Genomic DNA, 70,382 nt, shown 5'->3' on the forward strand with positions numbered 1-70,382 from the left:
CGGCCGTGGGCCAGGTCTGGACTCTCGAACAACATGTCCGGGCCTTAGAATCGAGGTCGCCGAACAAATATTCGTTTGCTGGGCCTTCCCAAACGTGAAGAGGAAGGCCAGCTTGCAGTCTTTTTGGAGCAGTGGCACTCTCAGATATTGAAGCTGGAGTCTGGGTCAGACCAGGTGCGGGTAGAGTGGGCCCACCGGGTTGGTGTACGTAGGCCCGGGTCAGACCAGCGCCCCCGCCTGGTCCTGTTCCGGCTTCAGTGTTACAGAGAGAAGCAAATTCACCTGGAAGCCTCCAGAACCCTCATGAACGATCCCCAAGCCATGACATACAAGGGATCTCGGATTATGGTCAGCAAGAAGAGGGAGTTTGATGAAACAAAAAAGGGTCGAAGGGACTTAAACATCCAGTATTCCTTGCGTTACCCAGCGACGCTGCGTTTTAACCATGAAGGATCCATCTATAACTTAGGATTGCCGGAGAAGGCCAAGGAATTTTTGGACTCTCTTAAATAGACTGTAAGAATTAATCCGGATGGTCCGGGTGTCCCAGAGAACACCTCTGGGACACCCGGACCAACCAACCCAACCACCCTGTAGCTCAACATTTCAATTCCCCATCCCACTCCACCAAGGATATGCAGGTCTTTGGACTCCTCCATCGTCAGACCACAACAAAACGATGGTTGGAGGAAGAACGCCTCATCTTCTGCCTAGGAACCCTCCAACCACAAGGGATGAACTCAGATTTCACCAGTTTCCTCATTTCCCCTCCCCCCACCCTGTCTCAGGCAAATCCATCGAATTCAGCACCGCCTTCCTAACCTGCAATCTTCTTCCCGACCTCTCCGCCCCCACCCCAGTCTGACCTTTCACCCTCACCTTGACCTCTTTCCACCTATCACATTTCCGACGCCCCTCCCCCAAGTCCCTCCTCCCTACCTTTTATCTTAGCCTGCTGGACAAACTTTCCTCATTCCTGAAGAAGGGCTTATGCCCAAAACGTCGATTCTCCTGTTTCCTGGATGCTGCCTGACCTGCTGCGCTTTTCCAGCAACACATATGACATTTTTAAGTAAGGTAGACAGAGAAGCTGTTCCATTGGCTGCTGATACAAGGGCAACTGGATACAGATTTTATGCAAAAGAGATACAGGAGGAATCTGAGGAAAAGGAGAAAGTGAGGACTGCAGATGCTGGAGGGCTCAGTATAGAAGAGATCCTGGAGAAGTATAGGGAGGGAAATTGAAAAATAAAGTTGGGGAGAAAAGTGAAAGCATTGCTGAGTAGAATAGGGAAAAAGTAGAGCCCATTAAGAATCATAGAGGTAGTCCCTGAATGGACCCAAAAGACTTGGGTATAATACTCACTTTGTGATGGTAAAGAAAGACACAGATGGATAAGGTCCCTTGTGACAAGTTGGTTAGGAAGGTAAGAGCCCTTAAGATCCAAGGCAGCATGATATGTTGGCTGAGAGACAGGAAGCATAGAAAGATGGTAGAATGTTTTTTTTCTGTGACTGGAAGTCTATTTTACAGACTTGGTACTGGGGTCCTTGCTGTTTGTGCAGTACATTAATGATTTGGACTTGACTGTAGCGTGAAATGTTAAAAAGCTTGTGGATGATACGAAAACTGGTAACATAGATAAATAGTGAAGGGTACAGCTGTAAACTGTAGAAGGATATCAGTGGACTGGCCATGTGGGTGATTGGTGGCAAACTGAGATGGAAAGGATTTGTGGAGGTCTAACAAGGCAAGGGATTACATTGAATGGTAACCCTTGAAAAATACTGAAGATCAGAGGGACATTGGTATGCATATCCACTGAGGCCTGACAGAAGCAGGGTGAGGAGACAAAATGGTTAAGCAGGCACATGGGATATTTCCTTTTGTTAGCTGCAGCATACAAGAGCAAAGAGGTTATGCTGGAAATGAAGCTGGTTAAGCCACAAATGGAGCTTATTCACTAAATTTTGAAAGGGGGCAACATAATTTTGATGGAAACGGAATTGCATCAGACTACAGAGAAGTTACAAGTGCTCAAAGAGGCCATTTGGTCTAATTTTTCAATATTGGTCTTTATGATCTTCACAAGCTTCTCCCTCCCTACTTCATCTCACCCATATTGGCTTCCACATGTGGAAGCCGCCGCAGCACACGGACCTTGGAGGTCTGTGCATTGGAAAACACGACTCTAGGAATGTTGGTTCTATCCAAACTCTCCTGGCATGGAAGTTCCACATACAAAATACAATTTACTTTGCGTGATACGTTGAACTGAAACTTTGACCGTCCTAATGGAAGAAAATGTTCAATATTCTGAACTGAACTCTTGCTTCTTCCAAACTAAAACTCAAAATATGAAATGAATGAGTTCCTGGTCTATAAACTCAGCAGTATAAACATTCCATGCGTTAACATGACAGGGATCCATGTTGATCAGCATGCCAACATAATGGCTGTCACTTGTGAAAGTTGCTGCCACACATGGACATGCAGGTTCTTGACTGCAGTCATATGGTTTCTTTGAATTGATGCACTTAGGTTATTGATACAAAGGACTTTCTGATTTTCTTTTTAAAAACAACCTTAACATAACTGACTCGCATCTATTTTAAAATCCAAATCCCAAAATTTAGTATAGATTTTAAAAAAACTTTCATTACATTCTGTAAGTTAACAATCCTTGATATACTGGGGTTTGAAGGAGCAAGTTGTTCGAGGTCCCACAAGTCACATCCAGGCCTATAATGCCTCAGGCTCCCTAATCCTTTGTCCTCATGTAACACAGCAAATACCAAACCTTCCAGTCCCTTACTGTTTTCTTTATCAAATCTAAAACAATTTGGCAAGGAAAACTGTGTAGCTACTTCTTCACAGGTATAATTTTCCATGTGTTTACTGTCTAAGGAACCCAGAAGGAAACATCATTTACCGCCTATAATGTGGCTGCATGTGTATTTGGAGTTGTAAATGGCAAACATTTGAAGATTGATACATTTATTACAGCAACAAAAATGTTAATGCTTCCGAAAACTAATTATATTTGAATTTCATATTCGGATTGAAGTTGACTTTGGGAATTGCAAAAGCATGTTGTTAATTAGGACCAACATGAATTGTTTCTTATAGACTACATTTGGTTTTACTCATTTGTGGGATGTGGGCATCAGTGGCTGAGCCAGCATTTATTGCCCATTCCTAGTTGCCCTTGAGGAAGTGGTGCTGAGTTCTTTCTTGATCACTATAATCCATTTGTCCAGATCGACCCACAATGCTGTTAAAGAGAGAGCTCCAGGATTTTGACCCAGCAACACTGAATGAACGATGATATGTTTCCAAATCAGAGGTTTGGAAGGGAAGTTGCAGCTGGTGGATTTCCCTTGTAACTGCTGCCCTTGTCCTTCTATATAGTAGCAGATGTGAGGTGAAATGTGTTGTCTGAGAAGTTTTGGTGAATTTCTGCAGGAAATCTTGTAGATGGTATGCACTATTGCTATTGGGTGTCAGTGGCAGAGGGAGTGAATATTTGTGGATGTGCTGCTTTGTCTTGAATAGTTTCAAGATGTTAAGTATTGTTGGAGTCTTAAGTGTCATTGTTCTTTAAGAATTGGCTGGAATCAGATGTGGGCCAGACCAAGTAAGGATGGCAGTTTCCTTCCTTAAATGACATTATTGAACCAGAAGGACTTTCCCTGACAATCGGCAATGGTTTCATGATCATCATTGGACTCTTAATAAGGAAATAAAAATTGGAATTAACGTCTATATCCACCATCTGCCATGGAGGAATTCAAATCCAGGTCCCAAGAAGAGTGATGGGAAAGGATAGACCAGTTCTAAAAGTTGAAGTTCTAAATTGGAGAAAGGCCAATTTTGACGGTATTGGGGGCAGATGTTCGTAAGTAAAGGGACGGCTGGAAAATGGGGAGCCTTCAGAAATGAGATAACGAGAATCCAGAGAAAGTATATTTCTGTTAAGGTGAAAGGAAAGGCTGGTAGGTATTGGAAATGCTGGATGACTAAAGAAATTGAGGGTTTGGTTAAGAAAAAGAAGGAAGCATATGTAAGGTATAGACAGGGTAAGTCGAGTGAATCCTTCAAAGAGTATAAAGGAATTAGGAGTATACTTAAGAGGGAAATCAGGAGGGAAAAAACGGGACATGAGATGTTGCCAGGGTTGGAGGATCTGAGCTATAGGGAGAGCCTGAACAGGCTGGGACTGTTTTCCCTGGAGCGTTGGAGGCAGAGGGGTGACCTTCTAGAGGTTTACAAAATTGAGGGGCTTGCATTGGGAAAATAGGCAAAGTCTTTTCCCTGGGTTCGGGGAGTCCAGAACTAGAGGGCATAGGTTTAGGGTGAGAGGAGCAAGATATAAAAGAGACCTAAGGGGAAACTTTTTCACAGAGGGAGGTACGTGTATGGAATGAGCTGCCAGAGGAAGTGGTGAAGGCTGGTACAATTGCACCATTTAAGAGGCATTTGGATGGGTATATGAATAGGAAGGATTTGGAGGGATATGGGCCAGGTGCTGGCAGGTGGGGCTAGATTGGGTTATGATATCTGGTCAGCATGGACGGGTTGGCCCGAAGGGTCTGTTTCCATGCTGTACATTTCTATGACTCTATTACCTAGGTCTCTTGAGTTAATGGTCTAGTGATAATGGCATTAGGCCATCACCTCCCCATGTGACTATACGTATTCAAAGTCCCATTTAATATGACAATAGTGCATCCCAATATGATTGAGGATATTCTGAATGTAAAGCTAGGACTTCATCGCCACAAGGACTGTGCAGCCGTCTCTCTTTTCAGTACAATTATGGACAAATGCATCTGTCGCAAGCAGTTTGGTGAGGATAAGGTAAGTATGTTGTTCACTCACCACCTGCCTCAGATCCAACCTAGCAACTATGTCCAGTAGGACTTGACCAGCTGGTCAGTTGTGGTGCCGCTCTTGATGATGGAATTTGAAGGCCCACACCCATAGTACATTCTGTGCTCTTCCAACCCTCAGTGCTTCCTCCAAGAGATGTTCAGCACAGAGAAGGATTTATCGACCGGGAAGGGCTGGAATGTGTAATGGAATGCAGTAACACTCAGAACTTTCCTCACCTATGTTTGTTCTGGCGTCATCAGACTTCATGAAGTCCGGAGTCAATGTTGAGGACTCCGAGGGCAACACCCTCCTTACTGCATACCACTGTGCAGCCTGCAACAGGATATACCACAGAATGATGATGGTGTAATCTGTGTGATTCAGTGAGTGTGACTATGTCAAGCTATTGATTAACTACACTGGTAGTCAGATCACCCAATTTTGTGACGAGCCCCGAAATATTAGAAAGGAAGACTTTGTAGGATCAACAGGGCTGTGTTTGAAATTGTCATTTTTGGTGCTTTAGTCAATGCCAGGTTGTCTGTCTGGTTCCTTTTTTTTTAATATCAACTGCTAAGCAGTATAAGTGACTTCCAAGCCCATTTCAGAGCGTAATTAAAAGTCGATGACATTACTGTAGATCGTGAATCACATGTAGGCCAGACCAGGCGCTGATAACAGATTTCCTTCCTTAAAGGTCATTAGTGAACCACGAGGCTTTTTTGCAGTTTCACGTCATCCGTTGGAGTTGAATGAATGTATTGGATTCTCTTGTACAATTGTGTAATGGCTAACCTGCTGCTATGTTTCAGATTATATGTTCTATTTGAAAATAAACTATTCTTGTGTTGTGAAAATATTCTAACACAAAAGTGCCTTGCCTGCCATATAAATCTTGGAAGTAGGGAGGTGAAGAAGTTTATATGAAATGCAAAGTTAAATGTTTACTAGAGATGGACTTCTGTTCCTATCAGGATATTTCTGACATTTTTAACGTTATTAAAATTACATCTCTCGTCTGAATTCAAGCCTTCACAAGTTGAGAAACAGAAAGCAGCACTAATGGATCTGACTTCCTCATTTTGGAGGAGGTGTCACTAAAAGGATGTCACTGACCAGAACATCAAAGAGCAAAGCTCTCAAGGGCAATCAGGAATGGGCTATAAATGCTCGCCAGCCAGCGATGCCCATGTCATAGAGATGTATAGCACAAACATAGACCCTTCGGTTCAACTCGTCCACACTGATCAGATATCTTAACCCAATCTAGTTCCACTTGCTAGCATTTCATCCATATCCCTTGAAACCCTTTTCATATACCCATGCGGATCCCTTTTAAATGCTGTAATTGTACTAGCGTCCACCACTTCCTCTGGCAGCTCATTCCATACATGCACCACCTTCTGTGTAAACAAAAAGTTGGCCCTTGGGTCCATTTTATATCTTTCCCCTCTCACCCTAAACCAATGCCCTCTAGTTCTGTACTCCCTGACCCCAGGGAAAAGACCTTGTCTATTTTTCCTATCCATGCCCCTCATGATTTTATAAACCTCAATAAGGTCACCTCTCAGCCTCTGATGTGCCAGTCACAGTCTATTCAGTCTCCTCCTATCGCCCAAATCCTCCAACCCTGGCAACATCATTGTAAATCTTTTCTGAACTCTTGCAAGTTTCACAACATCCTTCTGATGGGAGGGAGACCAAAATTGCACACAATGTTCCAAAAATGGCTTAACCTATGTCCTGTACAGCTGCAACATGCCCTCTCAACTCCTATACTCAATGCTCTGACCAATAAAGGAAAGCATATCAAATGCCTTCTTCACTATCCTATCCACCTGTGACTCCACTTCCAAGGACCTATGAACCTGCAAAGTCTCTTTGTTCAGCAACATTCTCCATTAAGTATAGAAGTCACTGATTTGCCTTTCCAAAATGCAGCATGTCACTTTTATCTAAACTCAACTCCATCTGCTACCTCTCAGCCCATTGACCCATCTGATCAAGATCCCATTGTACACTGAGATAGCTGAAAATGTGTTGCTGGAAAAGCGCAGCAGGTCAGGCAGCATCCAAGGAGCAGGAGAATCGACGTTTCGGGCATGAGCCCTTCTTCAGTACACTGAGATAACCTTCTTCACTGTTCACTGCACCTCCAATTTTTGTGTCACCTGCAAACGTACTAACTATACCTCCTATGTTCACATCCAAATCCTTCATATAATTGACGAGAAGCAGGGGACCCAGCACCAATCCTTGTGCCACACCACTGGTCACAGGCCTCCACTACCTTCGAGCAAGTTCTGTATCCAAATGGCTAGTTCTCCCTATATTCTATGAGACCTCACCTTGCTAACCATTCTACAATGAGGAACCTTGTCGAACGGCTTGCTGAAGTCCTTACAGATCACCGTCCACTGTTCGGCCCTCATTAATCCACTTCGTTACATCTTCAAAACACTCAGTCAAGTTTGTGAGACATGATTTCCCACGCACAAAGCAATGTTGACTATCCCTGATCAGTCCTTGACTTTCCAAATACACGCAAATCCAGTCCCTCAGGATTCCCTGCAACAACTTAGCCACCACCAATGTCAGGCTCACCTGCTTATAGTTCCATGGCTTTTCTTTACCTTTGTTAAATAGTGGCACCATGATAGCAACCTCCAGTCTTCAACCACCTCAATCACTCCCCTAACTTCCCAGAGTTTCAGAGTAAACCTGATCAGGTCCCAGGGATTTTTCCACCTATATGTATTTTAAGACACCCAGCATTACCTCCTCTGTAATATGGACATTTTTCAAGATGTCACTGTCTATTTCCTCACATTCTGTATCTTCCATGTCCTTCTCCACAGTAAACACTGATGCAAACTACTCATTTAATATCTCCCCAGTCTCCTGCGGTTCCACATGTCGGCTGCCTTGCTGATCTTTGAGAGGCCCTATTCTCTCTCTTGCTACCTTTGTGCCTTTAATGTATTTATAGAATTCCTTTGCCAAAGCAATCTCGTATCCCTTTTTGCCGTCCTGATTTCCCTCTTAAGTGTACTCCTACTGCCTTTATACTCTTCTCAAGATTCACTCAATCTTTACTGTCTATACCTGTCATATGCTTTCTTCTGTTTCTTAACTAAAAACCTCAACTTCTCTAGTCATCCAGCATTCCCTATACCAACCAGCTTTGCCATTCACCCTAACAGGAATATACTGTCTCTGGATTCTCGTTATCTTATTTTTGAAGGCTTCCCATTTTCCAGCCATCCCTTTACCTGCAATCATCTGCCCCCAAAAAGTTTGTGTAATACTGTAAAAATTGGCCTTCCTCCAATTTAGAACTTCAACTTTTAGATCAAGCCTATCCTTTGCACCACCATCTTAAAACTAATAGAATTATGGTCGCTGGCCCCAAAGTGCTCCCCCACTGATACCTGTCCTGCTTTATGCTAAGAATGAATTCTTAAACGCTCAGTATGAGTGTCCATGTGATGATGATTGCTGGCGGAAAATTAAGCAATTTCATTGCTCAACGGTTTTAAAGAGTTAATATGATTGATTCAACCTGATAAAGATATCTCAAATTCAGGCTTTGGAGAAGTTGTGTTTCGCCTGATGGTATATTTGGAAGGGGAGTCAGGAAAATTTGAAATGAAAATAATTATATAGTTTTTTTTCACAAGGGAATTAGGGGGACAAATGAGTTTGTGCTCAAAGTATCAATATTATGACAACGTAATTCATCTCATTTGTTTAATATAATCAAAATGTTGTTTACAATATTCTCTAAGGCCTACTACTCCTAACCATGACATTTACAAATTGTTTCAAACACACTTACTTTGTGTATTCACAAAGATATTTAAGGATAGACAGGTAAGGTGTTGAGAAGGAACCAGAAGACAGAATTTAATGAGTGATGACATCTAGGACTGAGATGAAGAGAATGTTCTTTTTAAGTCACTGAGTTGTGAATCTTTGGAATTCTCTAATACAAAGGACTGTGGAAGCCCAGTCTGTGTGTATAGTTAAAGTAAGAGATTAGTAGATCTCTGATCACCAATGGTAAGGGGTTACGGAGGCAGTGTGGGTAAAGGCTTTGAAATCTTCAATTCGCCAGTTATTATTGGTTATATAGAATAATGGAGCAGGTGCACAGCTGAATGGGCTGCTCCCGGTCTTGGACTTAGTAGGGAGCACTGTGTTAAAAAAGTAGTCATTGACCAATGTTTTTCAAATATATGCATTAGATGCAGATGTTGCTCACTAGACTAGCATTTATTACCTGGGAGGGGGGGCACTTGTCAATCATATTGCTGTGGGTCTGGAGTCACCTGTAGGCCAGACAAGGTAAGGACAGTAGTTCCTGAAGGGTATTACTGAACCAGATTTTTTAAATGATGGTAAACTGTGCAATGTTGCTATTAGACTAGATTATTATTCCAGGTTTTTTACACTGCCACTATATCATGATCTCTGGTGAAATGTATGGAATGAGCTGCCAGAGGAAGTGGTGGAGCCTGGTACAATTCCAACATTTGAAAGGCATTTGGATGGGTATATGAATAGGAAGGGTTTGGAAGGATTTGAGCCGGGCGCTGGCAGGTAGGACTAGATTGGGTTGGGATATCTGGTCGGCATGGACGGGTTGGACCGAAGGGCCTGTTTCCATGCTGTACATCTCTATGACTCTATGAAATGTTCTTTGAAATATATTCAGTGAAACAAGAAGAACCAGTTTAAGTTTGCTTTTACCTTTGAAGGCCAGAGATACACCAAGTTAAGCTTGCCACCAGATTGTTAACACCCATCCAATTTAACGTAAATTTATCGGCTCTCCTGGTTACTTTGATGGGCCACCCCCTCCTCAAAACCAGTGAAGACTGCCTCCAACACTTAATCCTCGCGAAGGAATGACTGCAGTCACTCCGGAAGGCTGGGTTTAAAGCTCATCCACAAAAAGCATGGCTAATATGGGATCACCAACCTTCCTGGGTGTCCACGTTGGTTCATCTGGTATTAGCGCTGGTGGGCACAGAAAAGAGACTATTCAACACCTGCCTTTGCCTATCTTAAAGACCGCACAATCTTCCTTCCTTGGGCTAGTGGAGGATCATTGGATTTTTATTCTTCAATGTCTGGAAACCACCCCATACACCACATAAAGGCTGTGGTGACCAAGTCTAGTCGGAATGGACTCAAAAGTCCACTGAGGAGACTATACAGCAAAAAAGAGCTGTTGCCCAGACAGCATGTCTTATTGCTCCCAACCCTGAACAAGTTGGTGCTACACTAAAACGTTACACACCTGTACTTTGCAAAGTGATTCAGAGAAATGTGCTTCCTGTCTGAACCTACTTATTTGATGAGAAATACCTGTCAGCCAGACATTCTGGGCCATCAGCTTTTCACCTACATCCTGGTTTCAGCAAGTTGATAGTTCATAGTGCACATACTCCGCTAAAGTTCCTGTATTGACTGGTAACATGGCCATACCATAGGATATTGGCAATAACTCCACACAATCTGGAAGTAACCGCCAAACCATTGCCTCAATATTTCATCCATATGAGTGTCCTCCAGCCACAGTGGATTTCCACACCACCTTAGTGTGGTCAGAGTTGACTGATGGGGTGTCAACACCTTCAATGATGGATAGATATTCTACGAGGCAGGCAAACCACACAAATGAGACTACTCAGAATGGATACGTTCTACATTACATGGTAGATGAAAGGTTCTAATGAATCCATGATGTGGTTTTGTGAGGCTGTCCATCAGTCACCAAGTCAGCATACACTCCTGCTTAACAAAACCCCCCAAATAAAGACATAGAAATGATAAATTGTATAATGTTTGCATGTTATGCTCTATACTTTGCTTCAAAATTAATATGATGTGGAGATGCTGATGTTGGACTGGGGGGGACAAATTCAGAAGTCACACTATACTAGGCTATAGTCCAACAGGTTTATTTAAAATCACAAGTATTTGGAGCACTGCTCCTTCGTCAGGTGAAGTGTCCCAGCTGACCTGGGTGATGTTGTATGACAGCATCTCCAATGGCAGAGGCCCTTGTCCTGAGTGAAACCATTCTACACTAAATTGTTACAGCAACAAACCAGTGACCCAAATTGGACTTTGCTTTTACTGTGCCACTAAGGTAGGATTGGGTGAAAAACTATCAGAAACCTACATGTATTTATGTCCGCTAATATTGTTAATAAAGTGTACATGAAACTATGGTATTATATCAAAGTCTTAAAACTTTTCATGTATTGCAATGTGACAATGATTAAAAAGCACTTGCACATTTATTTTAAAAGTTGAGAGTGTGTACCTGCAGAGATTTATTTCCTTCCAAAGTTAAATCGACTTTGAGTCCTCCAATTTTTCCAGTAGCCGTGTTAGGCTAAACTTAGAGCAGCTGCAACGACTCCAGCTTGAGCTGAACCTTCCACCCAGCATCTAGCCTAAGCTCATTTTCTGCTTACTCCATCACACATCTGCTCTTTCCAGGTCAGTATCAAATAGACTTGTTATATGCTCTTGTCCTTTTTAAAACAAATTCAAGGAGAGTTAGTTTTCCCGGAGGTTTTATGCCATTTTTGTTGTGAACTAACATAGGGGAATCAAGAGAGCAAATGGATCAGCCCATGCAACCTTCAAGAGAACCTGGATGTACTTGGTCTTGGGTTGTTAAGCAATATTCCTGCCACATAATTGTCATAATGACCACCTCATACAAGAGAAAACCTACCCCAATACTGAATTTCAACAGCACCAACATCAGTAAATTCCCTCTTAAATCTGTAGTCCCAAGTGATCATTAAAAGGTGAAAAGGGAATGGCAGAAGTTAATACTTTTAATGTCATGTGGCTCGGGGTTTGCAAAGCTCTTAACCATCTATGAACCTCCAATCAGAAAGCTGATGGAATTTCATGGAACTGGCTGATTACAGGTACAGCAGCCCTCAGGAAGTTTAATTTTGTATGGGAAAAAGAAGCTGCTTAATTTCCGCTGATACGAGGTTCAAAATCCAAATGGAAAAATGTAGAAAACAGAGTAAAGTAATGGTACTTGGAAGAAGATATATTAATATCACAGGCAAGTTAGAGGAGCCATTGAAAGATGAGGACTGGACACCACACTGATAAACATTTATTAACTATTTACACTATGTGTCGAGGTCTAGATTTCTGTGGCAATGTCTTCACTTAGTTTCCAGTTCTATCTGATCTGATATCCGTGCTGATGTGCTCTAGCTTCAGGATAAAGCTACCAAGCCATAAACTGCAAAGGTAGAAAGTGGTCTTCCACAAAGGTCAGAGCTGGGACTACTGTTATCCGAATCTGGATTTAGGATCTTAATTCAATATTCATATGTGCAACTGATACCAAGTTAGGTGGCAGGGGCCAGAGCAGCTAGGGGGGTTATGATGGACTGATCTCCTATGTCATTGCTATCATCCCACATCATCCCCTTATCCATTGGTTCCCTTAGTATCCAAAAATCGATTATCTGTAGTCTTTGATGTACTCAAATGAGCATCCAAAGGTTTACAACAGTTTGAATGAAGAAATGTTTTATCTCAGTGTGAATTATCCAATTCCTTATTTTGATACATGGGCCCCACCTGGTTCTAGACTTCTGGCTAAAGGAAATGTTCCTGAGCATTTACCTACAGAGGCTCTTAAAACGTTTTAGTCATTTCAATGAGGTCATCTTTGAGGAACATAGGGTATGAGTACTCAATTGCTCCTTTTAGGGCCATCTTCTAATCTCTGGATTTTCAAAAAATCTGATTAGTCATATCATGCCAACACAAAAATGATTCATGTATTCCTATTCCTTTAACCAACTTCAATCCGCGATATGGTGTTACCCCCAAAACAGTGGTCATCTTGTGTTTCTATAGATTGTACCCCTGCCATTGACCTTGGCTTTCTGGGTTTAAGTCTCACTCCAGCACTTGTTAGCCATGGAAGGACTCATAATGTGAAACACTGTGTTGTCAACCAGCTAATCCTACCACAACATCCCCATTAATTTCTCAAGTAAGTATGAAAAAAAAACTCAAACCCCTAATCTCTCAAAGCCAAATTTTGGGGAGAGACACAAACTGAGCCTTTGAGAAGGACAGACCAGAATATGGCGCAATCATCCACCTCATGGCGAACCCTAACCCATACCAATAACCTCAAACATTCTAACAGCTTTGACCAATCCATAGTGACTTCACCCAACGTGTTATGTTTTTCCTCATGTCCTGTTACCACCTATACTTTAGAAAATAAGAAACTGAATGTGGTAGAAGATCAAAGGATTCTAGGAATGCAGATTAGCAGGTCATTAAAAGCAGCATTCAGGTTAGGAAAGCAATTAAAATGCTTAAAATTCACTGGGATTTAATTTTATACATATAAATTTTAAAAGTACTGAGTTTATGTTCTCACTTGCCAGGATGGCCGCAGCAGGGTAGGCAGCGTTCTGACACCGAAGCCCATCCACTCCCCAAAAGCAGGCTGCCCGCATCCTTATATCTCCTTTTCTTCTTTTCTCTTTTTTTCTTCATCACATCATCTTTTCTGAGGGAAAGGAAAGAAAACCCCTACTGGGACAAAGATGCAGGAGGCAGGCAGAATTCAGGCACATGGCAGTCTTTATTCAAGCAGTCACAGGATCATGCAGGGAGAGAGCCAAAGACCACTCTCACATCTGGCCTCTATGTGAGGCTACAATTATTCCTGTAGTCTTTGGCTAAGACCGGAAGAGAAGTCAATGATGCTCTGATTTTCCCAATAAGACATAGTTTTTAAAATACATTTTCTCTTACACTAATCACATACAACATGGTTACCGTGCCCTTCCCCTTATGCTAAACATCCAATCCTGTGAAGTACTTTGTCAATAGTACTCAGTCATATTCTGATGGACAGCCCTAAATTCCCTGTAATCTCATGATGTTCAACAGACATTGTAATCACCAGGTCTTGAGATCTTTCAATGCATCTATTAATTTGCATTTTAAAGTTATTAGCTATACTCCTTCGGACATGTCCCAGACATGCTTATCTCTAAGGACTGCTTGAATTCTGTTATTCATTATATTCATTTGCTATCTCCATCAAATGTATTACTCCTCTTATATTTCCCACTGTCCTAATTATAAAAGATACAAAAGATAATTGGTTCTTACTAAGTGCTATACGATTCATACTACTAGTTCTATCAGAAATTTAGTTGTATGTACAGTTTTTATATCTACCCCTCCTGTTAGCATTCTTTAGCTAATGAGTTGTGAGCAATTTGTTTCTCAGTGTGCACTAAGTGTTCCTTTAATGATAAAGGGAAAGTCATCTGAGACCAGTTAACACTCACATCTATATTTGCATCTTTTCCCCAATGGCTTTCGTGATCTTTGTATTGTTATATCTGTGTATTTATAATCATGTTAATATATATCTCTGATTATCCGAAGAATCTTTGACTAGAACCTATTCCTTAATATTGTGAATAATTTCGTAGAAACAACTAACTACTGCAAAATGCTGTTACTCATTGTTTTCGCAGCCATACTGTGACCTAGGCTGACTGCATGCTGTCTTCTGGGATGAGATTTACACCCCTTGTCCTAACTAATTCTTTTCGCCTAATAGGACAATATCCTTTCGTTAGGGAGACTGGAGTCAATCACTGTTATATAATTTAATGCAGTTGTTTGATCCTCTAGATTTTTAGGAACCATAAACCCATTCGTTCACTTGTGTTTCCCTTCAATGTTACAAATCTTCAAACTGTCTCTAACAAACCTTTTACAGCTGTTGTTTTGTGCAAGACTCTCTTTACCTTGGAATAATCCCTGTTCAAAAATACCATTGTGTCAACTCATGATCTCACTTAAATGCTGGATCAGAATTTTCATTCTGTTTGACCACTTGTCAGCTATTTTCTGCATGGCTAGAGGGACAGCTTAACTGTTAGCCATTTTGTGTCTCTCAGATATGGGCAGCCCGAACAGGCGGCAACGATGATTGAAGGCAGCATTAGCAGAATCAGGTGGCCTGGGGTGGTCAGAGGCAAGAGCAGGAGCAGGCAGCCTGGGGTGCAGGTGGGGGCAAAGTTGAGCCCTTGTGAGGATTGTGAGCCCAGCATAGCCAGGCATTTATGGAATGTGGTGTTGAACTATTAACTGTTTCTTTGTTTTTCTACTTTTTAGTGAAAAGGACTGCAATGTTTAACTTTTTAATTTTGTTTTCCTTATTTTCCTTGAAACTAAGACTCTGTACCTAGGTACCTTTGTATCTAAGATGACGCCGTAAGTGGCAACTTGTAAACTTTTCACTGTACTCATGTGAGTACGTGTGACAATAAACCTAATTCAGATTCAAATGTTCAGCTTGTATGGAATCCATAGAAACACAGAAAATATGAGCTGGAGTAGGCTATTTAGCCCTTTGTTACTGCTCCACCACTCATGATGATCATGGCTGATCATCCAACTCTATAGCCTGTTTTTGCCTTTTCCCAACATTTTTTGATGCCTTTAGGCCCAAGTGCTATATCCAACTCCTTCCTGAAATCATACAATGTTTTGGCCTCAACTTCCTGTGGTGACAAATTCCACAGGCTTACCACTTTCTGAGTGAAGAAATTTCTCCTCCTCTCAATCCTAAATGGTGTACCCTATATTTATACACTGTGACCCTTGGTCCTGCATTCTCTCACCATTGGGAAAATCTTTCCTGCATTCACCTTGTCTAATCCCTGTTAGAATTTTGTAGGTTTCTATGCAATCTCCCCTCATTCGTCTGAACCCAGTGAATATAATCTTAACCAACTCAATGTCTCCTCATTCATCATTCTTGCTATTTGAGGAATCAGTCTGGTAAATCTTCGCTGTACTCCCTGTATAATCAGAACATTCTTTCTCAGATAAGGAGAGCAAAACTGCACACACTATTCCAGGTGTGGTGTCATCAGTGGTCTGTATAATTGCAACAAAACACTCCTGTCATGTACTTCAATCCTCTTGCCTGCTGCACCTTAATTGACTGATGTATTACACAGGTCTTGTTGCACATTCCCCTCTCTCAGCTTATGACCATTCAGATAATAGTTGCCTTCCTGTTTTTTGTTACCAAAATGGATACCCTCACATTTATCCACATCATACTGCATTTGCCTGTCCTTTCAGCTTGCCCAAAACACCGCTGAAGCATCTCTGCATCCTCCGCGCACCTCCCTCTCCCACTCAGCTTTTTGTCATCTGCCACTTTGGAGATATTTCATTTAGTTCCTTCATTTAACTGATTGTTGTATATTGTGAGTAGTTGGGATTCTAGCACTGATCCTTCTGATACCCCACTAGAGACTACCTCCCATTCGAAAAAAGACTTGTCTATTCCTAGACAAAAACAACAATTGTTCGAAAAATGTAGGTGGTCTCCAGCATCTGTGGAGAGACAGCAGCGATTCCAAATCCATTTCTTACTTTCTGCTCAATAAGTACATAACTCATGTCCACATCATTACATCAGTTATCCACTGACCATAAAATTTGGATTCAGGAAATATCACCCTGAGATCTCATTTTTACAGCTGCACTGAGTAAGTAGCACTTGTGGCTTTTAAACCTCTATTTTCAGCTGTACAGGACTATTCATGGCACACAGATTCTTCTGAGACCCCACAGCTTCCAGTACTTGACATATTGCTGCTTGCTAACTCCAAAAACTCTGCCTGAATTCGAACAGCACAGAGATAATCCAACAGCTCTTGGGAATCCTTATTGAATTCCCTGCACAGAATCTGTGTGTAGTTCAGCTATCTTCCCAGAGGTACAGAATGAAAGCACCAGACAGGGAGTCTTCTCTCTCGCTCCCTGACGTATTCACAAACTGCCAGACTTCATCTGTCTCCTTTGAAGAGAAGTTCAATGACCTTTAACTGGCCTAAGTGACCTGTCGAAAACTTTGCAATTAATCCTACATCTATTTCTAAGCAGAATTGAGTGTAATTAATATTTTGAAGCAGCCAAAAGTAATAACCTGGAATGAAATGTGCCTTGAACATTTATATTCTCACAGAATGCTGTCTTCTGTAACACAAAGAAATGCTTACAAAAAAAGGGAAATCATTAGAGTCTGATAAAAATGTTCTTAAGTTTCTAAACTGCACAATTAAGCAACTATCCTCTGCTACCTTATTAATTCATTCTGAAGTCAGATAATGAAGTAAGACACCAGGCACTAATATTTTTTACTTAATGTCAGATTTATTTACGCAATGCAACATCACAAATATCCAATGTCTCTCTATGACCCAGTTTCCTATTGGTCTCTCTTTATAATGTGTTCAAGGTAGTTAATCAAACTATGCATCTTAACATTAATAATAATTAACATGTTATTATAATCTGCAGATTTTTGATGCTGAATCATTAGTTTTTGAGGAAGAGGTGACTCTCATTTTAGTTTCAACATGGCATTTTGCATGGTGCAGAGCTTGGAGATCACATATCACACCATTCAATTATATCATTATAATGTGCCTACTCAGTGTGTTGTTTCCCCAGCAGTTGTCCAGCTTTGTGCCATGTCTATAATGTGTGGTGAGTAAAGATAAAAGACAGCTCCATCCGACGTATAACCTAACTCACTTTTATTTCCTAACCAGAATTAAATTGTAGTGATACAACACATTTGCATCCCTGTATGAGAATCATTTATGCAAATCCTTGCCAGGAGGTCTATCATATTAAATATGATAGGGGTTCAAATCATGAGATTTGATAATGAACATGAATAACTCAATGTTGCAATGAACCATTCAGCTGCCAAGTAATTAGGGAGCCGCAACGCATTATCTTTCTGCCAACTACAGTCAGAACCCACTACCAGAGATATATTTCCCTCCCCACCCCATGTGCATTCCGTAGAGACCATTTCCTCCGTGACTTCCTTGTTAGGTCCTCGCCTCCACCAACCCACCCTCCACTTCCGGCACCTTCCATTTCCTCTGCAAGAGGTTAAAACTTGCACCCACACCTCCCCCCTCACCTCTTTCCAAGACCCCACAGGTTCTTTCCACATCCAGCAGAGATTTCCCTGCAAATCCAAACACCACTTCAACACCCCCCTCTCACTTGCCAAGGACATGCAGGTCCTGGCCTCCTCCACCGCCAAATCCAGGCCACCTAACGACTAGGGGAAGAGCGCCTTACGTTCCACCTTGCGATCCTCCAACCATTTCACCTATTTCCTTGTCTCCCCTCCCCCCACCTCATCCCAAATCCAACCCTCGAACTCAGCACCGCTCTCTTGAACTGTCCTGCTTGTCCATCTTCCTTCCTACCTATCCCTTCCAACCTATCACCCCCTCCACCCACATCTACCTATTGCCTTCCCAGCTACCCCTCCACCCCACCCCATCCTCCTATTTATATCTCAGCCCCCTTCCACATCCCTACATTCCTGATGAAGGGCGAATGCTGCCTCGGATGCTGCCTAACCAACTGTGCTTTTCCAGTGCCACACTGTTTGACTCCATTGTGCCAGAGTTTTACTGACTGAGAAAATGTATATTTGAGGATCAAGATCCTAAACCCAAGATTAAGCAGCATGGTGGCTCAGTGGTTAGCGCTGCTGCCTCACAGCACCAGGGACCCAGTTTCGATTCCTGCCTCTGGTGACTGTGCAGTTTGCACATTCGCCTGTGTCTGCATGGGTTTCCCCCCACAATCCAAAGTTGTGCAGGTCAGATGAATTGGCCACGTTAAATTGCCCATGGTGTTGGGTGCATTAGTCAGAGGGAAATGGCCCTGGGTGGGTTACTCTTTAGAGGGTCGGTGTGGACTGGTTTGGCCGAAGGTCGTGTTTCCATACTGTAGGGAATCAAATCATTAAGTACTGATCCCTGCACTGCTATATATGTTTGGAGACTTGGACAACTTTATCAGGCACATCAAATCACTGGAGTATTATTATGAGTGGTTACTTCACAAGATCCTCCAAATCCCAGACAAGAAAATTGATCCAGTCAACAGCATTGTCTCCCAAATCGAATTGTGTAACATTGAGGCACAAATCACGTAAAACCAGTCCAAGTGTAAGGGTCGTGTAGTTCAGTTCCTGATAACAGAATCTCTAAATGACTGCTCTGTTTGGAAAATAGTCAGTCCAGGAGACACTGAAGAGGACAGTAGAAAGTATTTAGCAATATCCTAAAAACATTCTTGAAGATGTGAAACATCCCTGCCATGGCCTTTGATAGGTCAATTCAGAGAAGGCTGATGTGGAAAGGTCCAAACGCATTGAGAGATGTTGGGAACATGCAGAGGGGCAGATGCGGTACTGGGGGAGTACACAAACTGTAGAGATTGTAACAAGGTCAGCCAGGTGGATATCATAGAATATGAATTCTCTGATTGGGGCTGTTATTCTGGTCCAATCAGGGAGCCCGACCTGGTAGAAATAAACAGGAGTGGGCAGGCAGTCGGCCCTAACGACCCCCTCCAGCGGGCCGTGGAGGGGGTCGTTAGGGCCGACTGCCTGCCCCTCTTCCGTGGTTACGTTAGGGCCTGGGTGTCCTTGGAGAAGGAGCACGCGGTGTCCACCAACACCCTGGAGTTGTTCAGGGAGAGGTGGGCGCCGCAGGGAGTGGAGTGCATCATTTCTCCCTCCAACTCTATTTTGATTTAGTCCCTACCCTCCCCTTCAGTGTTTTGATCACACAGCACTGCCCTCTGATGTAAAGGGCAGTGCTTGTCACTGGCCACCCGGGTGTTTTCCATAAAAAAAAAAGACAAAAAAAGAAACAAAAAAGAAAATAAACAGGAGTACCTCACTGTGTCTCACACCTGCACACACACACACACCATGGGTGCTGGGGATAAAATAAGCACTACCGCACTTAGGTGGTAGTGTGGGGGTTAAAATTAAAAAAGAAAAGAAGAGAAAAAGAAAAAAAATATATAAAAATAAAAAAAAAATAAACAGGAGTGGGCAGGCAGTCGGCCCTAACGACCCCCTCCAGCGGGCCGTGGAGGGGGTCATTAGGGCCGACTGCCTGCCCCTCTTCCGTGGTTACGTTAGGGCCTGGGTGTCCTTGGAGAAGGAGCACGCGGTGTCCACCAACACCCTGGAGTTGTTCAGGGAGAGGTGGGCGCCGCAGGGAGTGGAGTGCATCATTTCTCCCTCCAACTCTATTTTGATTTAGTCCCTACCCTCCCCTTCACTGGTTTGATCACACAGCACGGCCCTTTGATGTGAAGGGCAGTGCTTGTCACTGGCCACCCGGGTGTTTTCCTATCTTCCTGGTGGTGGAAATTGAATAAAGATTCGTGCACTTTGTGTCTTTCACTGTGTCTCACACCTGCACACACACACCATGGGTACTGGGGATAAAATAAGCACTACCGCACTTAGGTGGTAGTGTGGGGGTTAAAGGGGGAAAAAAAAAAGAAAAAAAATAAAGAAAAAAAAAATTAAAAAAAGGGAAGTGTCACTGCCCAAAAAAAAAAGAAAAAAAAAAATTAAACAGGAGTGGGCAGGCAGTCGGTCCTAACGACCCACTCCAGCGGGCCGTGGAGGGGGTCGTTAGGGCCGACTGCCTGCCCCTCTTCCGTGGTTACGTTAGGGCCTGGGTGTCCTTGGAGAAGAAGCACGCGGTGTCCACCAACACCCTGGAGTTGTTCAGGGAGAGGTGGGCGCCGCAGGGAGTGGAGTGCATTATTTCTCCCTCCAATTCTATTTTGATTTAGCCCCTACCCTCCCCTTCACTGTTTTGATCACACAGCACTGCCCTTTGATGTGAAGGGCAGTGCTTGTCACTGGCCACCCGGGTGTTTTCCTATCTTCTTGGTGGTGGAAATTGAATAAAGATTGGTGCACTTTGTGTCTTTCACTGTGTCTCACACCTGCACACACACACCATGGGTGCTGGGGATAAAATAAGCACTACCGCACTTAGGTGGTAGTGTGGGGGTTAAATTTAAATAAAAGAAAAAAAGAAAAAAAATAAAATAAACAGGAGTGGGCAGGCAGTCGGCCCTAACGACCCCCTCCAGCGGGCCGTGGAGGGGGTCGTTAGGGCCGACTGCCTGCCCCTCTTCCGTGGTTACGTTAGGGCCTGGGTGTCCTTGGAGAAGGAGCACGCGGTGTCCACCAACACCCTGGAGTTGTTCAGGGAGAGGTGGGTGCCGCAGGGAGTGGAGTGCATCATTTCTCCCTCCAACTCCATTTGATTTAGTCCCTACCCTCCCCTTCACTGTTTTTGATCACACAGCACTGTCCCTTGATGTGAAGGGCAGTGCTTGTCACTGGCCACCCGGGTGTTTTCCTATCTTCTTGGTGGTGGAAATTGAATAAAGATTCGTGCACTTTGTTTCTTCCACTGTGTCTCACACCTGCACAAAAAAAAAGATAAATGGGACATTAGAGGTGGGCGCCGCAGGGAAAAAAAATTAAAAAAAAATTAGCAGGAGTGTGCAGGCAGTCGGCCCTAACGACCCCCTCCAGCGGGCCGTGGAGGGGGTCGTTAGGGCCGACTGCCTGCCCCTCTTCCGCGGTTACGTTAGTGCCTGGGTGTCCTTGGAGAAGGAGCACGCGGTGTCCACCAACACCCTGGAGTTGTTCAGGGAGAGGTGGGTGCCGCAGGGAGTGGAGTGCATCATTTCTCCCTCCAACTCCATTTTGATTTAGTCCCTACCATCCCCTTCACTGTTTTGATCACACAGCACTGCCCTTTGATGTGAAGGACAGTGTTTATCACTGGCCACCCGGGTGTTTTCCTATCTTCCTGGTGGTGGAATTTGAATTAAGATTCGTGCAAAACAAAAGAGGCGTTTGAATAAAGATTCATGCACTTTGTGTCTCTCACTGTGTCTCACACCTGCACACACACACCATGGGTGCTGGGGGAAAAATAAGCACTATCACGGTTAGGCGGTATTGTGGGGGTTTTGGAAAAAAAGGAAATAAACAGGAGGGTCAGGGGTTCTGTCCACTCTGAGACGCTGGCCAAGAAAAAAAAATAAACAGGAGTGGGCAGGCAGTCGGCCCTAACGACCCCCTCCAGCGGGCCGTAGAGGGGGTCGTTAGGGCCGATTGCCTGCCACTCTTCAGTGGTTACATTAGGGCCTGGGTGTCCCTGGAGAAGGAGCACGCGGTGTCCACCAACACCCTGGAGTTGTTCAGGGAGAGGTGGGTGCCGCAGGGAGTGGAGTGCATCATTTCTCCCTCCAACTCCATTTTGATTTAGTCCCTACCCTCCCCTTCACTGTTTTTGATCACACAGCACTGTCCCTTGATGTGAAGGGCAGTGCTTGTCACTGGCCACCCGGGTGTTTTCCTATCTTCCTGGTGGTGGAAATTGAATAAAGATTCGTGCACTTTGTGTCTTCCACTGTGTCTCACACCTGCACAAAAAAAAAGATAAATGGGACATTAGAGGTGGGCGCCGCAGGGAAAAAAAAAATAAAAAAAAAATAAACAGGAGTGGGCAGGCAGTCGGCCCTAACGACCCCCTCCAGCGGTGTCCACCAACATCCTGGAGTTGTTCAGGGAGAGGTGGGTGCCGCAGGGAGTGGAGTGCATCATTTCTCCCTCCAACTCCATTTTGATTTAGTCCCTACCCTCCCCTTCACTGTTTTGATCACACAACACTGCCCTTTGATGTGAAGGACAGTGTTTATCACTGGCCACCCGGGTGTTTTCCTATCTTCCTGGTGGTGGAATTTGAATTAAGATTCGTGCAAAAAAAAAAGAGGCGTTTGAATAAAGATTCATGCACTTTGTGTCTCTCACTGTGTCTCACACCTGCACACACACACCATGGGTGCTGGGGGAAAAATAAGCACTATCACGGTTAGGCGGTAGTGTGGGGGTTTTGGAAAAAAAGGAAATAAACAGGAGGGTCAGGGGTTCTGTCCACTCTGAGACGCTGGCCAAGAAAAAAAAATAAACAGGAATGGGCAGGTAGTCGGCCCTAACGACCCCCTCCAGCGGGCCGTAGAGGGGGTCGTTAGGGCCGATTGCCTGCCACTCTTCAGTGGTTACATTAGGGCCTGGGTGTCCTTGGAGAAGGAGCACGCGGTGTCCACCAACACCCTGGAGTTGTTCAGGGAGAGGTGGGCGCCGCAGGGAGTGGAGTGCATCATTTCTCCCTCCAACTCTATTTTGATTTATTCCCTACCCTCCCCTTCACTGTTTTGATCACACAGCACTGCCCTTTGATGTGAAGGGCAGTGTTTGTCACTGGCCACCCGGGTGTTTTCCTATCTTCCTGGTGGTAGAAATTGAACAAAGATTCGTGCACTTTGTGTCTTTCACTGTGTCTCACACCTGCACACACACACACCATGGGTGCTGGGGAAAAAATAAGCACTACTGCTCTTAGGTGGTAGTGTGGGGGTTAAATTTTAAAAAAAATAAAGAAATAAAAAATAAATAAACAGAAGAGTGTATTTCCTACAAAAAAAAATAAAGAAAAAAGAAAATAAAAAGGAGAGTTGTCACTGGCCACCCGAGTGTTTTCCTATCTTCCTGGTGGTGGAAATTGAATAAAGATTCGTGCACTTTGTGTAAGAAGAAGAAAAAGAGAAAGAAAAATTAAATAAACAGGAGTGGGCAGGCAGTCGGCCCTAACGTCCCCCTCCAGCGGGCCGTGGAGGGGGTCGTTAGGGCCGAGTGCCTGCCCCTCTTCAGTGGTTACGTTAGGGCCCGGGTGTCCTTGGAGAATGAGCACGCGGTGTCCACCAACACCCTGGAGTTGTTCAGGGAGAGGTAGGCGCCGCAGGGAGTGGAGTGCATTATTTTTCCCTCCAACTCTATTTTGATTTAGTCCCTACCCTCCACTTCACTTTTTTTTTCATCACACAGCACTGCCCTTTGATGTGAAGGGCAGTGTTTGTCACTGGCCACTCGGGTGTGCAAGGACTCTCCTCCTTGAAGGGGACTGTCCCTGAATTAGCTGCCCTGCATCGAGAGAGAGAGAGGAAGGAAAGAAGAAGAAGAGGAGGAGGCAGAAGGAGGTGAGAGATTTCAAGTCTGGGGCCTACTTTTGGAGCTGCAACCTGGGCCTCACCCAGCTCAAGGCAGTGTTGCTGCTGACCTGGGCCCACTCCCACTGCTGGTCTCTGGGACCCCGCCCGGACCTGCCTCAGCTGTTGCTGCTTGGGGCCTACCTCACTGCTGCTGCCTGGGACTTGCCTTGGGGCCCCTCCCAGGACCTCCACCACTGCTGCTGTTATTACAGGCCCACCTCCACTGCTGCTGCCTGGGACTCAATTTTGGGGCTGCCTGGGACTTGCCTTGGGGACCCTCCCCAACAGGTCTGCCCCCCACCGCTGCTGCAACCAAGGGCCTGCCTAGGACTTGCCAGAGGCCTGCCTCCACTGTACAAACACTATTTAGCTTCACGTAATTAAAGGAGCCGCTGACAATCTCACTCTCTCATACAAACAAAACTCCTTTTGATTAGTATAATAATGAATCTGAACAAATTATCTTCATCTTTGGTAGTACAGAACTTAAATCTTGCTGAAAGGAGACTTTAAGTTGAAGCTTTTCCTTTTGCAGTTATCAGAATGAGGATGTAAGTAATAGACCTGAAGAAACGGAATTACATGGAGTGAGAAGAGGTGTGTTGGCTGTGCATTCTAACAACTGGTGGGCCCTATCAAGTAATATCTTCTGTTGACCATTCACAGCTGGCAGCTCAAGTAGCTCATGCTTGTAAACCTTAAATATATAAGTACCATTTAGATGTGATCCTGTTATCATAAATCATTTATTTAATAATCTGGATTGTGCTAACAGTTACACCGGAAAACCATTTTAGATAATCATCTAGGAGAAAGTGAGGACTGCAGATGCTGGAGATCAGAGCTGAAAATGTGTTGCTGGAAAAGCGCAGCAGGTCAGGCAGCATCGAAGGAGCAGGAGAATCGACGTTTCAGGCATAAGCCCTTCTTCAGGAATGAGGAAAGTGTGTACAGCAAGCTAAGAAACATCAATTCTCCTGCTCCTTCGATGCTGCCTGACCTGCTGCGCTTTTCCAGCAACACATTTTCAGCATTTTAGATAATCAGCCAGGATCACAGTGTGATACATTTGCACGAGCTTGAAGCTTGCATATGTAAGTACTCGGAACCCTTTTTTCATGTGGGCAAATGTAATTAGTGCATACACTACACCTTTGGAAAAAAAGAATGTGCATGGAGACAGCCAATAGCAACAGTCTCTGACTAATCAGAATCCATCTGCCTGATTGGAGAAGAAAAATTGACAGTTAACTGTCCTTGTTGCATTTCCATGCCAATAATGACCCAACCAACTCCTCAGTGGTATCTTTTTATTTCAGATTTGTTTCTGCATTATTGTTCTGAGTGTAAAATGAAAAGCTTCAAACTCTCGTCTCCATTTAGCAATAAGTTGAAGAGTGTGAAGCTGGAAAAACACAGCTGATCAGGCAATATCTTAATCCGCTTTCTTGGACATTTCCAGAACTTGATCATTTCCAGGGTCTTGGTGCTTTGAGTAGATATTGGCAAAATAATACTGTACTTATAATCATACCCAAAGCACTGATCTTTTTTTCATGGAAAACTCTTGGATTAATTCAAGTATTATTGGTGCTTAAATTTTGTTTTCTGTAATAGCTAGATCCAGTAAAGCTGTAGATGTTATCATACATCTCTGGAGTAGTTGGAACTTGAACCCACGCCTCCTTGCTCAGAGATATGGACACTACCAGTCTAGAACAAGATCCCACTAAATGAAACCAAACATTCCACACTAAAGAAAATACCAAAAGCATCTGAACAAGAAGATTCTAGCATAGTTAAGCCAGGGGTTGAAAGATAATTGGGATAGGTGGGAATGTGGATTTGAGCTTTCAATCAGATTAGCCATAGTCACATTAAATGGTGTGGAGCAGGCTCAAGGGGCTGAGTGACCAACCCCTGATTCAAATACTCATAAGAGTAGCATAGAAGCCAGTTTCAGAGGGAGACACACCAGCATTAACCTCTCAACCAGCCACTATAGTTTCTTCCTATTGATAACTATAGGAATGTTGTAAATCCCCTATTAATATTTGTGATATGCATGCAATTAATCCATATGTGGTGTGCTACATTATTATACAACTTTCAAATCTAATGTGGAACAATAAACGATTAGTATTTTTTTCTGGGAGGATAATATCAGTTTATACAGAAAAATGTGCTTATGACTGAAAATAATATTTACTGATGTGAGTAACCAGCTGGTTTCTGGTAGTTTCCTGGGCAACATAGGTATTAATAGCACATTATCTGACTGAAAGACAAATTGGATTCCAGATGGTAAAAAAAGACTTCCATATTGTGGATTTTTATCTGTATTACAGAGACCACAAACTGTGAAAACATTCCAAATGTTGGTGGTGTGGTTTGGAAGTAACTTCTGGCTTCACCTTTGGCATTTAAAAATATACATTTGAACTAGGAACAGGAGTAGATCATTTAGCTATTTTAGTATGATCATGATTGATCTAATTGTAATCTCAAATCTAATGTGGAACAATAAACGATTAGTATTTTTGTGTTTAAATCAAGTTGCCTCCTCAGAATCTTGTGTTTAAATCAAGTTTAAATCAAGTTGCTTCCTACTTTTCTAAACTCATGCAGCCACAAACCTAGCCTGTCCTGGCCAGGATAAGTTAGGAATTCTATCTCCATGATAGTATTGATTAGCTCTGGCATTTCCAGGATGATTGTTCTCACTGGTATGAGGTGAAGTGAAGATTCTCTCAAAAATGGATCAGTAACTGTACTTTCAAGTTGAAATTGAGTTTTAAACTTTACTTGGTCTACCTTTAATTCAACAAACCAATCCAATTGATGGATTCTTGAACAATGGTGTAAACCCTAATTCGGGTATTAATGTTTGTTCACAAATCTCATTGAAATCAAGCTGTATATGCAGTTTAATTTATACATTATCTTCTGCTTTAATAGTTGCTTTCCCAGGTAGCTATACAATGGGGGTCAGTTAGTTTAATTTGCTGGATGACTGGTTTGCAATTCAGTGAGGTATGGTGACCTCCGGTTAAATCACCATCAGTCCTCCTTCTCTCTGATGAGGGAATTGCCCTATCATCTGGTAAGGCTGTGGTTACTTTACCTTTAGTTATAAAATAGTGAGAGCTTAGATGGAATGGAGCAGTGTGATAACCAAGAGTTGGAGTTTATCAAAGCATTTAAAATTTTAAAGGTCTTGGATAGCACTTTCCTGGTGTAATGTGAATCATGTCCGTTTGCTAAACATCAAATTTGTTTCATTGAAAATAGGAATTTGTGTTCTATTGCCTGTTTATGCTTTATGCCATTTGATTGAGAAGTTCATTTGCTTCTGCTTAGAATTCCTGCGATTAAATTTCAAGTAGTCTGATTATGAAAACTAGAGATTAATGACTGATCTTTGGGAAGTCTATGCAGTTATTCGTTTAACAATAAGTTTGGTAAATATGTTCAAAGAAATAGTGGTACTGTATTTCACTATTGATATTAAGTGTTTTCTAGACAAGTTTAGGTAATTACAAATGGAATCAAAATATTGATGCAAATTGATTTAACATTGATGATGATAGTGACATCCATATCTTCACAGCTATTGAAGAGGCTCAGCAACAGCTGCAGCCATTCTGTGAACTTTCTGAGGACAAATGTCAGCAATTATTTAAATATTACTGTGAGTTCTTGTACCACGAAGACGTGATTACCCTTCTTGAAAATGTTGTAAGTATAATATTTTGGGTGACTGGCATCCTTATCTGCAGTGAAATACAGTAATCATTTTACATAGTTTGAAGTAGTGGAACATGACCCAGAAGCATATCTAAGAAATAACTAACACTAACAATTGTTTGTCCATGATGGAAGTAAATTTTGTTTTGTTTTTGTTCATGTATTGGTCTTGCAAATTAGATGATCCCCTCTTTTCATTTCCATACAACGAGATGCAATGCCAGAGCTTTCCCAGCTGATACCAGTTTTGCAAGAGCTCCATGAGAAAGGGAACCCATGGATGCTTCCAATCTCTGATAACTCTGAGATGTTGCCAGGGGGCCAAGTTGATTGACAAATTGAGAGCAATGTGCTAAGGAGGCAAAACAAGAGAGGACTCCTGGTTGGCACAAGAGACCTGGGAAGGAATCACTTACCCCTGTTCCTTCTTTGACCAGCAGTCCACAGGATTAAACCTCCTGCTAACTTCTGGTTTCAGGGCTACCCTGTCCCAATAAATTGGAGTAGGGGTGGCATGGCACGTTAATCTACTTGCCTGCTTACCCCCATGAGTGGCTCAACTTTCTTTTGGATTTTTCTATCCTAGTGAACTGTGGTTACTCAATCCTAAAATATATTTCAGGTAAAAGTGGATTAAGTATTAATGGAAGTTTCAGAATATGGGATGGTGCAGGAATTTGGAATTCAGGTACAAGATCAGCCATAATTGGTTATTGGTGCAGAATGGCCTATTCAAAACTCTTTTTTTTTATGTTGTTGGGATTTGAAAGGAGCTAAACTTCCTCCCATACTTGCTGGAACTTTTCCATCATTTCTATTTAAGTGCTTACTGCCTGAGAATTTTTTTAAATTATATAGATGAATATTCATTGAATTGTACTCCTTGAAGATTTTGGTAAAGCATGGTACCCATTTGACTGTGTTGTAGTCAAAAATACAGGGCTGAAGTTTCCTTTGAACATCGGGACCTGTTAACGCATCCCAGCTTAGACTATGTCTGGGTCTTTCCTGCCTGCGTGATGTTGGAGGCCCCTGGTAAGGCCTGTCCCACTCGGGACTTTGTGCGGGCCGTGCAGGCTGGAGTTTCGATTGGAGGACCAGAGACTGTGGGTGAGTGGCTATGTCACTGCATGAGATAGATGGATGATATTGATGAGGCATGGAACATCAAAGGTACTACAAGATGTAAATGGTCTCTGATTTCTAATATGCTTAAAATAAACAGTGAATATGGCTGGCAGGCCACTGTTGCAGAAATTAAGTATGTCTACAGGATGGCTGTGGTCTGTTAATTCAATGACTTGGGGAGTGCAATGGAATTAAAGAGACTATTTGAGGTCCTGACCTTTTTCAGGTTATCCTCCTCCTTGAAATTCTGCCTGTGGGAAATTTGTTTCTAAGGCAGGATTATGTTAGGCACTGGCATGGCCACATGCTTGCCTCCAAACCCATTTTCTGTCTCACTGGTAAACTGCAACCCGTAGTCACCACAGAAGGTTGGAAATGATAATGATTTTCAGATGTTGGATGTAACCTGAGTTAGGGGCAAGATTGGAGTATATTGGTTATTGGGTGAATCACATTGCAGAGAAATCTTCATTTGCAAGTGGAAGGTTAATGCTTAATCCACTTTTACCTGAAATATATTTTAGGATTGAGTAACCACAGCTCACTAAAATAGAAAAATCCAAAAGAATGATGAGCCATTCATGGGGGTGAGCAGGCAAGTGGATTAGCGTGCCGTGCCATGCCATTGGCTCCCTTCCACTCATAATTTGCACCCAATTGAAGGCCCATCCCATCCTTGCTCCAATTTATTGGGTGCCAAGACAGCCCTGAAACCAGAGCCTCGCACGAGGTTTATTCCTGTGGGCTGCTGGTCAGTCAAAGAAGGAGCAGGGGATAAGTGATTCCTTCCCATGTCTCTTGTGCCAACCAGTTTTGCCTCCTTAGCACATTCCTCTTTCTCGTGGAGCTCTTGCAAAACTGACATCAGCCATCAATCCTGTGTGACAACATCCCACTCCTCTTGAGGCTTTAGTGGCCTGCCTGAACTCTGTCAAATAACACAAGTGGCAGGAGATCACATTGACTGCAAACTAACCAAGAACCATAACTTATAACAGCAAATATCTGAAGTGTTTTTAACGTGTTTATTTCTGAAGAGTGGAGCAAGTGTGCATGTTTTACTGACCAGCGAGAACTGCATGAGCAATGCTCTGGGTTATAGAATATAATTGTTAGTCATTTTCTTCGATTTCGTAAAGTCTCCCCCTGAAAGTGCTGGATGTGAAGGCTTTGTAAAGGCAAATTCTAGTCTGCCCATTTGATACAATGCTAACCGTCATTTGGCCAGGTGAGATGGTATGAGAGTAAGCAACTTTCAAACAATGAAAGTGATTGTACCTATCACTGGTCAGAAAGTGCTTGGCTTTGTACCAGAATTTTTTTCTTTTTTGTTTGGTATTCTGTAGTTGGATAACCTTTCTTCAGAGGAACATCCAAATCTAATAGGACTGCAAGAGCTGGAGGCAACTGAGGCTCAAAATGTCAAGGATATGCTACACATTTTGGGTTATATTTGCCCAAATGAGGATGGCTCTTCAGAAAATAAAGATGCTGCAAGATCTGAGCTATTTACAGCTGCATTCTACCTTTTTAGTGCTTTGGATGGTAAGAAAGACATTTCATGCCTCAGAATATTTCTGAAATATTGACAAGTAAATAAAAACATGGTGGATATTTTTTGTAGATTATTGGTCTGTAATTGCTCTCGGTGTTCCCTGACTGGAAATTAGAAGAATTCCTGGAGAAACAATGTAATTTCCTTTTAACTGTTTCTCGTGGAGTTTGAGGGATTGGGTGAACTACAGATTTTACAGGCAAATAAATAACTTTGTAAATAACAATTCTCACTCAGTAAGTTATCATAATTTATCTATTGGCTTCTGTCAAAACTAGTCAATCGTTGGTCAAAGACTATAAGCTGCTGAACGTGGGATTGTGTTTAGACAGAATTAGTTTAAACTTTTGGCAGAAAATTCAAAGAATTACCTCAATTTTTAAAATTAAGTTATTTTTGTATGGTATAATTACTAAAGTGAAGCTTTTATTGATGGGAACAACATTTCCTTAAAATAATCTTCAATTTTGTCAAATTTACCAAGCTTTGTTATTGATTACAAAGCTACAGTTAAAACTGTATTTGGATTACTTTGTGTCTAACATGCCTCTATTTGTTTAGCTTTGTCTGAAGAAAGTCTTGCAGTTTTGGGTATTTGCTGCGAAATTCAAATTCTTCCAACATTGCTTTATTTGGTAAGTTCATGTAATAATCAACAGCTTACAGTGGACAGTCTAATGTTTTACAAGACTTTTCCCTCTGTTGTGGACTGGATGCGGTTATTAATTAGCTTGAGCATCATAAGACATTCAGTCACTCTTGCCTTGATGCCTCGATGTCCATTTGTTTCAGTGACATTATTTATTCATTTTCAACTGTCAAACGTTGAATTTCTTGAACTTTGACTTTCACAGCCCTATATCTGCTTGTACAGTTGTGTAATTCAGAGTGGAACAGCGGCATCTTCTTGATCTGAATCCTTCCTTTACCACAATGAAAGATTTAGTTAAAAGCAAAATCCTGCAGTTACTGGAAATTGGAGAAAGTCAGGTCGGGCAGCATTTGTGGAGTAAATAAGAGACCAAAGACTATTCTTCTTTGAAACTGAAGAAGAATCACTTTTGAACTCAAAATGTTAACTATTTGCTGAGCTATTTTCACGGTTTTTCTCAATCAGCATCTGTGCCAAAACTTATACACAGTGATTTGAAAGTGCTTTAGATCTTTCTTTCTCGTGCTCTCCTCCCTCTCTCACTCCCTTCCTCTCTCGCATTCAAAAGTACAGACTGGTATCCTAAATGGGAATAATTATAATTTTTGCAGATACATTTCTGAGAGTTATCCCTATCTAGTCATTCAGTCAAAATTGAATGTAATCAAAATTGTAGGACATTGAGTTTACAAATGGATATGACTTAGTAATTATCTGGAAAAACTTATGATCTTGTCAAGTAACCTGTACCCTGGTCCAGACTAGGTAGAAAGGTTGGTCACTCAACAGCGTGCTGTTCTTTCACTCCTCTTCTCAGTGCCCAAGTCCTCTGAAACCACCAAGAGTGTTTACTGGAGTCCTCGTTGAGAGTGATTTTCCACTTCTTACTGTACTGAGCTCTCTCAATGTCTCTTATTTTGTATCCCTTCTTCCCCAAGGATAAATATTTTGTTGATAGTTAGTGTCTGATAAATGTTCATTTCAAAACACCTTGTAAAGCATCAACTTTTTAATTTCAATCTTGGGTTGAAATTCCCCACCTGGTAGTATCATTTGCCTTTGTTAACTTGTTGAGCTTTGATCAGGGCCAAACTCTGCGTGCAATCATTCTTACTTCACCTTTACCCTTGCATATCTCAAGCTTTCTCTCTGCTAGCAACTGTCCACTTTTGCTACTAGATTTAATTCTCAGAAGTTTGGTTATTTGTATTGATTCCACCATCAAATCTTTATGTCTAAGCAGTTATTTTTGGGACTTGTTAACAAGTTATTCACAATATTCATTTCCTGTTTTTATTCTTTATCAGCTGTTGAACCGTGGTGTTATTTGATGAAACAGCATTTATTCTGATGCACACTGAACTTTTGTAATTCTGCAGGCATCCTGACTGAGGGCTTATGCTCAAAACGTCAATTCTCCTGCTCCTTGGATGCTGCCTGACTGGCTGTGCTTTTCCAGCACCACACTCTTCAACCCTGATCTCCAGCATCTGCAGTCCTCGCTTTCTCCTAGGCTAGCACATCTTTGTAGAACTGCTGTTTGTTTTGGATATTGGAGTTACACTCTGACCTCCTCTGTCCATTAGCTTCTTCCAAGGCTAGGCACCATTATCCCATCCAAGCATTGTCATTCCAATAGTTTTGTTTTGAGGGTATTAAAGCTTGAGTTAATTTCTAATATATCTTTATTACTTGACTATTCTAATTTACATTTGGTTGGCTTTTGTCATTCTGTAAACTTGACCTTATCCAACCTTTCACCCATGTTCACTGATCTGCAATGGCTCGTGGTCAAGCATTGGTTACATCCTTGACTTTGAAGTTCTCTGCTTGTTTTCTCTCTAGTCTTGCCATTCCATATTTCTATAATCTCCTCAAGCTCCACAAAACATATCTGTGCTCTCTGATTCTGATTGCCTAAGCATCTCTGATTTAAATTGCAGTGATTGGTAGCTGTGGCTGTGCCTTCAATTGCCTTGACCCTAGAGTTTTGAATGCCTTCACTAAATTTCTCAGCCTCCCTACATTTTCCCATCTGTTAAAACCACTGTTTAAAACCAACCTCTTTCACCAAAACTTTGGTCATGGGCCCCAATATCTATCTCCTTCGGTGGTTTACCGTTGCATTCTGGTTTGTAATATTCCAGTGAAGTAGATTGGGTTGTTATATTATATTAAGGTTGTTATATTATATTATTTATATATCATATAAATACAAATTATTGTTGAACCATTGAGAACTTGGCTTGGTATTTCCTTCAATGCCGCAATGCACATCTCTCTTCATTATTTTTTATTTATTTATTTTTCATTAATTGACCATTACTATCTGAAATGCTTTGTCCAGAGAGGTTAAAGGATTATAATTGTTGTGTTATGCAAATTGAGATGTAGAGGATCAGACTGCCAGTTGTGTTTTCAGTATGTCCCCTGGACAAAGGCACACAGGCTTATACCACTCTTTCATAGTCTATTTCCTGCTTTCAGATTAATAACATCCCTGACGATGGAATGCTTCCTGCTGATCATCCAGACCTGCTGCTCTTAAAAGAAGAGGATCATTTTTATGTAACTCAGCGACTATTTGCTTTATCAAATATCTGCCTGGAAAAGAAAGAATCATTCATCCATGTTGTGACTGGCAATCAACCTGGTATGCTTCCAGTGTGCCTTTGCATAGTTCTGCAGGGATTTGCCATTCTTAGTGGGATCAGAAGAGATGCGTAAACAGTCCAAATCTTCAGGCTTGAATGTGTTTCAAAGTCTGTTCTTTTTTATGACTTTTAATACTTCATTAGTTCAATATAGTTGTCTTGTAAAGATTTCTGGAATGTGATTAATATTTTGCAAAGGAACAAGATGGAAAACTTAATTGTGAATTCCAGTCAATGGAAAAATGAATCACAGAATTTCAGAATTATTACAGTGCAGAAGGAGGTCATTTGGCCCATCATGCTGGCACATGATGTACATCATGTTCCATTAGCTTATACAATATATTCCATCTTGCAGAAAATTACAATGTATGAAGTTTGTGGTGTCAAATTATAGATTGTCAGTGGAATTGTTCCCTTGGAGAGATTGAAAGTTGTCAGCAAAACATCAGTATTATCAGTTAGTTAGTTTAATTAAGCAAAACAAAATAGCCTTGATTGAATAAGACTAACATTATCGGGAAGAAGAAAAACATTTTAATCCTCATGACACTGTAGTTGAATTATGATAAGGAGTTGATAGTTTAGTGGTGTCAATATCCCCTGTGCTATTAGTTCCATATTCAAAATCTGGAACGCTGATCTATATCTTTCATTTCCAAGTTAAACTAGAATTAATAAGACCTTCAGCTGAAAACACTAATGGTTAATTACCAGAATAGTCCATGTTTGCATTTGCTGAGTATTGATATGAATTTCTGACTAATTTTAAAGGAGTATAATTCCACTAAGCCTAAACACTGTTCTATTGAAAAGTAATTTTATATTTCTGAAAGAAGAATATACTACAAATTTAACATTCAATAGTTTGAAAAACAAATAGTAATTTATACCAAATTTGTAGCGTTACAGATATTTGTAAACATGAAGTTTGTTTTTCAGTTTTTACATGTATTTTTTTGAAGTAGCTTTAATAATATTAGCATCTGACAAACAAATAATGATTGTTGAGGTCACTAACTTTGACATGTTAAAATTGAAGTACTGTATCATGATGCGACTAACCTGAGAACTAACTGCACAATTTAATAACCCATCGCACATGGAATCTACAGTTTGGAGGACAGTTCTTGATGTTTACTAAAGATGTATAGAATGCCCACTGAGTGGAAGTAGATATTTCAGCAAAAACGATCGAAAAATAATTTGTAACAGTATTTTTCTTCACTAATCATTCTGTGCTTGGTACTGCAACCTCTACATTTAGGCTGATTTATCTTGTAACAATAGTATTTTCAACAGTTTACACGTACATGTCTAAATGTGGAGACATTGCTTAAAATCAGACATATTTGATAGCTGTTGTCATTGATGCTTAATAAAATACTTACTGCTGTAGTGTATGTATTCCTTCTTTAAATAAATATAAATTTGGGTTCTTAAGAATATTGTGAATTTGAAAAAGATATTTTAAAATTTTTGCTACATGCCCACCTGATTCCTATTATATGGTCGCCTGATTTTTCCATACAGAGGAGACGTGTTGATCAACTTCGCAAATTGATTTTTGAATGGTCTGGTAATTCATATTACACAGGGTTACAACATGGAGACAGATTGCAGAACCGAATCAGTCTTCCTATCTCTGTATTTGCAACACAGTAAAATTAAAACCTTCAAAGACTCTCAAGATTGACAACCAATGATTTCCAACCAGCCTTTTTAAATAACCAGTCCCAGACTCTGCATAATCAATTGTAGATGCCTGTTTGTATCTTAAAGCAAGGACTGCAAATTTATTAACAATACAGTAAATTTAGCAGGTAAAATTAAACCACAAAGTAATCTAACTGGGCTATGCTTTACCCTAAAAAGCTTTTGCTTTTAGCTATGCAGGAGTTCCTCAGGGTAGTATCCTAGCCCAAACGATCTTCAGCTCTTTATCAATGACCTTCTCTCCATCGTAAGGTCAGGATTGGGGATGTTTTCCGATTGATTGATTGTGCAGTGTTCCACACCATTTGTGACTCCTCAAATACCGAAGCAGTCTATGTTCAAATACATGAAGATCTGGGACAGTATCCAAGCTTGGGAGGACAAGTGACAAGCAACATTCTCATTACTCAAATGCTGAATAATGACACGTCCCATAATAGACAATGTTAATGCCCTCCCTAATAACTCCCAGGATGTTGATAGTGGGGCTAATCATTAACAAACTCAACTGGACTTGCCATATAAACAACAGCTGCAAGGGCAGGTCAGAGGCTAGGAATACTCCATTAAGTAACTCATCTCCTGCTTTCCCAAAGCTTGCCCGCCAGTTGTAAGGCACAGATCAGGAAATATGATGAAATACTCCCCTATTTCCTGGATAGGTGTGGCTCCAATAACAATTACACTTGACACCATCCAGAACAAAACAGCCCCCTGATTGGTATCTTGTTCACAAGCATCCACTCTCTCCACACTGACACTCAGAGAAGGAACAGCTTGTACTACTGACAAGATGTATTCACCATAAAGATCCTGAGACTGCACATTCTAAACTCAAGATCACTTCCATCCAGAAGAATGAGAGCATAGGAACACCACGACCTGCAAGTTTCCCTCCAAGCCACTCACCATCCTGATTTGGAAATGTATTGCTGTGCCTTTAGTCAAAATCCTGGAAGGCTCTTTCTAAGGACATTGTGGGTCAACCCACAACAGCTCGAGAAGGCAGCTCACCACCACCTCCTTGAGGGCAACTGGGCTTGGACAATAAATGCTGAATCAGCCATTAATGCTCATATCCTACAAGAGAAATTAAAGAAAAGGGGTTACATGCTATATTAGACCTAGTATTGTGCAATGAGATAGGATTAATTAATGATCTCTCAGTGAATGCACCCCTAGATAGCAGTAACGATAATACAATTGCAAAATGCAATCAGTTTTACAGAAAGAGGGATTCCAAAACTGTTCTCTAAGTTTATAGTTATGGGTTAAGTGTGAAAGTGCTGAATTTGAGAAAGGCTAATTACAACGTTATTTGCAGGAACTAGAGAAATTAGGTTGGGTGTGGCTGTTTGAGGGTAAAACTACATCTGATATGGGAGTCTTTTAAAGGCCATCAGAGTTCAGGATCAACATGTTCCTGTCTTAATGAAAGATAAGGATGGCAATATTCTGGAACTCTGAGTGACCAGAGATCTTGAATGTTTAGTCAAAAAGAAAAAAGGAGGCAAGTTGAAGGTTTATTAAACTGAAATTAGACAAGACCCTTGAGGAATATAAAGGAAGTAGGAAAGAAGTTAAGCAAAGAGTGCTAAAAGGGGCTTGAAATGTCCTTGGCAAGTAGGATTAAGGAGAATCCCAAGGCATTTTATATGTACATTAGGAGCAAGAGGGTAGCTAGGGAAAGACTAGGTCCATCAAGGACAATGAAGGAATTTATGCATGGAAGCAGAGGAAGTAGATGAGGTCCTTAATAAAGCATTTGCATCAGGATTCACAAAGGAAGAGAATATTGATGGCAAGATTAGGAAGGGGGACATTGATATTGTGGGATATGTTGATATTAAAAAGGTAGAAGGTGTTGGGTATCTTGCAAAACATTAAGGTAGATAATTCCCCAGGGCCTGATTGGATCTATCCCAGGATACTGAGGCAAAGGAGTAGATTGCTTGAGATCTTCATATCTTCTTTAGCCACAAGCAAGGTTCCAGAAGACTGGAGGAAGGGCAAGGGGGATAACCCAGGAAACAATAGGTTTGTGAGTTTTACATCAGTGGTAGGGGAATTACTGGAGAAGATTCTTTGGTACAGGATTTATTTACATTTGGAAAAGAATGATCTTACTAGGGATAGTCAGCAAGGCTTTATGCAGGAGAAGTCCTAGCTCACCAACTTTATTGAGTTTTTTGAGGAAATGATGAAAATGATTGATGAGGGTAGAGTAGGGCAGTGGTTGCTGCTGTCTACATTAACTTTTTTAAAAATTTACTAAAGACAAGGTCCCTCATGGTAGGCATGTGCAGAAGATTAAATCAAATGGGATCCATGGTGAGTTGGCAATTTGGATACAAAATTGGCAGAGGGTAGTTGTGGAGGGGTAACCAAAAAAGAGAAAATGCTGGAAAATCTCAGCAAGTCTGGCAGCATCTGTAAGGATAGAAAAGAACTGACATTTCGAGTCTAACTGACCCTTTGTCAAAGCCTTTGACAAAGGGTCAGTTAGACTCAAAACGTCAGCTCTTTTCTCTCTTTACAGATGCTGCCAGACTTGCTAAGATTTTCCAGCATTTTCTCCTTGTTTGGTTTCAGATTCCAGCATCCACAATAATTTGCTTTTATCCAGTAGTGGAGGGGTGTTATTCTGACTGGAGGTCTGTGAGCAGTGATGTTCTGCAGGGACCTCTGTTGTTTGCAATATATATAAATGATTTGGGTGAAAAGGTAGGTGGTTCTGATTAGTAAGTGTACAAATGACATGAGAATTGGTGGAGTTGTGCATCGTCAAAGGATACAGCAGGATATCGACTCGTTGAAAGGTTGGGCAGAGAAATGACAAATGGAGTTTAGTCTGGACAAGTATGAGATGATCCATTTTGGAATGTCAAGAGGAAATTATACAGTTAATGGTAGTCCCGGAAGGAGCATTGATATACAGAAGGTCCTTGGGGTTCAAGTCCATTGTTCCCTGAAGGTGGCAACACAAATGGATCAGGCGGTAAAGAAGGTGTATGGCATGCTTGCCTTCATCAGTTGTGGCAGTTACTACAAAAGTTGACAAGTTATGTTGCAGCTATATAAAACATATGTTATGGAATATTGTGTAGAGTTGTGGTCATCACACTATAGGAAGGATGTGAAAGATTTGTAAAGGTTGCAAAAGAGGTTTACCAAGATGTTACCTGCAATGGAGTGTAATAGCTATTAAGGAGAGGTTGGACAAACTTGGATTGTTTTCGCTAGAAGATCGGAGGGGGGGTCGCAGGGGGTGACTTAATAGAATTATATAAAATTATAAGTGGCATGGATAAGGTGGATTGTCAAATCTTTTTCTTCTTATGGCGGAAGTGTGTCATACAAGGGGGCATTGGTTTAAGGTGAGATGAGGAAATTATAAAGGAGGTGTTCAAGGCAAGTTATACACAGAGGGTGGTAGGTATCTGGAACACACTGCCAGGGAAAGCGGTAGTAGCAGATACAATAGCAATAGAACATAGAACATAGAACAATACAGCACAGAACAGGCCCTTCGGCCCACGATGTTGTGCTGAACATTTGTCCTAGCTTAAGCACCCATCCATGTACCTATCCAATTGCTGCTTAAAGGTCACCAAAGATTCTGACTCTACCATTCCCACAGGCAGCGCATTCCATGTCCCCACCACTCTCTGGGTAAAGAACCCACCCCTGACATCTCCCCTATACCTTCCACCCTTCACCTTAAATTTATGTCCCCTTGTAACACTCTGTTGCACCCGGGGAAAAAGTTTCTGACTGTCTATCTATTCCTCTGATCATCTTATAAACCTCTATCAAGTCACCCCTCATCCTTCGCCGTTCCAACGAGAAAAGGCCTAGCACTCTCAACCTATCCTCGTACGACCTATTCTCCATTCCAGGCAACATCCTGATAAATCTTCTCTGCACCCTCTCCAAAGCTTCCACATCTTTCCTAAAGTGAGGCGACCAGAACTGCACACAGTACTCCAAATGTGGCCTAACCAAAGTCCTGTACAGTTGCAACATCACTTCACGACTCTTGAATTCAATCTCTCTGCTAATGAACGCTAATACACCATAGGCCTTCTTACAAGCTCGATCCACCTGAGTGGCAACTTTCAAAGATCTATGAACATCGACCCCAAGATCCCTCTGTTCCTCCACCTCACTAAGAACTCTACCGTTAACCCTGTATTCCGCATTCTTATTTGTCTTTCCAAAATGGACAACCTCACACTTGGCAGGGTTGAACTCCATCTGCCACTCCTCAGCCCAGCTCTGCATCATATCTAAGTCTCTTTGCAGCTGAGAACAGCCCACCTCACTATCCACAACGCCATCAATCTTCGTATCATCTGCAAATTTACTGACCCACCCTTCGACTCCCTCATCCAAGTCATTAATAAAAATTACAAACAGCAGAGGACCCAGAACTGATCCCTGCGTAACTCCACTTGTAACTGGGCTCCAGGCTGAATATTTACAACTACCACCACTCTCTGACTTCGACCAGTTAGCCAGTTTTCTATCCAATTGGCCAAATTTCCCTCTATCCCATGCCTCCTGACTTTCCGCATAAGCCTACCATGGGAACCTTATCAAATGCCTTACTAAAATCCATGTATACTACATCCACTGCTCTACCCTCAATTCACATGCTTGGTCACCTCCTCAAAGAATTCAACAAGACTTGTAAGGCAAGACCTACCCTTCACAAATCCGTGCTGGCTGTCCCTAATCAAGCAGCGTCTTTCCAGATACTCATAAATCCTATCCCTCAGTACCCTTTCCATTACTTTGCCTACCACCGAAGTAAGACTAACTGGCCTGTAATTCCCGGGGTTATCCCCATTCCCTTTTTTGAACAGGGGCACAACATTCGCCAGTCTCCAGTCCCCTGGTACCACCACCGTTGACAGTGAAGACGAAAAGATCATTGCCAACGGTACTGCAATTTCCTCTCTTGCTTCCCACATAATCCTAGGAAAAAATCCCGTCAGGCCTGGGGGAATTGTCTATCCTCAAGTTGTTCAAAATGTCCAACACATCTTCCTTCCTAACAAGTATCTCCTCTAGCTTACCAGTCCATTTCACACTCTCCTCTTCAACAATACGGTCCCTCTCGTTCGTAAATACCGAAGAAAAGTACTCATTCAAGACCTCTCCTATCTCTTCCGACTCAATACACAGTCTCCCACTACTGTCCTAGATCGGACCTACCTTCGTTCTCGTCATTCTCATGTTTCTCACATACGCATAAAAAGCCTTTGGGTTATCCTTGATCCTATCCGCCAAAGATTTTTCATGCCCTCTCTTAGCTCTCCTAATCCCTTTCTTCAGGTCCCTTCTGGCTATCCTGTATCCCTCCACTGCTCTGTCTGAACCCTGTTTCCTCAACCTTATGTAAGCCTCCTTCTTCCTCTTTACAAGACATTCAACCTCCCTCGTCAACCAAGGTTCCCTCACACGACCATTTCTTTCCTGCCTGACAGGTACATACATATCAAGGACACGTCGTATCTGTTCCTTGAAAAAGTTCCACATTTCCACCACATCCTTCCCTGACAGCCTATGCTCCCAACTTATGCTCCTCAGATCCTGTCTTACAGCATCGTAATTACCCTTCCCCCAATTGTAAAACCTACCCTGTTGCATGCACCTATCTCTCTCCATAACCAAGGTGAAAGTCACAGAATTGTGGTCACCATCACCAAAATGTTCACCCACTAACAAGCCCATCACTTGTCCCGGTTCATTACCGAGTACCAAATCCATTATAGCCTCCCCTCTGGTTGGATAATCTACATACTGAGTTAGAAAAGCTTCCTGGACACACTGTGCAAACACCGCCCCATCCAATCTATTTGATCTAAAGAGCTTCCAATCAATATTTGGGAAGTTGAAATCGCCCATGACTACTACCCTGTGGCTTCTGCACCTTTCCAAAATCTGTTTCCCAATCTGTTTCTCCACATCTCTGCTGCTTTTGGGGGGCCTATAGTAAATACCCAACAAGGTGACTGCACCTTTCCTATTTCTGACTTCAGCCCATACTACCTCCAAAGGCAGATCCCCCTCGAACTGCCTTTCTGCAGCCGTTATACCATTTCTAATTAGCAACGCCACCCCCCCCCCTCCTTTTTTACCACCCTCCCTAATCTTACTGAAACATCTGTAAGCAGGAACCTCCAACAACCATTCCTATCCCTCTTCTATCCACGTTTCCGTGACGGCCACAACATCGTAGTCCCAGGTACCGATCCACGCCTTAAGTTCACCCACCTTATTTCTGATACTCCTTGCATTGAAGTATATGCACTTGAACCCATCTCTGTGTCCGTAAGTATTCCCTGTCAGTGCTACCTTCTTCACAGCCTCCCTACATTCTTGGACATCCTGACAAACAGCTAGCCTACTTGCTGGACTACAAGTCCGGATCCCATCCCCCTGCCAAATTAGTTTAAACCCACCCGAAGAGTGCTAGCAAACCTACCCCCCAGGATATTGGTGCCCTTCTGGTTCAGGTGCAACCCGTCCTGCTTGTACAGGTCCCACCTTCCCCAGAATGCAGTCCAATTGTCCAAATACCTGAAGCCCTCCCTCCTACACCATCCTTGCAGCCACGTGTTCAACTGCACTCTCTCCCTATTCCTTGCCTCACTGTCACGTGGCACCGGCAACAACCCAGAGATGACGACTCTGTCTGTCCTAGCTTTTAGCTTCCAGCCTAACTCCCTAAGCTCTTGAATGACCTCTCCACCCCTCTTCCTACCTATGTCGTTGGTGCCAACGTGCACCACGACGTCTGGCTGCACACCCTCCCCCTTAAGGATTCTGAAGACACAGTCCGAGACGTCTCGGACCCTGGCACCCGGGAGGCAACAAACTATCCGAGAGTCTCGCCCATGTCCACAGAACCGCCTGTCCGTCCCTCTAACTAGAGAGTCTCCTATAACTAGCGCTCTCCTCCTCTCCCCCTTTCCCTTCTGAGTCTCAGAGCCAGATCTCACGCCACTGACCCGGTCACTGCAGCTTACCCCTGCTAGGCCGTCCCCCCCAACAGTATCCAAAGCGGTATACTTATTGTTTAGGGGAACGACCACAGGGGATCCTTGCACTGCCTGCTTCCTCCCCTTCCCACCTCTAACTGTTACCCAGCTACCTCTGTTCTCTGGCGTAACTATGTCCCTGTAGCTTCTATCTATCACCCTCTCAGCGTCTCGAATAATCCTCAGTTCATCCAACTCCAGTTCCAGTTCCCTAACTCGTTCTGTGAGGAGCAGGATCTGACTGCATTTCCTGCAGATGAAGTCGGCAGGAGTATCGGTGGTCACCCCTACCTCAAACATCCTGCAGGAGGAACATTCCACTGCCTGCGCTGCCATTACTCTACACCTCATCTCCAAAACAAGAACACTGAGTAGCTTACCTGTGGACTTTAAAATTAGGTTAGAGGAGGAGGATGGGAGGAAGGCCCTACTATGTGGGGCCTGGGGTCTAGAACACACCCACTCAAATATCAATCACTTACCTTCCCGACCAGCTCTGCACTCCAACCTCACTTCCGCCCAGCTCATGCTGCTATCTGTTTAAGAGACATTTAAACAGGCACATGAACAAGCAGGGAACAGATTTGATTTGATTTGGTTTGATTTATTATTGTCACGTGTATCAAGGCATACTGAAAACTGTTGCCTTATGTGCTTTGCTGGCAGATTGTACTATACCTGATATCTGATTCCTGATGAAGGGCTTTTGACCGAATCATCAATTTTACTGCTCCTCGGATGCTGCCTGAACTGCTGTGCCTTTCCAGCACCACTTTAATCTAGACTCTGGTTTCCAGCATCTGCAGTCATTGTTTTTACCCCGTACTATACAAGTGCATCAGGGGAACAGAACAGAGTGTGGGATACAATGTTACAGCTGCAAAGAAGAGAGACATGGACTGTGGGAAAGCAAATGGGAATAGCATTATGGTTGGCACAGACATGGAGGGCTGAAGGGCCTGTTCCTGTGCTGTACTGTTTTATGATGTCAAGAGCTATCACTCTCACCTCACCATTGGAATTCTGCTGTTTCTTCTATGTTTCAACCAAGTCTGCAATGATGTCAGGAACTGATTGGCTCTGACAGAACCCAAACTGGGTGTCACTGAGCAGGTTATCACTAATGAGGTGTTGCTTGACAGCACTGCTGATGGCACCTTTCATCACTTTACTGTTGATCAAGAGAAGACTGAAAGGGCAATAATTGGACAAGTTGGTTTTATCCTGCTTTTTGCATACAGGACATGCCTGGGCAATTTTTCATTGTTGGGTAGATGCAGTGATGTAGCTGTACTGTAACAGCCTGGCTAGAGGAGTGGCAAATTCTGGAGCACAAGTTTCAACATTATCGTGGTTAGCACTGCTGCCTCACAGCACCAGGGTTCCAGGTTCAATTCCAGCCTCGGGCAACTGTCTGTGTGGAGTTTGCACATTCTCCCTGTGTCTGTGTGGGTTTCCTTCGGGTGCTCCGGTTTCCTACCACAGTCCAAAGATGTGTGGGTCCGATAAATTGGCCATGCTTAAATTGCTCATAGTGTTAGGTGCATTAGTCAGAGGGAAATGGGTCTGGGTGGGTTAATCTTCGGTGGGTCAGTGTGGACTAGTTGAGCCGAAAGGCCTGTTTCCACAGTGTAGGAAATCTAATCTAATCTAATCACCGGAATGTTGTCAGGCCCATTGCCTTTGCAGTATCCAGTGACTTCAACCGTGTCTTGACATTATGTAGAGTGAATCAAATTGGCTGAAGACTGTTATCTATGATGCTGGAGACAATTGGAGGAGGCCAACATGGATCATCCACTTGGCACTTCTGGCTGAAGATTGCTGCGAATGCTTCAGCATTGTCCTTTGCTCTGTTGTGTTTGGCTCTTTCATCATTGAGGATAGGGATTTTTCAAAGTGCCCTCCTCCAGTGATTTGTTTAAATGTCCATCACTATTCGTAACGAGATATGCAAGGCTGCAGAGTTTAGATCTGATTCACTGGTTGTGGAATTGCTCAGCTCTATCTATTACTTGCTGCTTATGCTGTTAGGCATGCAAGTCATCTTGTTTGGGAGATTCATCATGTTGATACCTCATTTTTACATATGCCCAGTGCTGCTCCTGGCATGCCCTCCTGCACTGTTCATTGAACCAGGATTGATCCCCAGCTTGATGGTAATAGTTGATTTGGGGATATGCCAAACCCGGAGATTGCAAGTTGTTTGTAGCATGACTCTGCTGCTTTGGTGGCCCACTCTTTCTCCAAGGACCAATAATAGTGACCATAACAGCAAACCATGTCAACTTGGTCCAAGGTTGCCACCTGGATCAGTTCAGTCTCAGCTGGCTGGAGAAACATGTTGCATGTCAGAAGGACATCAATGATCATCTCCATTCTGCCAGTGTAAGTGCCTTCATCCTCTCTCCAATCCCTCACATATCGAGTACTAAACCCACTTCCCACCAACACTTACTCTATGACTCTCACTGTTACCTGCAACATCTTTCCTCACCCACTCTCATCCACCCTGAACCTCTGACAGCACCAACTCTGCACACCCTCTACAATGCCTCCTCACTCACTCACTCACTCATTAAACTTCTCACTTGCACCAAAAATAATATATTTCTTAATACCAGCCTCTCTCTCATTGCAGGAGGAAAGCAGCCCCAGTAGGACGGAAAGACTTAAGATGGATGGTGGGCACCCTGACATTTGGGTCCTCAACCCCTTTTGAGGAGAGGATCCTGACTCTGACCATTCTGCACAGCTAACTGGCCAAGTCCAAGTTCCTGGCCTGTTTTTGGAGGGTGCTCTTAATGATGCAGCCTGGTCCAATCCATTAGCTGGGCGTGTGTCCCTGAATGCGCAGTGTACTTTCTGGGGTATGGCAATGCTAGTTACCATTCAGCCTCAAAGTGCAGCTTTGACGTACACAGATCTGAGAGGTGCCATGTGGGTTCTTAGAAGCTGATATTTGTCAGATGCCAATGCCTACGTTGGGTGCATGTGACCATACCTACGGAGTATGCCCTGAGATGTTGGGGTCCAGTATCCAATGTGGGTAATCCTTTAATAAAAATTGGAGCTGAAAGCATGAGGTACCACTTCTATGTTTCAATATCCAGTTTACTCATGATGGGTGGTATATAGAAAGCTGCATGTTGTGGTTCTGTTTGCCAGGCTGGGAATTTGTGTTGCAGTCATTTTGTCCCCTGTCTAGGTGACATCCTCAGTGCTTGGGAGCCTCCTGTGAAGCGCTTCTGTGATGTTTCCTCCGGCATTTATAGTGGTTTGTCTCTGCCGCTTCCAGTTGTCAGTTCCAGCTGTTCTGAACTGACAGCCAGACTACTACGACCACTAGGACTCATAACAGCACACAAACCAACAGCTATTCTCAGACAACATCACACCAGGACAAAGGACCCGATACCCAGTATAAGCAAAACCAATGTAGTGTACAAACTCCCATGCAAGGACTGCACAAAACACTACATAGGACAAACAGGAAGACAGCTAACAATCCGTATCCATGAACACCAACGAGCCATGAAACGACACGACCAGCTATCCTTAGTGGCCACACACGCAGATGACAAGCAACATGGGTTTGACTGGGACAACACTACTATTATAGGACAAGCCAAACAGAGAACAGCCATGGAATTCCTAGAGGCATGGCACTCATCCACAGATTCTATCAACAAACACATCGACCTGGACCCAATATACTGGCCACTGCAGTGGACAGCTGGAACTGACAACCGGAAGCGACAGAGACAAACCACTATAAATGCAGGAGGGAACAACACAGAAGTGCTTCACAGGAGGGTCCCAAGCACTGAGGATGTCACCTAGACAGGGAACGAACATCTGCAACATAAATTCCCAGCTCGGCAAACAGAACCACAACAACGAGCACCCGAGCTACAAATCTTCTCACAAACTTAGAAAGCTGCATATTAATGATCAAGACGTGCAGTTAATAAGGTTGTTACCATGCATAATTCCCCTAAATAGACAACTTCCTGCAACCTAATGAGAGTTTCCACTGTTCAGAATAGTCACTGGATTTTTCGCACTATCCTGCCACATTTCTTGCCACAGTGCACACCATTCAGGAGCCTATAAGAAGACCATCACAGCAGGCCAAATAAGATACACATTATATACTGCAACTCAACCCAACATAATAGTAACCAATTATTTCACAGGTATTTTAAGATTTGTAGATGAATCAACAATTGTTTTGACAATTCTGAATGAATTTGACCTCTCATAAAGAACAAAAAAAATCATTGCATTATAACAATTTCTGTTGTTTCAAAAGAGAACAAGTAGTAAAGTGATCGATTTCAGCAGAGATAAATGTGTTCCCAATGTCCTCTTGAGAACAAAAAATTATTTATGCACCAGGAAAACTATAAGAACAGACACATATAATTACTGCCAACAAAATGATAAACATCTCATTCCCCAGCAATATTTTTCTTTGCACTTGAGTCCATGATCACAAACTGCATCGGTGATAAACCATGGTCATTCATAAGAATCTGGAAACCAGGACTCAATTCAGGTGTAATGGCTCAAATATTATAACGTTTTGGATGGTGCCTTATCAGTGCGTGAACATCTTTGCACAGTTGCATGTCAACCGAAGGAGGAATCACGTTAGAACAAATGACAAGAATATCTATGAAATAACTCTTCAAAGGCCAGCATCTCATCACCAATCACCATTTATTTACAGAAGCATAGCCTTTGATTGTAGCACTGCCTCTTATTGAATCAGGTATTCCAACTCAATATCCTTGACATTCAACCTTTTATATACAGGCAGGAGACTGGGAGAACACAGCAAGCCAGGTAGCATCAGCAGGTAGAGGAGTCAACATTTCAGATGTAACCCTTCTTCAGGACTGGGGGTGTTCCCTGATTGGACCAGATTAACAGCCCAATCAGGGAGCTTGTATTCTATGAGGTCTAGCTGGCTGACCTTGTTACAATCACGATATCCCTCCCCTTCCAGGTCCACAGACACAAGGTGATCCAATTCCTTAGAGAGCATCCTGGGGTACTTAAACACTGGGTCAGGTTTCTCCAACTCAGAATCCAACACAGGAGGCATATGATGAACAGAAGCACATTTCATGCATTTGGAGTGATTCGGTAGAATTTCACTCCCTTCTTTCAGAAGTAGAAGCGTCAAGGCAGCTACTTCCATCATGTCCATGTCTGATTCATAGGGCTCAACAATGTTTGATGGAGAGGGTGAATCAATGGGTCCTTGAAGTATTTCTGAAAGCTCCGAGGCGCAGGGCAAGATTTACTCCCATACATCTGTGAATTTCCAGTTTTCAAATGGCCTACATACTTATTCAGGACCATTGCACATACCCAAACTTTATAAGTCACTGGTCCTGATCTCATGTCGATCATGCCTCTTACCCATGCAAGGCCAAACTTGCACTAAACTTTGTCCCCTGTATCGAACAGTTGGTGGAACCTTGGGTTTGGCATTGGATTTCCTGATGCTGCTCCTGCTCCTCCACAACAGTCTGGGAAGATCAGATTTAATTTGGTATGGAGACTTCTACCCATTAGCAACACTGCTGGAGCTATCTCTGTAGATGCATGGGATGGTCCGATAATCAAACAAGCATGGTATCATATTCACTCCCCATAACAATATGCCATCTTCTACTGTGAACTGATTTCCCAGGGTCCAAAATGGTTTTAATTCTACTCGTGATGGCCATTTGGTTTCCCCCATTAATACCAATTGTTTCAAGTTTGGAAAGGACTGGATCTTTTTGTGTTCAATGCCTGATATTGTTAGCTGTGACCAGTAGTGAGTCCCGAAATTATAATGTCATGACTGACTCTTCCATTGGGGCTACCACAGATGATGTATCTTCTAACTGAAGGCAGCTTGATGCAACTTGGCCTTCCAGATGATGATCCAATTTGCAATTATAAACCTAATATTAGAGGCAACTGCTGAATGCAGCCTGAAGCTATGGGTGACACTGCCTTGACCTCTTTAAGCAGACCTTGTAGGGGTTTGGAGTCCATAATTATCACATATTTGTGCCAATAATGGTGCTGATGAAACTTTCTGACTCCAAACATGATCACCATCCTTCTTTTTCTATTTGGGCATATTTGTGTTCTGCATTAGCCAAAGTCCTGGATGCATAAGCTATTGGATTTTCCACTCCAGTGGCCACCATCAAGCTAATACCACCTAATGCCATATGGGCAGGTATTTCCAGTGTTCTGAGTTCTGCCTCTACTTTGACCTGTAAGGCAAATGGCACTGGATGAGTCTTGCAGAATCACGGATTGCTTTCTGGCCAACATGCAAAATCACTTTGGCTCTTCTGATAGTCCCCAGACCTTCCTGGAAAACCTCCGGATATTCAAGTAGCTATTTTCTAATCAAAAAATGCTTAACTAAACTGCATAAATCTCCTGCAACCAATTTTGCCCCAACAAGGTTTGGCTGAGACTTCTACTACAATCACCAGTAAACAAACCAGCTGCCATTTATAAGAGACTGGAACAGAGGTTGTAGCCTTAATCTGCAAAGATTCCACGGTGTAGATTCTCAACTTAGTTGACGTTTTGTGCAAATTTAAAGACTGGAGTCCAAAGCGGATTTTATTAAAAACTGGTTATTGGATCACTGATATGGCCACACTGATCATATAAACTAGATGGCCATTTAACCAGACATTTGTCATGATTAGTTCTGATTTGGATGTTGCTAAGCAATTTACTTGTTCCAAATCAGATACAGGTGGAGCTTCCAGGGTCTGAACTATCCATGACACCCTCCTGTGAGTTAACTTACTTCATTTAAATCTACGAGGGCTGTTTTGCTCTCCTGAATCCACATATCAAAAACAATTATAATGACTTACCGGGCAGGTTCCTGAAGAAAGCTGTAACTTTTTGGTCGAAACTTGGTTTTGTTTTGAGGTTTTACCTTGGGCTGGCCTAGAGTTACTCTTATCTGGGTATTTATGGAGTGAGACTACGCAGTTATCTGCACTGAAGTGGTGTTCCCCAAGCTCAGGTGAACTGGCCAGGATCCTTATTTCACTTGGTGTACCTTGCAACTCAATTGCTCCACTTGCCACATTTTCCAATGACAGTTCAGTTGAGCTTCAATCAGCTGATGATTTTGCGTAGTCACAGCATTAATCCTGCATACCAGATTGTCTCTAAACATCTCATTAAGGGTTAAACCTAATGTTCATGCTTCTACCAGTCATCTTAACTGTAGTTAAAAACCCTTATTTGGATTCTGCTGGTTCTCGAATTGCTGAATAAGAATGATAGAATCTCAGAATTGGAGTTGGGGATTGAAGTCATAATATTCCTTAACTATATCAATCAATTCTGAAAAGGTTTTAGTGTCTAGTGCCTCAGGAAAAGTTAGGCTGCTAATGACAGAAAAAGCTGCAACTCAACAGGCTTTCAGGAGAATTATGTTTTTTCATCTGCCACAATATCATTTGCTCCAAACATATAATGTAATCTTTCCGCAAGCTGAGCCCTATCCTCGATGGAATGAGTCAAGCCCCCCAAACAGAGGCACAATGTAAGAAAATGCTTGCCCTCGACTTCAAAATGACTGCTGAAGCGAGAATCTTCAGGATTGTGCTTTATCACTGAAATAAATCTTCAGAGGCCGGCATCCTATCATCAATCACCTCTATTTATAAGTGCTTAGCCCTTGACAACAGTATAGCCTCTCACTGAGTCAGGAATTCCAGCTCAACATCTCTAATAGTTACACTCCTATGTCACCCAGGGCTCTCTGATTGGACCAGATTAACAGTCCCAATCGGGGAACTCATATTCTATGCGGTTCAGCTGGCTGACCTCATTACAATCACTACAATCTGATTTCAAAATGTCTACCCTGGCCCAGTGATGCACCTTAGAACCAGAATTTGTGTTGTTATTGGGGTCTCTTGAGTTCAGATACAAATGTCATTTTGGAAGTGTCTTTCACACCCACATATTCTGTGCTCTGCGCCTGGCTATTCACACTGGCTTTGGAGGAGATGGAGAATTGTTAACTGCTCCAACACTGGTCCAACTGGTTTCTGAGCAAAGGTTTAATCAATAAATTGGGTGTTTTTGTGTTTTATTTAAAGTTAAATGACAAGCATTTGGCCAGTAAAAAGAGGGCTGAAGGTAAATCAGGAACTGCTAGAAATTATGAAGACTCTAACCTCACCCTCCTTTGAGTACTTGCTGTCTCCTCGGTGTCTCTGTTGCTGTTGTTTCTTGATTTTCCAACAAATCCTTTCTGAGATGTTCAAATCATGTGTAAGTCATCCTGAGGCAAAGAGCCACAAACTGATTCTCAACAGCTTTTATAGCACTGAGCTTGGAAGGGCATTGCATTATTTAAGCAGGTGTGGTTGCCAGTTACCACATAAGTAAACTATCTGCTTCAAAGATCTAAATCAGTTGATTAAATATAAAACTGGACATTGTTACAAAAGAGGAATTTAATAAAAGTTTAAAGCCTACGTTTAGAGTTGAGCTCCCTCGGTGCCCATTAAGTGACAAGCATTAATTGGTGACAAGTTGTGATGGACCCTCATGTACCTTTACATCCAGCAATTAATTGCTGAGGAGAAAGAGTTATCATTCCAAGCCAACTCTCCTAATTATTTCCCCTTTTCACCACCTCATCCATCATCTCCTAGGCGGGGATTTCAGACCCCCAGCTCTAAATTTTCCTTTTCAATTTTTAAAACAGTTTTGCACAACTGATGTCACATCAATGTTAAAGCTGTTCCTTGGTGTTTTCAGCAGGTGGAGCTCAACTACGGAAATACAAGAGCAGAAATGTTTTAAGAAGGTAATCTCTGTCATCCAAACTCAACTTTGCAGTTCTTTCTCCTCGCCCTAACAGGATGTTTGGATGTTTCTGATTTACACTCTCAGATTTTGCAAAGAACTAAATAAAAGATGAATTCCAATGAAATTCCAACTAAATCTGCCAATTGTTTGCTCTCTCACTTGTATAATCTATCTTGTATAATCTGATACTCAGTTTCAGAGCAGTTAATGGAGTTGATAAAAACAAAAACAAAAGAAAGAACAAAGAAAATTTACAGCCTAGGAACAGGCCCTTCGGCCCTCCAAGCCTGAGCCGATCCAAATCTACTGTTTAAACCTGTCGCCCAATTCCTAAGCATCTGTATCTCTCTGCTCCCCACCTATTCATGCATCTGTCCAGAAGCATCTTAAATGAATCTGCCGTGCCTGCCTCTACTATCTCTGCTGCCAACACGTTCCAAATGCCCACCACCCTCTGTGTAAAGTACTTGCCGCATGTATCCCCCTTAAACTTTTCACCTCTCACCTTGAAAGCGTGACCTCTCGTTATTGAGGTATCCATTGGTGATCAAATAAGCTTCCACTTCACTGATACCTCATCTAATTTGCTTCATTCAAATCTTCTGCTTGTAATTGAAAAAAACTAGTTGAAGCCAATGGTGTTGGTGGGAGAATAATGGAAGTGAGTCGTCCAGCAAGATTTGGTATTTCATCAAATCACCATTTGATGGCTCCGATCATACATTACTTGTCTGCCCTCTCAAAAACAGCCTTGTCAGAAAAGCCCAAATCATTGGGATCAATTCTCTTTTTATTTTCAGAAAGCAGCTGAAAGCTGAAGTAATTGTCATTTTTTAAAAATTGTGATACACTCTAAGAAAAACTGCAAACCAGGAAGAGAACCTAAGAAAGGCGGCCGACCTTTCCAGTTTTGATGGAAACCAAGACTGAAATCGAGATCAAAAATCAAAACTTCTGGAGACACTGCAACTCGTGAAATATATAAAAAAAGATCAGAGAGCCTTCTGAGCTCCATTGATGATGATATTTCCAGTGGTGCAGCACAGACAGGCAAAAGAAGCAGAGGTTTTCTCCAGAAGCTGAAAGGAAGCACAGATATAATTGCTGATGCTATTCTATACATTTGTCGATAAAACTGGTGAATATCCACAATCTAGACTGTCATAATTAAGGTGACGGAGGTGCTGCAAACAATACCAGTTTTAGGGAAGATTGTGCCCATGGAACTTGGGTTGAGTGCACTCTGCTGTTAGAGGGAATTGGGCTGAATTCGAAAAGAAGAGGAGTTGAAAAGGCATTATGACCAAGATTGATAACACGCACACTTCGAGTCACTATGCAAGATCTGCACAGTCTGTAATATCCAGAACGCATCTGACAAGGGACAACTGACACCTGACTTTGTTGATACAAACCTGCAGGTACTGATGGATAGGGTGGAGTGAAAGCAGATTGATAGAGGAAGGCAATCTTCCTCCCCCAGGACCCGCAAAGGAGACCACAGCAACAGACCCTCCAAACCTGGTCCAATGTTCACAGTCGAGATGGGGAGGGCATGCTAGCTCAGTGGTTAGCACTGCTGCTTCACAGTGCCAGGAACCTCTTAAATTTGATTCATATGGGTATGATTACAGCCTTGGGTGACTGGGTGGAGTTTGCATGCTCTCCCCTTGTCAGTATGGATTTCCACTGGGTGCTCCAATTTTCTCCCACAGTCTAAAGATGTGCAGGTTAGGTGGATTCGACATCCTAAATTGCCCCATTGTGTCTGGGGATGTGTAGGCTAGGTGGATTAGCCAGGGAAAATGTGGGGTTACGTGGATAAGGTAGGGGGCTGCATCAGGGCAAGATGCTGTTCAGAGGGTTGCTGCAGACTCGATGGGACAAATGATCTTTTCCTTCCACAAGAAGGTCAAGACCTTCTCCACTCCATAAGCAGAGAGTTTATAAATCAGGAAGGCGGCTAAACCCGAGACTCTCCAACTGTAGTGTCTCCCACCCGCCCCCCCCTCCTCTAACCTAGTTAATAAGGACTCTGGTTTGTTAAGGTAAGTATTTTCTATTTCTTTATCAGTGACTGGTTAAAAATTTACTTTTTTGGTTTACCTATTAATTGGTTTTTAGAAAAAGACTATAGCAGAGAGGTATCAGAAAGTGTTTTAACTCAAATTTATACAAAGTAATAAAGTAATTAACTAAGCAGAGATGGCTGGGCAGGTGATGTGCTGTAGCTGTATGATGTGGGAGCTGGCTGATCCCATTGTGAATGGCAGTGAGCACATCTGCAGCAAGTGTTGGTTGCTGGAAGAACTCCGGCTCAGAGTTGATGATCTGGAATCTGAGCTTCAAACACTGCGGCACATCCGGGAAGGGGAGAGTTACCTGGACGATTTGTTTCAGGAGGCATTCACACCTGGGAGATTAAGTAATTCACATTCAGTTAGTGATCAGGGACATCAGAGTGTGACTGTAAGTGAGGCAGGCAGGGGGAACTTGAGTTCAGGAGTGCAGGAGCCTCAGCCCTTGACCTTGTCCAACAAGTATGAGATTCTTGCTCTCTGGACAGGATGAGCCAGCTGACCATGGCACCATGGTGCAGAAGGCCATTCAAGAGGGGGGAGCAAAAAGACAAGTAGTTGTTATAGGGGATTCTATAATTAGGGGGACAGATAGTATCCTTTGCAAGCCGGATCGGGAGTCTCGCATGGTGTGTTGCCTGCCCGGTGCCAGGGTGCGGGACATCTCCGACTGGCTTGAAAGGATATTGGAGCGGGAGGGGGAGGATCCAGTTGTTGTGGTCCACGTTGGGACTAACAACGGAGGCAAATCTAGGGTGGAGGACCTGCTTGGGGATTATCAAGCATTGGGAAGGAAATTGAAGTACAGGTCCTCAAGGGTCATAGTCTCCGGATTACTGCCCGAGCCACGTGCCAATTGGCATAGGGATAAGAAAATTAGGGAAGTAAACACGTGGCTAAGGGATTGCTGTGGGAAAGAGGGATTCCATTTCATGGGGCATTGGCATCAGTTTTGGAACCGGGGGGATCTGTACCATTGGGACGGACTCCACCTGAACCGATCAGGTACCAATGTTCTAGCGATCCTCCCCCTCCCCCTCCCCCTACCTTAGCAGGGATGACAGTGGAGGAACAATGGCGGATATTTCTGTGTATAATGCAGAAGATGCAAGATCAGTTCATTCCAAAAAGGAAGAAAGATCCTAGGAGGTGGCATGGGTGGCCGTGGCTGACGAGGGAAGTTAAGAAACATATAAAGTTAAAAGAGAAAAAGTATAACATAGCAAAGATAAGTGGGAAAACGGAGGACTGGGAAGCTTTTAAATAACAACAGAGGATTACTAAGAAGGAAATACGCAGAGAAAAAATGAGGTACGAAGGTAAACTGGCCAATAATATAAAGGAGGATAGTAAAAGTTTTTTTAGGTATGTGAAAGGCAAAAAAATGGTTAAGACTAAAATTGGGCCCTTGAAGATACATACAGGGGAATATATTACGGGAAACAAAGAAATGGCAGAAGAATTGAATTGGTACTTCAGATCTGTGTTCACTGGGGAAGACACAAGCAATCTCCCTGAGGTCACAGTGGCTGAAGGACCTGAACTTAAGAGAATTTATATTTGTCAGGAATTGGTGTTGGAGAGACTGTTAGGTCTGAAGGTTGATAAGTCCCCGGGGCCTGATGGTCGACATCCCAGGGTACTGAAGGAGGTGGCTCGAGAAATCGTGGATGCGTTGGTGATTATTTTCCAGAGTTCAATAGATTTGGGATCAGTTCCTGCGGATTGAAGGGTGGCTAATGTTGTACCACTTTTTAAGAAAGGTGGGAGAGAGAAAGCAGGAAATTATAGACCAGTTAGTCTGACCTCAGTGGTGGGAAAGACGCTGGAGTCTATTATAAAGGATGAAATTACGACACATCTGGATAGTAGTAACAGGATTGGTCAGAGTCAGCATGGATTTATGAAGGGGAAATCATGCTTGACTAATCTTCTGGAATTTTTTGAGGATGTAACTCTGAAGATGGACGAGGGAGATCTAGTAGATGTAGTGTACCTGGTATTTCAGAAAGCTTTTGATAAAGTCCCACATAGGGGGTTAGTGAGCAAAATTAGGGTGCATGGTATTGGGAGCAAAGTACTAACTTGGATTGAAAGTTGGTTGGCTGATAGGAAACAAAGAGTCGTGATAAACGGCTCCATTTTGGAATGGCAGGCAGTGACCAGTGGGGTACCGCAGGGATCAGTACTGGGACCGCAGCTTTTTACAATATATGTTAATGATATAGAAGTTGGTATTAGTAATAACATTAACAAATCTGCTGATGATACTAAGCGTGGTAGCATGGTGAAATGTGATGAGGATGTTAGGAGATTACAGGGTGACCTGGACAAGTTAGGTGAGTGGTCAGATGCATGGCAGATGCAGTTTAATGTGGATAAATGTATGGTTATCCACTTTGGTGGCAAGAACAGGAAGGCAGATTACTACCTAAATGGAATCAATTTAGGTAAAGGAGCAGTACAGAGAGATCTGGGTTTTCTTGTACACCAGTCAATGAAGGTAAGCATGCAGGTACAGCAGGTAGTGAAGAAGGCTAATAGCATTCTAGCCTTCATAACAAGAAGGATTGAGTATAGAAGCAAAGAGGTTCTTCTGCAGCTGTACAGGGCCCTGGTGAGACCACACCTGGAGTACTGTGTGCAGTTCTCGTCTCCAAATTTGAGGAAAGACATTCTGGCTATTGAGGGAGTGCAGCGTAGGTTCACGAGGTCAATTCCTGGAATGGCGGGATTACCTTACACTGAAAAACTGGAGCGACTGGGCTTGTATACCCTTGAGTTTAGAAGACTGAGAAGGGATCTGATTGAGACATATAAGATTATTAAAGGATTGGACATTCTGGAGCAGGAAACATGTTTCCGCTGATGGGTGAGTGCCGAACCAGAGGACACAGCTTAAAACTATGTGGTAGACCATTTAGGACAGAGATGGGGAGAAACTTCTTCACCCAGAGAGTGGTGGCTGTGTGGAATGCTCTGCCCCAGAGGGCAGTGGAGATCCAGTCTCTGGATTCATTTAAGAAAGAGTTGGATAGAGCTCTCACGGATTGTGGAATTAAGGTTATGGAGATAAGGCAGGAACAGGATACTGATTAAGGATGATCAGCCATGATCATATTGAATGGTGGTGCAGGCTCGAAGGGCAGAAAGGCCTACTCCTGCACCTATTGTCTATTGTCTATTGAAGAGGATAAATAGGGTGGTCAGTAGGACTTTAAACTTCTGAGTTGGGGGGAAGGGAAAGTGAAAGCGACAGGGAGTATGGAGTTAAATGGAAAGATAAGCAGCAGGATAGCATGTGTGCAGGCGGATTTAAACTTGAGGCAGACTGGGAATGCAGCAAAACGGTAGGATAACTTAGGACATCTTATGACTTCCAATATCTCTAATGATAAGAATGTTAGCATTAAGGCACTTTACCTGAATGCTCATAGCATTCGTAACAAAGCAGATGAACTAATGGCACAGATCATCATGAATGATTATGATGTGGTAGGCATCACAGAGACGTGGTTACAGGGGGGGTCAAGACTGGCAGTTAAACATCCAAGGATTTTCAACTTATCAAAAAGACAGGGAGGCGGGCAGAGGGGGCGGGGTTGCCTTGTTAGTTAAGAACAAAATTAAATCTATGGCACTGAATGACATAGCGTCAGATGATGTGGAGTCTGTGTGGGTGGAATTGAGGAACCACAAAGGCAAAAAAACCATAGTGGGAGTTATGTACAGACTTCCTAACAGTGGTCAGGACCAGGGGCGCAACATGTACCAGGAAATAGAGAAGGCATGTCAGAAAGGCAAGGTCACGGTGATCATTAGAGACTTCAATATGCAGGTGGACTGGGTAAATAACGTTGCCAGTGGATCCAAAGAAAGGGAATTCATGGAATGCTTACAGGATGGCTTTTTGGAACAGCTTGTCATGGAGCCCACAAGGGAGCAGGCTATTCTGGACCTAGTGCTATGTAATGAACCAGACTTTATAAAAAGTCTTAAAGTAAGGGAACACTTAGGAAGCAGCGATCATAATATGGTAGAGTTCAGTCTGCAGTTTGAAAGAGAGAAGGCAAAATCGAATGTAATGGTGTTACAGTTAAATAAAGGTAATTATGAGGGCATGAGAGAGGAACTGACGAAAATAGACTGGAAGCAGAGCCTAGCGGGGAAGGCAGTAGAGCAAAAATGGCAGGAGTTCGTGTGTAAAATTGAGGACACTGTACAGAGGTTGATCCCCAAGAAAAGAAAGATTATCTGGGGAGGGATTAGACAGCCATGGCTGACAAAGGAAGTCAGGAAATGTATTAAAGAAAAAGAGAGATCCTATAAAGTGGCCAAGAGCACTGAGAAATCAGAAGATTGAGAAGGCTACAAAAACAAACAGAGGATAACAAAGAGAGAAATAAGGAAGGAGAGGATCAAATATGAAGGTAGGCTAGCCAGTAATATTAGAAATGATAGTAAAAGTTTCTTTCAATACATAAGAAACAAACGACAGGCAAAAGTAGACACTGGGTCACTTCAAACTGATGCTGGAAGCCTAGTGATGGGAGATAAGGAAATAGCTGGAGAACTTAATAAGTACTTTGCGTCAGTCTTCACAGTGGAAGACATGAGTAATATCCCAACAATTAAAGGGAGTCAGGGGGCTGAGTTGAGTATGGTTGCCATTACAAAAGAGAAAGTGCTAGAAAAGCTAAAAGGTCTTAAAATTGATAAATCTCCTGGCCCTGATGGGCTACATCCTAGAGTTCTGAGGGAGGTGGCTGAGGAAATAGCGGAGGTGTTGGTTGAGATCTTTCAAAAGTCACTGGAGTCAGGGAAAGTCCCGGATGATTGGAAGATCGCTGTTGTAACCCCCTTGTTCAAGAAAGGATCAAGACAAAAGATGGAAAATGATAGGCCAATTAGCCTAACCTCGGTTGTTGGTAAAATTCTAGAATCCATCATTAAGGATGAGGTTTCTAAATTCTTGGAAGAGCAGGGTCGGATTAGAACAAGTCAACATGGATTTAGTAAGGGGAGGTCGTGCCTGACAAACCTGTTGGAAATCTTTGAAGAGGTGATAAGTAGCTTAGACCAGGGAAACCCAGTGGATGTGGTCTATCTAGACTTCCAAAAGGCCTTTGATAAGGTGCCACACGGGAGGCTGCTGAGCAAGGTGAGGGCCCATGGTTTTCAAGGTGAGCTACTGGTATGGATTGAGGATTGGCTGTCTGACAGAAGGCAGAGAGTTGGGATAAAAGGTTCTTTTTCGGAATGGCAGCCGGTGACAAGCAGTGTCCCGCAGGGTTCAGTGTTGGGGCCGCAGCTGTTCACGTTATATATTAATGATCTGGATGAAGGGACTGGGGGCATTCTAGCGAAGTTTGCTGATGATACGAAGTTAGGTGGACAGGCAGGTAGTACTGAGGAAGTGGGGAGGTTGCAGAAGTATCTAGACAGTTTGGGAGAGTGGTCCAGGAAATGGCTGATGGAATTCAATGTGAGCAAATGTGAGGTCTTGCACTTTGGAAAAAAGAATACAAGCATGGACTACTTTCTAAACGGTGAAAAAATTCATAAAGCCAAAGTACAAAGGGATCTGGGAGTGCTAGTCGAGGATTCTCTAAAGGTAAACATGCAGGTTGAGTCCGTGATTAAGAAAGCGAATTCAATGTTGTCATTTATCTCAAGAGGTTTGGAATATAAAAGCACCGTTGTGCTACTGAGACTTTATAAAGCTCTGGTTAGGCCCCATTTGGAGTACGTGTCCAGTTTTGGTCCCCACACTTCAGGAAGGACATACTGGCACTGGAGCGTGTCCAGCGGAGATTCACACGGATGATCCCTGGAATGGTAGGTCTAACATACGAGGAACGGCTGAGGATCCTGGGATTGTATTCATTGGAGTTTAGAAGATTAAGGGGAGATCTAATAGAAACTTACAAGAAAATACATGGCTTGGAAAAGATGGATGCTAGGAAATTGTTTCCGTTAGGCGAGGAGACTAGGACCTGTGGACACAGCCTTAGAATTAGAGGGGGTAAATTCAGAACAGAAATGCAGAGATATTTCTTCAGCCAGAGAGTGGTAACCCTGTGGAATTCATTGCCGCAGAGTGCAGTGGAGGCCAGGACACTAAATGTCTTCAAGGCAGAGATTGATAAATTCTTGATGTCACAAGGAATTAAGGGCTACGGGGAGAATGCGGGTAAGTGGAGTTGAAATGCCCATCAGCCATGATTGAATGGTGGAGTGGACTCGATGGGCCAAATTGCCTTACTTCCACTCCTATGTCTTATGGTCTTATAGTCTTATAATATACCACCATCTTCTCGCTTCTGTGTCACACTAATTCTATCTTTGTTATTACAGCCACCTCCCACTAAGGCTCCTGCTCTACCACTCTCACTATTGCATTTAACATTTTCCCTCACTTGCTCTCAGTCACCAAATCCTATACACGACTAACCCCTATATGGACCCTGCCTGCTTATGCACTCATTTGGAATTTCTCACCATATAAAGTGGTCTTTTTCAGGATGGCAGCCGATTCTTGATGAGTATGGGGATCAAAGGTTACGAGGAGAAGGCAGTAGAATTGTGCCTGCACCACCTTGTTAAATGAGTATCATTAAGTAGTACCAATCTCCAGCTTTTTTTCCCATATGTTGTAAGTAGCATGGTGACTCACTGCCGTCTCACAGCGCCAAGAACCTGGATTCAATTCCACCCTCAGGCGACTGGCTGTTTCGAGTTTGCACATTCTCCCCGTGTGTGTGGCCATGCTAAGTTGCCCATAGTATCCACGGATGTGCAGGCTAGGTGATTAGTCATGTTAAACGTGGGTTTACAAGAATAGGCCAGGGGTCTGGGTCTGGGTGAAATGCTCTTTGGAGGGTTGGTGTTGACTCGAGGGGCTGAATGGCCTGCTTCCACACTGCAGGGATTCTATGATTTGAACCTTATTTTCACCCAACCATCCAATGCCCTCTTGAATGTGTCACTTTAACCTGCATCCTGGCAAGGTTCCAGGGAATGCAGTCCATACCCTAACTACTCACTAAAACCTTGTTAAAGGCAAGGCTTCTGAACTAACCTTGCTACAGTGCTGCAGAAGCTGAGTTCAGTGGTATTTAAATTACAAGTGCAGCTGGCAATATAATAAAACTGACTGAACAGTTAAATTTGACAGAAAACAAGTGAGCCATACACGGCTGGAAGCAGGAAGTCAAAAAAGCTAGAACTTAAAGAGATAATAACAATGCTTCACAAGTCAATGGAACATCAGGGCAATTCCAGGACTCAAGAGTGGGGGTTGGAGGGAGCAGGGGGGCTGTGAGGGTGGAAGATCTAACAGTTATGATGATGAATCAGAACCCCAAAGTATTTATTGACACTATTTGAATACAATTATTGCTATTATACCATATTGCTTACTTTTAATTTAAAATGGTTGCTTTTTAAAAGAAGGACTGAACCACAGCAGTGTCATGGCATAGAAGAGGTCCATTCAGCCCATCATACATTTTTCTGTCTCTCATAAGAACTGCGTCGATACTATGACTTCAGGAGGTCTTTTTCATCCTTCTTTAATAGAAAGACTTCAGGAGAAAGGTGCCAAGATGTCTACTGAAAACTCATAAACAGCTTGTGAGGCCTCCAGTATTTTTTGAAAACAGAAGCAACCTGAATGGTTGTGGTCGAACTCTCACAGAATCAGGATTTTTAGTTTCTTAGTTTTTCAGTAGCAGTTGTTGCTGCAGTATATCTCTCCCTGCTACATTCTCATAGAGGTCTCTTGATGTTTTTCCTCCTGAGCTGCTGCAGTTGCACATGAGACAATCAGTTTCATGAACTTGCCTTTTGCCTGAGGTGTGTTCATGGAGTAATAACTGAAAGAACTGTGGATGCTGTAAATCAGAAACAAAACCAGAAATTACTGGAAAAGCTTAGCTGGTCTGACAGCAGCTGCAGACAGAAATCAGTGTGAAGGTTTCCTCAGAACTGATGGTGTCCAGGAAATATCAGTATGTATGCAAAAGATAGGGTGGAGGTAAATATGGGTGGATGGGGCCAGGAGTAAAGACTAGGTTGGGATAGAGCCCGAAGAGAGGGAAGAACAGTTGGATAGACAAAGGAGAGGATAACGATCTGGCTAGGAGTGTGAATAGCTAATAATAGCTATTAGTGGCTAACAACAGGTCACTCGTGGCAGGTAACTGGAGACTTAGGATCTCTTTTTTGTGGACAGAAAGTAGACATTCTGCAAAGCGGTCACCCAATCTATGCTTTGTTACCCCAACGTAGAGGAGACCATATTGTGAGCAGCAAATGTAATAGACTGGATTATGTGAAATGCAGGTTAAAGCACTGCTTCACCTGGAAAATGGGTTTGAGCCCTTGGACACTGAGGAGGGAGGAAATAAATGGACAGGTGTTACACCTTCTGCGGTTGCAGGAAAAGGTGCAGTAATGCTGTGGGATGGGTGTTGGAAGTGAAGGAAGAATTGACAAGGATGTCCTGAAGTGACAAGAGTGAGGGAGTGTGTGTTTGGTGGTGGTATCTTGCTGTGTAGATCTCGACCCCCGGGAGAGGGGTCTCTCGGCTCTGCGATCGGTCAAATAATCATGGTCTGTGTCTGCTTGTGGTCTGCTTCAGCAAGTTTGAACAATTTATTACGATGCCTGGCATAGATTATCCAGCAACACAGAGATTAAACTCCCCTGTGTTTGCTGGAAAAGCAGCGCACATTCACTAGAATAAGGCAATTTTTTATATGTTTCTTAAGAAATAGTACAGCCTTAATTACAGAATAAATCCAATAAAATGTAACAAATGACATAATGAACAGCAGATTAACCCAATGGTATTTTGTGGAAAACAAAGTTGTTTACCACACATTCATCTCTTCCCACCTGCATTTCAAGGTTAATTAAAACAGTTAGTAATGTCCTATCTAGTTTTAGTTAATTTCATGCTGTGAAGGGTCCATTGTTCTGCTTTGTCTTGAATTCCGAGGTAAAAACAATGACCTGCAGATGCTGGAAACCAGATTCTGGATTAGTGGTGCTGGAAGAGCACAGCAGTTCAGGCAGCATCCAAGGAGCAGCGAAATTGACGTTTCGGGCAAAAGTCCTTCATCAGGAATAAAGGCAGTGAGCCTGGAGCGTGGAGAGATAAGCTAGAGGAGGGTGATGGTGGGGAGAAAGTAGCATAGAGTACAATAGGTGAGTGGGGGAGGGGATGAAGGTGATAGGTCAGGGAGGAGAGGGTGGAGTAGATAGGTGGAAAAGGAGATAGGCAGGTAGGACAAGTCCAGACAAGTCATGGGGACAGTGCTGAGCTGGAAGTTTAGAACTAGGGTGAAGTGGGGGAAGGGGAAATGAGGAAACTGTTGAAGTCCACATTGATGCCCTGGGGTTGAAATGTTCCGAGGCGGAAGATGAGGCGTTCTTCCTCCAGGCGTCTGGTGGTGAGGGAGTGGCGGTGAAGGAGGCCCAGGACCTCCATGTCCTCGGCAGAGTGGGAGGGGGAGTTGAAAGGTTGGGCCACTGGGCGGTGTGGTTGATTGGTACGGGTGTCCCGGAGATGTTCCCTAAAGCGCTCTGCTAGGAGGTGCCCAGTCTCCCCAAAGTAGAGGAGACCGCATCGGGAGCAACGGATACAATAAATGATATTAGTGGATGTGCAAGTAAAACTTTGATGGATGTGGAAGGCTCCTTTAAGGCCTTGGATGGAGGTGAGAGAGGAGGTGTGGGCGCAGGTTTTACAGTTCCTGCAGTGGCAGGGGAAAGTGCCAGGATGGGAGGGTGGGTTGTAGGGGGGCGTGGACCTGACCAGATAGTCACGGAGGGAACGGTCTTTGCGGAAGGCGGAAAGGGGTGGGGAGGGAAATATATTCCTGGTGGTGGGGTCTGTTTGGAGGTGGCGGAAATGTCGGCAGATGATTTGGTTTATGCGAAGGTTGGTAGGGTGGAAGGTGAGCACCAGGGGCGTTCTGTCCTTGTTACGGTTGGAGGGGTGGGGTCTGAGGGTGGAGGTGCGGGATGTAGACGAGATGCGTTGGAGGGCATCTTTAACCTCGTGGGAAGGGAAATTGCGGTCTCTAAAGAAGGAGGCCATCTGGTGTGTTCTGTGGTGAAACTGGTCCTCCTGGTAGCAGATCCGGCAGAAGCGGAGGAATTGGGAATACGGGATGGCATTTTTGCAAGAGGTAGGGTGGGAAGAGGTGTAATCCAGGTAGCTGTGGGAGTCGGTGGGTTTGTAAAAAATGTCAGTGTCAAGTTGGTCGTCATTAATGGAGATGGAAAGGTCCAGGAAGGGGAGGGAGGTGTCAGAGATGGTCCAGGTAAATTTAAGGTCAGGGTGGAATGTGTTGGTGAAGTTGATGAATTGCTCAACCTCCTCGCGGGAGCACGAGGTGGCGCCAATGCAGTCATCAATGTAGCGGAGGAAGAGGTGGGGAGTGGTGCCGGTGTAATTACGGAAGATCAACTGCTCTACGTAGCCAACAAAGAGACAGGCATAGCTGGGGCCCATACGTATGCTCATGGCTACCCCTTTGGTCTGGAGGAAGTGGGAGGATTCAAAGGAGAAATTGTTAAGGGTGAGGACTAGTTCGGCCAAACGAATGAAAGTGTCGGTGGAAGGGTACTATTGGGGACGTCTGGAGAGGAAAAAACGGAGGGCTTGGAGGCCCTGGTCATGGCAGATGAAGGTGTAGAGGGTTTGGATATCCATGGTGAAGATGAGGCGTTGGGGGCCGGGGAAACGGAAGTCTTGGAGGAGGTGGAGGGCGTGGGTGGTGTCTCGAACGTATGTGGGGAGTTCCTGGACTAGAGGGGATAGGACAGTGTCGAGGTAGGTAGAGATGAGTTCAGTGGGGCAGGAGCATGCTGAGGCAATGGGTCGGCCAGGGTGGTCAGGCTTGTGGATCTTGGGAAGGAGGTAGAACTGGGCAATGCGGGGTTCCCGGACTATGAGGTTGGAAGCTGTTAATTCAGTTAGCCCAGCAATGCAGGAATGCAGCCTTGAGACACCATTTTAAATACAGTAATAATTTGCATGGTTAAGCCATTTTGTTATGTTACTTTGTATTAAGAAGCTATTTTGTGGTTAATAAAAGCATGCATAAAAATGATTACTCCTGACAACGGTCTAACTCCAGATTTTAGATCTTCATCTGAAGGTGGCAGAAATGGTGTCTACTGATCTTCTGGATGTGGGTGCCAGTGGATAGTAATTAAGGACGAGGGGGATCTCTGCTGTTGTGGGAAGTAAGAGAGAGGGTGAGGACTGATGTGCAGGAGATTGTTTGCACCCGGCTAAGGGCCCTGTCAACAACAGTGCTGAAGAAGATGGTAGACATTTTAGAGGGTCCCTTAATTCCCCAGATGCAGTGAGGTGTGACCATGGATGCCCACATGGGCTCCAGTTATGTCTGTCTCTTTGTGGGATGTGTGAAATATTTCTTGTTCCAGTCCTATTCCGGCCCCCACACACGACTCTTACTCCAGTATATCAATGATACATTGATGGTGCCTTCTGCTCTCATCAGAATTGGAAAAGTTAATCGATTTTGTTTCCAATTTCCACCCAGCTCTCACCTTCATCTGGTCCAGAGATGTCTGTTTCCATTTGTGAGGATAGACTGGTCACCAATATCCATGATAAACCCACTGACTACCACAGTTACCTTGAGTACACATCCTCACACCCTGCTTTCTATAAAGCCTCTATTCCATTCTCCCGGTTCCTCCATCTGGGTTCCATCTGTTCCAATGATGCCATCTTCAACAAGGAAGCCTCTAAAATGTCCACCTGTCCAAGCTGGAAGAACAGCACCTCATTTTCCACTTGGCGACCCTGCAGCCTTCTGGACCAATATCGAATTCAACAATTTTAGGGCTTGAGCTCTCCTATGTCCTTATCCCAACTTCCACACACCAAGCCTTGTTATCACATCAACAGAAAGTGAGGACTGCGGATGCTGGAGATCAGAGTCGAAAGCATGGTGAGGGAAAAGCACAGCAGCTCAGGCAGCATCCAAAGAGCAGGTGAATCAACGTTTCGGGAATAAGCCCTTCATCAGTTGTTGTCACATCGTCTGTTTCTACATATAACCCATTGTTAGCCACAAACAATCTCGTTAATAGTCTATTCACCTTCCCAGCCAGATTATTATCCACTCCTTTGTCAGTCCAACTGTTCTCTCTCTTTGTGCTCTATCCCCACCTATCATTTTTGCCTTACCTGCCCACCCAATATATCTGCATATATACTGACACTTTCCTACATATCATCAGTTCTGAGGAAAGGCCAATCAACCCAAATGTTAAGTCTGATTTCTCTCCACAGATGCTGCCAGAACTGCTGAGCTTTTCCTGCAACTTCTGTTTTTTTTGTGTGTTTATGGAACAGTTAATTATTTATAATTGCTGCATCAATTATTTTGTTAAGCATTTGAATAGAGTTACAGCTCAGCCAATTCTTTTCTTTTTCTTTGGTTGTATTTTAACTATAGTGTATGAATAAATTGTGTTTTGAATAACATCGATTAGGCTGACTAATCAAATTGCAGCTGGAATGTGGCACCTTATACTTACCTTTAAAATAAGAAAACTTAGAGGTAGACTATCCTCTTAATATATTTTGAGAGGGTCTGGTCTAGTCAATAACAGAACATAGGAAGACTAGAATGGGCTATTCAGTCCTTTGAGTCTGTTCCACCACTCAATGACATCATGGTTGATATGTGGCCTAACTCCATATCCTTGCCTTTGGCCCATATCAATCAATATCTTTGCTTAACAGAATTTATCTATCTCATTTTTGAGATGAACAACGATCTACAGCATCAACTACCATTGTGGAAAATCTAATCTCTCCCAACCTTTGTATGTAAAAGTGCATTTTAGCATCTCTCCAAAATGGTCTGGCCTTAAGTTTTAAACTATGCTCCTTAATTCTAGAATCCCCAAGCTGTGGAAAAAAGACTCTGGATTTACCCTGTCTTTCCTATTCTCTCCAAATGAATTACGATTCATAATCATCTCAAATCTTTCTTGTTCTTGATTCTTTTAGATGTGGGAACGGTTTCTCCCTATCTGTGCAGCCTTATCGTGAAAAGCTGTGGATTTAAATTCAATGACTGTCCAGCATGAAGTCCATGGAATATCACACATGTCAATTAACACAGACACTTCAAACAGGGAGGTGGGGATTATCTGTCCCCTGTCAGCAGAAAGCCACCACTTGTATATACTCTCCAGGACAATACAAAATGGAGATTAACTTTTTAAAATCTTTAACTCTATTGGAATAGGCTAGTGGGAGTGAATACTCTCATGTGTACCAGCCTGCATTTAAGTGTCAGTACACCATGAACGCCACAGTTAATGAATTCTCTCTAGTCCCCTGGTGTTCCAGGTAAACAATCTCACCTGTTATTTCTAATCTGTCGTATTTGTATGACATTACTAATTCTTCTTAAATTTTTTGATTAATAGATTCACTCCCTTAAATCAAGAAGGTTGAGTTAAATTGGTACCATTTTAAATAATAAGTTCATTTGGATCTGGGAGAATATTGTCCAGAAGAGAAGATATCCTTTCTAAATTGCCTTACTACAAGCAACTAAGCTTAACAGTTTGGGGTATCCCATCTGAAACCATAAGCAATTGGGGAACCTCACCTCGGTTCTGGTGATAACACAAAAACATCAAAAACGGGAAGAGCTAATCTGGGGTTCTCCTCTTTTCAGCAGACTTCTAGAAGGTCAGGAATTCAGCCTGCCCTCGTCCCAAACCCTGACACATAGCCCTAACTCAGGAGACACAAACCTCATATTATTAAAGATAGCAAGCTGGACTGATGTTTTAATAAACTCTGCCTACATTTTACACTTTAGAAAGTAACAAGTAAGGTTACATGTGCTGATATCACGGAGCATGGGCGCTGTTCTATGTAAATACACCCTTGCACATAAACAAATTCGGGAACTGTTTCAGTAAGGAAGACATTGATCTTGTTGGGGGAGAGAACCAGAATGGTCAGAGGTGGGGTAGGGGATTGGTTGGTGGTGGGAGGTGGACGAGAGGGTGGTTCCCAGGTAGTGGAAAAATGGTAGAACCTCCGTTCTAACCCCGTCCATTCATCTGGTCTATTAGAGGGTGTGGCAGCATGTGTGGGCACATTTCTGAGTAAGCGTGCAATTGCAGTTGCCCCACAGTTGAGACACTACCTTTTTGCATCAGCCTTCACTAGCCAGGATATAAGTAGCATTCTGGAAAAAGCTGTAAATCGGGAACTAAAAGAGACAGAGGAACGCAAGATTGCGGAAAGCTATTGACTTGCACTAAAAATCAATTGAATAGTGAGGACATTGGAGAGTTTATTGTGATTTTGAACAGGTTGTTCATGTATTGTAATTTGCAGAGAGAGAAGTTCAGGACAGATCTGTGTGTGATTTAAAACGTGAAATAATTCATAGTAAGCTATTTATATTGCCAAGGTTACTTTTGACATAGTTTGCCAAACTTAATTTGCCAAGGTATGGCAGAACTTGACTTTAAAGAAGTCATAACAGCCACCAGTCATCTGGTGAAGATAATAAGCTGGAAGTGAGTAAGCTGCAGTTAGCAGCTATAGAACTAATAAACCCTGTTGCCAGGACTTAGACCAATATTGGATGATAAAATTCTGTTCTACAGCTCTGATGAAGAATCACTGGACTTGAACATTAACTCTGTTTTCTTCCCACAGATGCTGCCAGACCTACTGAGTTTCTCCAACAACTTCTATTGCTTTTGGGGATAGAATTGTGAATTTGGGGATAGAAGGAAGAATACTGTGGCAGCAAGATAAAGGTTATTTTGCTAAGGCACATCAAAAAAATGTAAACAAAGAAAACGCTGGCTGAAGGGAATGCAAATATGGCATACAGTTGTGAAAGAGCACTGGGTTGTTGCAGCCCAGAAATGCAGTTGGATCCAGTCCATGAGCTGAGTGCATGCCCCTGAGCTTGCTGCAGCATTACAATGATAGTTGCCCATGCAGCCTCAGGTGTAGTGTTTGAATGCAGAAGCAATCTATCGGAGATGTGCCATGAGGGTTCTCAGAGGCTGGTATATATTGAATACCAATGTGGATGTGGTGTGCATATTGCAGGTGCCCAGGGAGTATGCTCTGAAAGGTCAGTGCCTAGTGTTCAACATGGAAGTCATTCAGAGCATTTTATCTCACCATCCCCTCGGCTCACAACCACATTCCTGATGAAGGCCTTTTTCCTGAAACATCAATTCTTCTGCCTGACCTGCTGTGCTTTTCCAGCATTACACTCTCAATTCTAATCTCCAGCACCTGCAGTCCTCAGTTTTGCCTATTTAGAACATGTGCCAAGCTGAACTTGCCAGGTACTCACTTTGGTTTCTTTGTTGAGTTTTCCCAACATCAAGCTTCTTTGGCAAGTTGGGCTAGATGGGAGGCTGCACACTAAAGAGGCAAGTTGGGCTTTCAACATGGTGTTTAATTTATGATAACCACCATCAATTGCCAACTCAATGCTACCTAGTGAGAACTCCACCGTGACACCTGTGAAAAGTAAATTGATGGCGTGAGTTGTTCCTGACATGGAGATGAGCATTATCACACTTGTTGCCCAATTCTGTCACACATCCCACCATGGTCCATGTTGTTCAGACCCCAATAAGATTCTGCCCATTATGTCTAAAGTATAAAAGAGGAGATACAGGTAGTTCTCCTATAATGCCATAGTTCTCCTATAACCTTGCTTACTAGAACATCGCTTAATAGAAATAATGGGGTTCATGCTCATGCTCAGATCGAAGTGTGTGAAATGATCACTGCTGGAATTATGCTGTTGTGAACAGAGGTATGCATTCTTGAAAATACTATTCACTAATTCTTCAGCGACGTTATAGCCAAATTGTACTGCCGGAACACGCTTTATACGAGAACTACCAGTAATCCCATAGTGTAGCATCACGTTCAGATGGTAGTGCAGGAATTACATAGGGATTATAGGAAAAAAACAACTCAGGTCCTAGAATATAGTCCATCTGATACTTTGTCAAATATGGAATATCTCCTCACAATTTCGTCAGGAGACCAGGTTTTGTCAATCTTAGGGATGAAAGATGTCTATCTGCAGTTTAGTGACGAGTCAAGGTTGACCATTAATACATCTTTAATTTTTACAATCCGTATTTTTAAATTCTGTAGTTGGGTCATAGGTTAGGTAAGAATGGATTGCATTCTACCAGGAGTAAGTAAGTATTAAGCAATTAAAAATGTTTTATAGGCTCAGATTATCTCTGAGTTCAGATCTTTTTTAGGGTTTAATGAACTGGTATAGGAAATTCATCCAAAATTTTAAAAAATTATTGCATTCGTTGAATGAACTTTTGAAGAAGGGTGGTCTATGAAATTGAACAAGGTAGTGTAACAAAGCATTCCGGTTGCACGCATTAGTAGATGGTACAACGTTTCTACATTATGGCGTGTCCTAAAAGAAAAGTCTAGCACATGATGCCTCTCCAAATGGTGTGGGTGCTGTGTTCTCTCATGTCAATATTGGTGAGGAGAGATGGATTGTATTTGGTGCATGCACCCTTAGCACCAATGAGTAAAATGATGCCCTGATACACAGTGAAGCCTTCTTTTTGATTTCATTGGAATAAGAATTCTACTTGTGTAGTCATAATTATTTTAAATCAACCTGTTCATGGATGTTATTTCACACTTCTGGTGCAGCCTCCTGGCTTAGAGACTTATCCAGTCATAGTCTTACATTAGAAACTGATCTGAAGTCACTGAAAGTTATTTTGACTCCAAACGCTATGAACTCACTTTCGTTGCAAATTAAATGTGCAGACGGACTTTGATTTTTGTCTGTTGATCAGTACAACATTACATACAGATGATCAGGAGAAAAAGATTACTGTAATGCAAATGCTATATTTAGATTACCAAGTCTATAAGAGATAAAGCCCAGTCAGGAGGA

The 70,382-nt window shown here is 42.9% G+C and overlaps 1 protein-coding gene across 1 annotated transcript; it reads left to right on the forward strand.

The window, feature by feature from the left end:
• The first annotated feature begins 4,738 nt into the window (after positions 1 to 4,738).
• On the forward strand, positions 4,739 to 35,093 carry LOC148149877 (gasdermin-E-like). Its single transcript, XM_087986884.1, has 7 exons — positions 4,739 to 4,861; positions 17,300 to 17,373; positions 24,456 to 24,517; positions 27,531 to 27,658; positions 30,142 to 30,340; positions 30,912 to 30,985; positions 33,490 to 35,093. The coding sequence occupies exons 1-7, from the start codon at positions 4,739 to 4,741 to the stop codon at positions 33,727 to 33,729; spliced, it is 900 nt and encodes a 299-aa protein (XP_087843010.1). The 3' UTR covers positions 33,730 to 35,093.
• The last annotated feature ends 35,289 nt before the right edge of the window (positions 35,094 to 70,382 follow it).

The sequence above is a fragment of the Chiloscyllium plagiosum genome, unplaced genomic scaffold (genome assembly GCF_037043375.1).
Source record: "Chiloscyllium plagiosum isolate Xiang-an unplaced genomic scaffold, Cpla_swu_hap1 HiC_scaffold_5, whole genome shotgun sequence".
NCBI classification, from domain to species: Eukaryota; Metazoa; Chordata; class Chondrichthyes; order Orectolobiformes; family Hemiscylliidae; genus Chiloscyllium; species Chiloscyllium plagiosum.

Coding starts and splice junctions, on each gene's coding strand:
- LOC148149877 (XM_087986884.1), top strand. CDS start 4,739: ATGATTGAGGATATTCTGAATGTAAAGCTAGGACTTCATCGCCACAAG. Junction 24,518..27,530: donor ATTACATGGAGTGAGAAGAG/GTGTGTTGGCTG, acceptor ATATCTTCACAG/CTATTGAAGAGGCTCAGCAA. Junction 30,986..33,489: donor TTCCAACATTGCTTTATTTG/GTAAGTTCATGT, acceptor TCCTGCTTTCAG/ATTAATAACATCCCTGACGA.